At 43.8% G+C, this 72,089-nt stretch overlaps 2 pseudogenes; both read right to left on the bottom strand.

The window, feature by feature from the left end:
• Window positions 1–23,328: 23,328 nt before the first annotated feature.
• Window positions 23,329–25,113, bottom strand: LOC137435696 (uncharacterized; annotated as a pseudogene).
• Window positions 25,114–33,573: 8,460 nt separating this feature from the next.
• Window positions 33,574–66,796, bottom strand: LOC137413385 (uncharacterized; annotated as a pseudogene).
• Between the last annotated feature and the right edge of the window lie 5,293 nt (window positions 66,797–72,089).

Genomic DNA, 72,089 nt, shown 5'->3' with positions numbered 1-72,089 from the left:
GAACGTTACATCAGGCCATGTGTTCTGGAAGGGGATCGTTTTGGAGGTGGGGGCGTTATGATCTGGGGTGGGATAACAGCTGCAGCAAGAACGCCAATGATTCTGATTGAGGGGAACTTGAATGCTGTGAGGTACCGAGACGAGATTTTGCAAATGGCCGCTTTACCGTTTTTGCAACAGAACGGCCCTAGAGTGACGTTTCAACACGATAATGCCAGACCACACGTTGCTCGAGTTGTACAGCAGTATCTTAATCAGAACAATGTTAATGTGTTACCCTGGCCTGCAAGATCCCCTGATTTGTCACCCATTGAACACGTCTGGGATGAAATGGAGCGACGTTTATGACGTCATCCGAATCCTCCAAAAACGCTGCAGGAACTCCACCAAATCCTTCCTCGGATATGGAATGATCTTCCCAAGGACTTTCATCGACGTTTAGTGGCCTCAATGAGGCGAAGGTGCCAGGCCTGCATCAATGCACAAGGTGGACACACTCGCTACTGACTGTGTGAACTTGCTTGTGAACCCCCTCTTGTGTTGTGGCTCATTTGCATATGCCAGGTGCACTGTTCTTATGGACTGTTGATCGTTACCATACCTTGAAACATTTGTCTTTCCATGTAATAACATTTCATTCGCGGCAGTAAAAGTTTTACACTGATTCTGTTTGTTGTTTGTGTGTCACAATAACTTTTGCCTTTGAGTATATTTTAAACTATTTATATAAACATCCCTTAAATCATATCACACGCAAATCATCAAAATCTAAACAGTATTTGTAGAATTTCAATAAAAGCAACATCACTGTTCATATCGGTAAATATTATTCCATCGTGTTTGGAAAAACTGGAAAATTTGAAAATAGGAAAAATTGGAAATTGGAAAAATTGGAAAAAATTTGGAAAAACAATATAGCCTATTTTACTCCAGGGGGTCCCAGGATTACCCACCCAAAATGTCGTTGCGATCGGTTCAGCCGTTTTTGCGGTACCTGGGAATGGACGGACAGACAGACAAACAGATGGACATTTGGTGAATTATAGTAAGATTTGCATATCGGGTCACTGAATTGGTTAACTAAACAAAAGCTACAAGCAGATTGTTTTTGTTTTTTTAGATCAAAACAGCAAAGGTAAAGGTTGCGTAAAATTGTCAATTTTCACCCCATTTACCTCACATTTAAAGAACTTGCATATCGGGTCACTGAATTGGTTCACTAATCAAAAGTTAGGAGTCGATTGTTTGTTTTTTTTAGATCAAAAAGTCAAAGGTCAAGGTTGTATAATCGTCAATTTTTGTCCAATTGACCTGAAATTTTGAGACTTTGCATAGTGGGTTACAGAATTGGTTCACCCATCAAAAGCTCGAAGCTGATTTTTTTTAGATCTAAATCTCAAAGGTCAATGATGTATGAAATCTTCAATTTTCATTTTGTATTTTTTTAAACTGTTTTCGTTATTGTGAGCATACGATAGAAGAAGACGTCTGAATACAAACGGGCACGGACGGGCTTTACATTTTCAGATGCTTTCTAGTTTCCATTGAAACAATAGTTTGCTCATGCCAAATTCAGTAATGGAGGTTGTTTAGTGACATCAGCAATCTGTGTGCCGCCGCCATATCGGAGTACAAAAAAGAGAGGAACGTCGATTCCCGATCAGTTGAGTTATTGGTTCACGAGTTATCAAGTGACTACTATATTCGTCATGTGTGTGCTTCTGTCTGTGTGTGTGTCTGTCTGTGTGTGTGTGTCTGTCTGTCTGTCCGCAGCATAACTACCCGATGATATCATCCGATCTTGATGAAACTTGGGTGGGAGGTCGATATCATGATCGAGTTGTGTCCTGCGTAGAGTGGGCGTATTGCGCCCATTGTGGGCGGAACCGCGCCCAAAAAAGATGTCTTTTTAGGGGGTAATCGAGTTCAAGCTACATCTTCTCCGAGGGGTTTGGTGGAATCTGACAGGGGTTTCAGTATTTGGTTAGGCCAATGTCATGTGTCTAGCCCCACGGAGCTCGATTTTTCATTTTCGCCCCAAGGTCAAGGTCACAAGGTCACGAAATTTAGAAAAGTCGATTTTTGATGGTTTTATTACATTGTTCCCTTCCTGATAGGGTGAAATGTCATACATGATCTTATATTATCACATACATCATAAAATACAAGTTTTCCAACAAATTTCAGAATCTTCGACCTTTGACCTTTGAAGGTCACAAAGGTCAATGTTTCAAAGTTGGCGGAATCGAACCGAATTTTCGGTATTGTGTGGCTAACTAAACTCATAACTGATTATACATTATTTTCTATCTCATTTCAAGGTCAGTAACCTTCGTTTTGACATTTCAAGGTCACAAAGGTCAAATTTTCAAAGTTGTCGGAATCGAACGGAATTGTTGAAATCGAACCGAAGAATACCGCTCGCTCGTGAACCTTCGGCGTCTCCTGACTTGTTGTGCTTTTTTTGTATATAGTCAAGGCTGGTGGAAGAGCTAACACATTAAACACAAAAACATGCATGGACACATAACACAACAAGCATTCTGAGTATTGCGCTGCAATACATGTCCCCGACCAAAGTTCAAAGTGCCATAACTTTGTCAAAAATGATCGAATATGCAAATTTATGCACCGTTGATGCTGGTTTTCAAACATGATCTGAGGTATGCTGAGACACATGTGTGTCACGCCTGGCCTCGTTGATAAGCCCACAAGATCCCTCCTTGGAGCGGCCTGCACGTATTGCATGCACTGTGTGAATTATATAAATTATTACCAACTCACGGTCTGAGGTACTGGCGATTCAAGAGATATCCATTTTTTAAAAATATTTTCGTTTAATTAACGATATCTGCCAAACCACGTGCCCTATCGCAAATTCCAAAAGGACATTTCAGTAGACAGACATGCTGAACAGATTTGTGAAGTTTCCCCTCAATGGGATCAAAAATGAGGGAGGGGCTCGGTTTTAAAGGTTCATGCTTAAAAACGTCATAACTCTGAAACCATGTGACGCATGACGTCATGCTCGCTGACTTTTTTGTTCGTCATGGGTATGCGATTCTGCCTGCAAAGATTGGCCTCGATCTATTCAGCCGTTGCAGAGAAAAAGGGGTTTTCGTGTTTTCACGAAAAACAATATGGCGGCCGAACCACGTGACCTGTGACGTCATGATTACCATTAAAATATTCTACAGACCGAGTCCATCATATGGTGAAAATTTTATCTCAATCGGTCCTATTATTGCAAGGGAAATTGGTTTTTAAAGGAAATTAAAACTTAAAATGGCACTGAGTTAAGGATCATCAGAATTATCAGAATTACCATAGTTCAAAGTGCCATAACTTTGTCAAAATGATCGACACGTCGTGAATTTCTAACTTGATCTGTAACTCATCATGAGGAAACCATGTGCCAAGTTTGAAATCATTAGCATTAAGCGTTTAGAAAAAACGTCCGGCAAACTGTTCTTTGCGTGACGGACTGACGGACGGAGGGACGGCGTGCAAACCTATAGTCCCCTCCGGTGTACACAGGTAGGGGACTAATAAAGGGAGCGGGAGACAAGAGGGGGGGAGAGAGGGAAGCACACAAGCACAACAGTAGAGAACAGGGACGTCGGTAGATCTGCGGAAAGGAGAGGGCTGGGGAGGTTGGGGGAGGGGGGAGAGGGGTACACAGTATAAAGCAAATGAACACAACAAATGAACACTTTGTGTGCCTTCATGGGCAAAAAATGGGGCCAAAGCTTGTCCCGAAGCTTGGGTATGTCCACATGTTGGACACTTTTTCTCAGGAGCGATATTATAACAATACAGGTTACAGGCAAAACATACCCACATAATAATTGCTGAATACTCATGCAATGTCCAGAAGCGAACCAAACTTTCCAACCATATTATATCCAGATAAAGCAAATTATTTTATATTTACTAAAAGTATTTACGCCCTGGAAAACGTGAAGGCATGGAAAAGTTTGGATACCTACAACCAGTTTAAGTCTGAGTGAAACAGTGATGTGGCTGTTTTGTGAAGAATAGCGATCACGTTATATGAGCAAAGGTAGGCCTCTAATGCATCAATGACACAGGCTGATCATGTTGGCAGAGCAGATAATCATGATGCTATATATGTTCACATTATGCTTATTTGCTCTGTTACTATCATGCTTATCTGCTCTGCCATCTCCTTCAATACTCTCAGATGTTTATCCATCCCCAAAGCTTTATCTTCTTTCATCCACTTCAAGAAAGACAACAACTAATGTGAAAAACAACAACTAAACAACTAATGCCAGCAGACAAAACACCCAGTTTAACATCCATCCGAGGTACAGCACACACATTGATTGACACACCCACACCCATTGACATTTGACCCATTGATTGACACACCCATTGACATTTGACCCATTGATTGACATTGATTGATTGACCATTGATTGATTGACATTGATTGAATTGATTGATTGACTGATTGATTGATTGACACATTGATTGACATTGATTGCTTGATTGACACACCCTTCCTGGGAGGATTTTGGAGCCTCAAATGCTTCGTGTCATGTCAGAAATTGATGTGATGGTAGATCTGATGATTAAGTCATGGCCGACATTTTTTCAGTGCTCTGGTACATCAACATTTGGCACTTACACCATTCAGGACAGACTGACTTGTGAACGAAAGTGATTATTTCATTTCAGACTTTCTGGTGCTGACGGAGCTGAGCTAATTTAGTTCTGTCCCTGTTTGAGGTTATCTGGAGGCAATTTGTTGTGAAAGGTCTCCCACTGTTTGGAATTTCTGTTTTTTTTCTGAGAGAATGAAGCAATTGTCTGGAGATTGGAGAAAAGCTGATAGATGTGGAAGGACACATGAAGTGGCGATGCTCAGCCCCCTTGAAAGACTGGAGGGATGGGAACAAGAGACAAAGGGAGTTGGTTCCATAGATGAAAGAATAGAGGGATGAAGGAATGCAATTAAGCATTTAGCTTTGAATTGGGGTTGGTAATCATATGTGGCATCCTGGAAGAATAGTGGAACCTGGATGGCCTGGAGGAGGATGGAGGGCAAGAGGGTGGGAGGAACAAGGCCAGAAGTGAGTGTGATATAAAACAGATCGAATAAACCAGTCTGTGGTGTGTGAGAAGCAGACCTTTGTACTCAGCTAACTGCTGATATCTATCTATAATTCCAGTAATCTCTGTACGTTTGTTTGTCTGTGACCGCTGTTTCTCGACAACCACGGGTCCGATATACTTTAAACTTGCCAGGTATATTGCTGGGGACCCGAGGATGTGCCTTTTCAAGGTTTCATATTAATCGGACAATTACTTACCGAGCTATGTCCAAAAAACGATTCAACCAATCAGAGAGCAGCGAGCTATCGCGTGTGCCGAACGTGGCGGACACACTCTGCCTCGGATGGCACATTTGAGAGCGTATTCATTTATTTCACGTTTGCAAACTATGTTGCCGCTATGTTGGCGTTAAACTATGTTTTAAAACTAATAAAAACCATTTCATCTAAATAGAGGGGGGGGGGGGGATTGTCACTGTACTCGCAAGCCGTTCGCCGTTCGCTTTGGCGTTGCGAATGGACCAACACATTTCATGGACCAAACCATTTCATGTAAAGCGTTCGCCGTTCGCTTTGGCGTTGCGAATGGACCAAAACATTTCATAGACCAAACCATTTCATGTAAATAGAGGGGGGGATATAATTTTAGATATAGATATAGTACGGGCATGCCCTAGTATTTCAAAAACACGGAGAGACTTTGACTCAATAACCTTCAGAGGAGCAAGATAGGAATCGGCTGCACCAGTCCATGTTAGGGTCGCATGCTCCATGATACTTCAGATGAAGGCTTTATATATTGAAATGAACTCATTGTGGCTCAAGATTGACTTAGCTCTGCAGAGAATTGTGAGATGCTGGCTTACCTTAGAGGTCAGTATGGCAGTGTGGTTTGCCCAGAACAGTTTATATTGGATTGTGAGGCCTGAGAGCTCCAAGGACTGCAACTCTTCTTGGAGTTCGACTGATAAGTCGTCTGTGTGGTTCAAAATCTGGATCTTGTGGAGGGACAGAGTAAAAGCATGAGTATACCAGTGTACAGTGGCCTACTCTTTTAGAAAGGTACAGGATTATTGAGCAACGCCGATGGCGTAATGGTTAGAGCATCCCTCTGAATCGGGGAGGTCAGTGTTTCAAACCCTAGCTGAATCATACCAAAGACTTTAAAATGGTACGTGTTGCTTCCTTATTTGATGCTCAGCATTTAAAAGGTATGGAGCATGGACAAACAACCATTAGTTGGTAATAATAGCGAAGGAAGGCTTTAATGGGCCTAATGGCCTCCTCCTGCGTCAAAGTTTCGTTTTGTAGAACGCATGTTATGATAATATCAGAGGGATTAGCAAGATTCGTGAGCGATATGCATTGTTGTTGTTCTTGGCTAAAATAGTCATTGTTTTCTTGTATGTGGGATAAAACAGGTTTAAAATCACAGTAATTTTATTTTTTTTAGTTAGCTAGTTGTTGATTAAAAGACAAGTGTTGAAGTGTATGATTGTGTGTAGTTGTCGAAACATTTTTTTAAAAACAAGCATTCTGAGTATTGCGCTGCAATACATGTCCCCTACCAAAGTTCAAAGTGCCATAACTTTGTCAAAAATGATCGAATATGCAAATTTATGCACGGTTGATGCTGGTTTTCAAACTTGATCTGCGTTATGCTGAGACACATGTGTGTACAAAATGTTGTTGAAATCAGCCAATGTTTGGTACAGTTACCGTACGGAAACCAAACTGTGACAGACGAACAGACGGATCTAATTAAATATGCAAATTTATGCACGGTTGATGCTGGTTTTCAAACTTGATCTGAGTTATGCTGAGACACGTGTGTACAAAATGTTGTTGAAATCAGCCAGTTTGGTGGAGTTATCGCACGAAACCAAAGTGTGACAGACGAACCTCATTAAATATGCAAATTTATGCACGGTTGAATGTGGGCGCGGATGATGCGAGACCGGGTTATCCTGACCGGGTTATCCTGACCGGGTTATCCGCGGACCGTGGAAGCTAGGTTACTTCTGACGCGTACTGTGTATACTGCTGAGAGGGCAGAGTATCAGATACATATTTAAAGAAGTATTCACGCAGATTATACGCACAGAAGCATATGGTAAAGTGACACTCCAACCTCCCTAGATGTATTGTTGATTTATTGGTAAACTACGTGAATTCAATGTATTCTTGCCTGATATGAAGAATTGTGTCAATGGAAACAAAATTCAGTGAAAACGTTTTTGACTTGATGCTTATTCTCGGAAAGCATTTTAAAGAACAGTCCACGATTACAGCATATTGTACACAAGGAATATTAACAGCTTTGACTAACCGCACTCCAAATTATAGTCCGGAAAACTGTTGGGGAAATTACCAAGGGTTATTTACCTACAGGTTCTGAATCGTTCCCAATCACTAATTACCTCAGGACGGGCTCACCTGTGATTCGCACTCGGGACTTCGATTTATACACCTCGCAGACAGGTCAGCAGAAGCAGGAGAAAATACGTTGTTTTTCAAGATCAATGATCGATGTGTATATATATGTTGCTCGGCTTGGCTCCGCCCCTCCTGAAAGAGCGCGCTGTGTCGTGCTTTTCACGTTCGCGAGATGAGGCTGAGGGCGCGCGTTGCGGCTTGAGGAGAACTCTAGAATAAACAAAGTGCCATAACTTTGTCAAAAATGATCGAATATGCAAATTTATGCACGGTTGATGCTGGTTTTCAAACTTGGTCTGAGGTGTGCTGAGACACGTGTGTCACGCATCGCCTCGTTGATAAGCCCGCAAGGTCGCTCCGTGCAGCGGCCTGCATGTATTGCACTGTGTGAATTATATAAATTATTACCAACTCACGGTCTGAGGTACTGGCGATTCAAGAGATATCCATTTTTTTTTTTTTCCGTTTAATTAACGATATCTGCCAAACCACGTGCCCCATCGCAAATTCCAAAATGACATTTTAGTAGACTGACATGCTGAACAGATTTGTGAAGTTTCCCCTCAATTGGATCAAAAATGAGGGGGGAGCTCGGTTTTAAAGGTTCATGCTTAAAAACGTCATAACTCTGAAACCATGTGACGCATGACATCATGCTCGCTGACTTTTTTGTTCGTCATGGTTATGCGATTCTGCCTGCAAAGTTTGGCCTCGATATGTTCAGCCGTTGCAGAGAAAAAGGGGTTTTCGTGTTTTCACGAAAAACAATATGGCGGCCGGACCACGTGACGTCATAATTACCATTAAAATATTCTAGAGACCGAGTCCCTCCGACGGTGAAAATTTGATCTCAATCGGTCCAATTATTGCAGAAAAATTGGTTTTTAAAGGAAATTAAATTTAAAATGGCACTGAGTTGGATCATCATGAGTTGGAAAATGGATCATCAGAATTATCAGAATTCCCAAAGTTCAAAGTGCCATAACTTTGTCAAAAATGATCGAAACGTCGTGAAGTTCGAACTTGATCTGTAACTTATCATGAGGAAACCATCTGCCAAGTTTGAAATCATTAGCATTGAGCGTTTAGAAAAAAAAGTCTGGAAAACTGTTCTTTGCGTGATGGACTGACGGACTGACGGACGGAGGGATGGCGTGCAAACCAAGAGTCCCCTCCAGTGTACACCGGTAAGGGACTAACAAGGAGAAAAAGACAAAATGTCAAAGCCCTTGTGGTTTAGCAATTTTGCTGTTCGGCGTTAAAGGTCGCCAGTCGGCCATCTTTGGTCGGATTACAAAACAAAAAGTTTTGCATATGTACAACAACAACAACAACAACAACAACAACATGCATTTTAAGGCCATTTTCCCTGCTGGAGCGGGGGTTAGCCTTGCTGTCCCCATGACAATCTTCTCCATCTTGCCCTATTTTCTGCATCTCTCCATGTTAACCCCCATGTCTTCTCCCACCATCTTTGGCCAAGTCTTTCTCGGTCTTCCCCGTCCTCTACTTCCTTCTACATTCATTTCCATCACTCTTCTCAACCAGTCACTTTCATCCTTCCTCAACACATGACCAAACCATCTCAACCTGTTCCTCTTCACAACATCAATCACAGGCTCTATTCCCATCATTTTTCGCAATTCATCATTTGTTTTCCTCTCTCTCAACGATACTCCGCACATCCATCGAACCATTCGCATTTCCACCCTTTCCAACCTTCGTTGCTGCTCTACATTCATTACCCATGTCTCGCTCCCATAAGTCATAACACTTCTCACGCATGCAGCATACACCTTTCCCTTCAGCTTCAACGACACTCCCCTCCTCATCAGCACGCCACTCAGTTCCCAAAACTTCTTCCATGCACATCTCACTCCAGCAACCGTTGCCGAGTCTGATCCACCTTCTCCATTCAGCATGTCTGCAGCAAAATGTTTTCACACCTTCCAGCTTCATGCCGTCTCCAAGATCCAACTCAACATTTCCTCCATCTGCAGCTCCCTCTGTGCACACCTTACATTTGAATGTAGCTGCCACACTGGTTAATGACCCTCTCAGACCATAAATTTTTCATGAACCCACTCAGCGCACATTGCACATTGAATGGAGTTCACTCCGACACCCTTCTTGCACACAGCACATGGCCACTTCCCAGTTCTTTCCACCTCAACACATGCTTTACCACTTGCCATCACCTTCAGACCTTTTGGCTCCATACATTCCTTCCACTTGTTCATCTTTTCCTTCAGTCCATCCATACTTTCCGCAATCAACACCAGATCGTCTGCATACAACAACTCCCACGGTAAACCCTCCTTTACGTTCCGAGCCAGCACCTCCATCACAGATACAAATAGTAGTGGACTTAGTACCGACCCCTGATGCACTCCCACCTTCACCTCAAACTCACTACTGTTCCCGTCCTTCATCCTTACAGCTGTGCACGCTCTTTTGTACATTGCCATCACGACTCTGATCAACCATTCCTGCATTCCTAACTTCCTCAATGCCCATGTCACTACTTCACGTGGAACCTTATCGAATGCTTTCTCCAGATAAACAAACCCAAGAAACAACTTTTTCCTCTTCTCCATGTTCTTCTCCTGCAACTGCCTCACAATAAAAAGGGTGTCTGTCGTTCCTCTTCCTGGCATAAATCCAAACTGCATTTCCCCAATCTTCACTTTCTTCCTTATCGTTCTCTCCAACACCCTTTCCAATACCTTCATTCCATGCTCCAATAACTTTATCGCTCGATACGAGCCACAGTCCAGAGGGTCACCTTTCACCTTGTATAGAGGGACAAGGGTACTCAGTTCCCAATCCACTGGAATGCGGCCTTCTTTCATCAGCAGATTGCAGATCTCTGTCATTCTCTTCACACCCCAATTTCCCGCTGCCTTCAACATATCTCCCACAACTCCTGTAGGCCCTCCCGCTTTCTACTCTTCATTGCTTTAATCGCTTCCTCAACTTCCTTCTTGGTTATCTTCTCTGCCGGTCCTAAAACTGGGTTACTCTCTATGTTGCCATCCCATTCATTCTCTGCATTCAACAGTATTTCCATGTATCTCTTCCATCGTCCTTTAATTCCATCTGGGTCCACAACGATTTGTCCCACTTCATCCTTCAAGCAACTCACCCCCATCACATCACACCTCTCTTTCGCTATCTGCTTTGCCATCCTGAATACCGCTCTCTGACCCTCTTCCAAATCCAAGCGTTCTCCGAACATTTTCCGACATGCCTCCTGCGCCTTTGCTACCTCTTCTTTGCAGCCTTCTTGGCTGCCTTATAACTTTCATGCTCTTCCTTTTCTGCCCCCGAACCCTTCGCCTTCTGCCACTCCTTGAACTTCTTCCTCTTCTCATCAATCTTCTTTCCAACTTCATCATCCCACCACCATGTTTCCCAGTGCCTCGGTGGTCCTTTTGTCCATCCACATACCTCACCAACGGCTCCCAACAGAACTTTCTTTCATTGACATCCAACCACTTTCAAGCTCAACCACATCATCCTCTACCATACTCAGCCTCTCTTTTAATGCCTCCCTCACTGTCACCTCTTTCAACCTCCACACCTCCATTGTCGGTTGGTACTTCACCCGCCGAGCTCTCCTCGCACCTTTCAACCTTATGTCGCAGACACCCAAGTGGTGCTGTGAAACAGCCTCCTCCCCTGGGATCACCTTTGTGTCCCAGAGGTGCCTCCTATCTCGCCTACACACCATCAGGTAGTCAACGGTTGTCGTCGACCCACCCGACGTGTACATGTAACAAGCTTATTATCCTCTTTCTGGAACTGAGTATTACAAATCAACAAATCAGCTCCATCAGCAAACTCCAAAATCCTTTCACCTTCTCCATTTCTCACACCATATCCGTAACCCCCATGAACTCCCTCAAAACCGTCCATACTCCTTCCCACATGTCCATTTAGGTATCCTCCTACCACAACAACTTCCTTATCTTTCACGTTTTCCATCAGCTTCTCTGTTGCACACCAGAACGTGTCCTTCTCTTCATCGCTCCGACCAACCTGCGGAGCATATCCCGAGATGACGTTCACCAAGAGCTTTCCAATCATCATATTCACCATCATCAACCTTTCACTCACTCTCGTCACACTCACCACACTGTCTACAAACTCCTCAGAAAACAGGACACAAACACCATTCACGCCTTCTGGGCACCCTTGCCACACAAACTTGTATTTCTGTCCCTGCCTACCCTTCACCATTCTCACACCACTTCCCTTCCATCTTGTCTCCTGCACACAACATATCTCCACTCTTCTTCTGACCAATACTTCCACCACTTCTCCTGATCTCCCTGTCATTGTCCCTACATTCCACGTCCCAAACCTCAGAAACCGATCTCCACGTCGGGCATCAGACTTTTCGTCGTCATAAATGGAGTGATTTCCACCCTTGCTTCGATCGGGTTCCCCACCTTGAGTTTTGACGAGAGGGAGTGGGGTCCCCCACGGGGTACTTCGGGCTGTACCCTGCCCATATCTCGTTGTAATTGTCATGGTTCTCTTTTTGAAGCAATGTTTTTATGGCCGGATGCCCTCCCCGATGCCAACCCTTTTCGTCGCCTCTTACGACACGCAGGGATACGGTGTACCTATTCTAAACCGGGGTACACATCGGGTCACAATACACTCACACACAATACACTCTCATGTATTGTCTTTGTGCCAAGTTTGGACAAAATCGGTCCATGCATGTCCGATAAATGGTTGGGGACACGTTGAAGTAACAAAATGGCTGCCAGTTGGCCATCTTGGATCTGATCTCGAAAACAAAATGACGTGCATATGTAACCCATGATTCCTTATCTGTTTGCTAAGTTGTAACAAGATCAGTAAATACATGTCTGATAAATGGTTGAGGACGTTTTCAGCATTTTGTTTTTTACAACTAACATGGCCACCCGTCGGCCATCTTTGATCGCATCGTAAAACAAAATGATGTGCATATGTATACCGTCATCTAATGTCTTTATGCCAATTAAGTCTTTCAGGACTCGCACAGACAAGTAGGCACAACATTCATCTACCAGATGAATGCTTTGTTGAGGAGTTCTGCCAATGGCAAGGTAAATCAAACGGGAAAAACGATGGTTAACCAGCTTACATCAGGGATATCTGAAAGATACACAATGACAGATCATAATCATCTCAAGAGAGTCATTATAATCAATGAAACAATTTATAATCACAATCTCATGACGTCCCATAACACCTTTACATGCTATGGTACAACAATAAACATCTAACTTACATGATGTGGCCACGACCAGCACGTTATTCACACAGGATGGACAGAGAGGGTCAGACTATACAGGATGACCGGAGTATCTCTGTAGTGTGGATATCAACCTGTATAAACCACACAACAGTTACAGCGTTTATTATCTGTTATGCACACGAAGCCTAAACTACTCAATCACCATCGCCCATCACTGAGGCACACACAGTGATGGTTTATTACTGATCGCGGTTTAATTACGAACATTTGGTGCCGATTCTCAAGGTAAAACAAGTGCATCAAAAACGGGGCTGTCTGGCATTCCCACAATTTAACGTGTAATGTTACTTCATTCCATATATACTACAATGTGTATCGGGTACAACAATGTACGAAATGGACCCCTCGGTGGCATCTTACCGCAAGAGGTTTACAGTCTTAATAAGCGATCATGTCGTTTATATTCCTGATCCATTCGGCAAGCAACATGGCGTTTTACACACAATTACGGTGATTGCATGACAACAGGTGATCTGGTTTAACATCGACGTGTCGCTGTCTATATCTTGCAAGTTGACAACCATTTCACATCCCACTTCTGACACCCACGACACAGTGTTGGCCCACACGTCTCCATGACACCACATTTCAACACGACGCCAGAACAACCACAAATAAATCACTGAACAACCATCATTCATACCCCCCACAACAGCATCTCCGCTCGTTTGGTATTTACAATGAGGCAAAAAAAAACTGTTACCATACACAGTTTGGAAAATAACTAATTAATCCCCTTTCTTTGAATTGCCCCAACAACAAACCGTCCAACTGCCACCCGGTCAAGCACTTCCTGTCCCCGGAGCGGCACTCTGTTACGTCATATCCGCAGAGCTATTTAAAAGAAAGAAAGAAAAAAAAGAAATATACAACACTAAACCGGCCTGTCTACACCAAGTATGCACAAAATCTGTCCATACATGTCTGAGATCTGGTTGCGTGCAAACGCACGGACGGACAGACGGACGAGACCCAATCCATAAGGCCCTGTTTCGGGCGAAGTCCAATGGGCGGTAATTAAATCCTCTTGGGAAGCGTGACGTAACGCGCGCGTCATAATGCTGCTTCCGGGTCCAAACACAAAACAACTGGAGCCAAAACCACCGCAGTGTTGCGTTCCTGAGTGTGTAAATAGATAAGAAACCAACCAAGAACTGTCTTTCTACCGATTTCCTGCTTATGAAAAACAAAGGCTGAAGTGGCAACATACTACTACTACATAGAACATACTACATACTACTACGACATAGAACATACTACATACTACTACATACAACATACTACATACTACTACTACTACAACATACTACTACTACTACTACAACAAACTACAAACTACTACTACAACATACTACATACTACTACTACTACAACAAACTACATACTACTACTACAACAAACTACATACTACAACATACTACTACTACTACAACAAACTACATACTACTACTACAACAAACTACATACTACGACTACATACAACATACTACTACTACTACTACTACTACAACATACTACTACAACTACAACAAACTACATACTACTACTACATACAACATACTACATACTACTACCACTACAACATACTACTACTACTACTACTACAACAAACTACAAACTACTACTACAACAAACTACATACTACTACTACAACAAACTACATACTACTACTACTACAACATACTAATACTACAACATACTACTACTACTACAACATACTACTACTGCAACATACAACATACTACTACTACATACTACATACAACTACTGCAACATACCACATACTACAACATACTACTACTACTACAACATACTACATACAACTACTGCAACATACCACATACTACTACTACTGCAACATACCACATACTACAACATACTACAACATACTACTACTACTATGACCACAACATACTACAACATACTAATACTACAACATACTAATACTACTACAACATACTACGACTATGACTACAACATACTAATAGTACCACAACATACTAATACCACCACAACATACTAATACCACCACAACATACTAATACTACTACAACATACTGAGACTACTACAACATATTATTACTACTACAACATACTACGACGACAACATACTAATACTACCACAACATACTAATACTACCACAACATACTAATACGACTACAACATACTTATACGACTACAACATACTATTATTACTACAACATACTACTACTACAACATACTACTACTACAACATACTACATACTACATACTACTACTACAACATACTACTACTACAACATACTACTACTACTACGACCACAACATACTAATACTACAACATACTACTACGACCACAACATACTACAACATACTAATACTACAACATACTAATACTACTACAACATACTATGACTACAACAAACTGCATACTACGACTACAACATACTACATACTACCACAACATACTAATACTACCACAACATACTTATACTACTACAACATACTACTACTACTACAACATACTACTACTACTACAACATACTACTACTACAACATACTATTACTACAACATACGACTACGACATACTACTACTACTACTACTACTACGACATACTACTATGGCAACTTGGCACTACAACTACTACTCCTCCACTACATACTACTACCACTTCATAATACCACAAAATACTACTACTACCTACATACATACATACTACCTACATACTACCTTGTATTATTATTCATACATACATACTACCTACATACAAAAAATACGAATTTTTAATATTTATCGATAAGGTTGCCGTCGGTGTCATGTTGGGCGGTGTATGATACACCATGACGCGATTTTTGAAAATATATCTCTGCATTTTCCCGCGTGTGTGGAATGTTCTCAATTATTGCTGACACCGAGTCTAAAACCATCGATAAAAATGAAATCATATGGTGAGTTAGATTGGAGATAAAGGCGTGAGAGAGACTCAATGGCCTTGAAGTTACAGGCGTTTGAGAATTCATTTCGTTCTATAAACGGCAATTTTCATTGGATTTTCTTCCCGTTTTTTTTCAACCGAGTCTAAAACTATGTTAGCGACTGTGAAAAATGAAATGATATATCGAATTTGATTTGAAATAAAACTGGGAGAGAGAGCAAGACATCACGGGCCTACAAAACAGGCCTCAAAGCTATGCGAGTTAATAAAATGGTGGATATTTGTTTATAATTATATGAAGCCACTCCCAGAATGGGTGGAGCTATGGGTGGAGCTACTCTGCAAACCGAGTAAGCCACACCCCGGACAGACGCCCAACAGACAGACAGACAGAATCATCGACGGCTATTATAATATTCACATAATATGTGACCCCTCACTCCTCTCCACCTGACACTCTCCACCTAGCACTCCTCCCCTCACCTCTCCAATCCCTCACACTCCTCTCCTCTCCAATCCCTCACACTCCTCTCCTCTCCAATCCCTCACACTCCTCTCCTCTCCAATCCCTCACACGCCTCTCCTCTCCAATCCCTCACACGCCTCTCCAATCGCGCCTCACACTCCTCTCCAATCGCGCCTCACGCTCTCCAATCGCGCCTCACACTCTCCAATCGCACCTCACACTCTCAAATCTACAAATCTACCTCACACCCTCACACTACAAAAATTGTATTCAAAATCAAAAGCATTGTATTAATTATTAATGTTAATACAATTCAAAGAAAAGGAGCAGTAAGAATTGATGTTTTGTTGACAAGAGAGCAGGTCCGAACACTAAATGATGTTGGATCACTTAAAATTAAAATGACAAAACCTATGTTGAAGAAATATTCAATAGATGAGTCAAGAGGAGGATTTCTCCCATTTCTAATGCCTTTATTTGCTGGTTTGAGTGTGGCGGGAGCATTGACTGGTGGTATTTCAGCAGCGGTAAAAACTGCTAATGAAAGGAAGGCACAACTAAAAGCTCAAAAAGAATTGGAAAGACAAAACAAGGAGTTGGAGAAACAAATTAGTGGAAGTGGTGTAATTGTGGATTTTACTCACCTACTGCCTGATAAAGCTAGATTGTTGGTTGGAGATATGCTTTCCTCTATCGCTCAAGCGGGTGTTAAACTAACTAAACGGGGTAATGGATTGTATCTTTCTCATAAATAAATGAATAAATGGTTTAAACAATTTGGAGAGAATACAACGTCAAATATAGAACTAGCTAAATATTGTAAAAAACTAAAAATTGATAATGTGGTTATTTGTATGAGAGATGAATTAATACATATAAATAAGAATACAAAGAATATTATTATGAATTTAGACACACAGAATGGTTCTCATTGGGTTTGTATTCATAATAGTCAGGATAAATATAATTTTGATAGTTATGGTATGCCACCGCCTGTTGCAGTAATACAATTCTTACAGAATGGTGTTTATCAAACATTTCAAGTTCAAGAAATTAATTCTAAATGTTGTGGACAATTATGTTTATATGTATTATTTCAACTCAACAATAATGAAAATTTTTATGATATCATTTTAAATCTAATATAAATGACTTATGTTGGAAAAGATGGTTCTATCTTTGGAGAATCCTCTCAGGATATTGATTTATCAAATTATTATACAAAGGCACAGGCTGAACGACAAAAATATTATATAACAAAAAATATTAATATGAAAAATACTTATAAATTAATCAATTATCCAAACCCTACAGATACAAATGACTTGATTAGATTTAGTGATTTATCACAATATATATCTTTAAATAAAACAGCACGTTTTGTTAAACAAGTAAAATTTACAACCACAACACCCGGTTATACTGACCATACACCTTTCCTCATTCAATTTAACTATCTGCTTACAATTTAATTTTATAAAGAAGGACATATAGTTAATATGCTAATTAATAAATGGGGGTATGATATGCCTGATTTAGGGTATAATTGGTCTTTTTCAATAAACTTAGAAGACCTACATGATTTGAATCAGTCTCGTAAAGAAGAATATTATCTGCTTGGTGAGGATAAGGATTTATGTGGAAGTACAATTAGTAAACAACAAATACATGATTTTAAGAAAAGAAAAATATATGATAGTATAGCGATGGTTAACATAACAAAGAAGGAAGGCAATGAGATAAGGATAGAAAGCCGAGGAATACAAACCGATTTGGTAGTGGGAAGATGGGGTGGTATTACCTGTTATAATATTAATCTCACATATATTTCTGATACATAAATGGCAGGAAAAAGACTACAAGAGAATTATAATTTTTGTATTCAGGGATACCTACAAGAAAAGGGTGCTTGGTATTACATACCTTATGATTTGAAGCATATATATGGAAATTTTATCATTAAAAAGTGGCCTTATACTGATATTGCTAAACCCACAAATAGAGACTTGTTTAAAATATTAAATAAAAATGTACTTCTCAAAGTTATGAAATATAAAACTCTTTTAGAAATTATCAACAAATCTTATTGGTATCCTATTATGAGAAAAATAATTACAGATACAAGAATATCTCAAAATCCAGATGAATATATGTATAATATTCTTTGGGGTCCAAACTCAAGGGTAGCAAGGGATGAGGAAGGAGTTGAAGAGAGGGAAGAAAGAGAGAGGGAGGAAAAAATAAAAAAGATGGAAATCTGTGAGATTCGTAAAAGATTGAATGTATTACAACAAATAAATCAATCTCAACTCACCAAAGAGGAAATTAAAGAAATAAAAAGTCTAATGGAAATATTGGTTTCAAAAACGGAAGAGGAGGAGGAGAAGGAGGAGAAGGAGGAAAGAGAGAGGGAGGAAAAATATAAAAAGATGGATATCAGAGAGATTCAAAAAAGAGTGGATGTATTACAGCAAATAAATCAATCTCAACGCACCGAAGAGGAAAATAAAGAATTAATGACTCTTTTAAAGATAATGGTTTCAAAAATAGCGGCGGGAGCATTGACTGGTGGTATTTCAGGGAGTAGATCTAAACGAGAAAGTGGTGAAGAAGAAGAAGAAGGAAAAGATTATGTGGTTGATGATGTTGGTGTTATTGACTTTAGTTAGTTTTATTTGTAATTAAATGGAGGAGAGAGTGAAGGCATTCCTTAGGATTCTTTATGTTTTTAAAATAAAGATTGAAATGTATATGTTAAAAACCAAAAAGGTTTTGATACTCTGTCAGAATTTTTCTGATAAATAAATATGAGTTATTGTCTCAAATGTAAAAAAAAAAACAAATCTAAAAATATCTCATGTTAAAGCTAAAAATAATAGAGTTTATCAAAAAGGAATATGTCAAGTGTGTGGCTCTAAAAAGTGCCAATTCATCTCTCCTAAAAGTGGAGGAGACATACAAAAGTTTCTGTCAGGAAGTAAATTTACAACAACTGGAATTCCTGGGGAACTACATCTACCTGGATATTCTTTCTGTGGTCCTGGAACAAACCTGGATAAAAGATTAGATGAGGCTGACAATCCTAAACCTTGGTCCAAGCCTATAAATAGGGTTGATGAAGTGTGTATGAAGCATGATATTGATTATGGGAATACTACTACATTGGATGAAAAACATGAAGCAGACAGAGAAATGTTGTATAATTTGTCTTTGATACGAAATCCTACGTTGAGAGAGAAAGTTGATAGGTTTATTGTGAAAAAAATGATAAATGTTAAATTGAAACTTGGTCTTGGTTATTCCTCAAAAAACTATTAAACTCCAATGATGTCATCAAGACTGAGGAGCTTTTGGCTAATGAATTACATAAACCTATAATCACAAAGTTTAAAAGAAGGAAAGTTTATTCCAAATACACCGACCACATATGGTCCGCTGATTTAATTGAACTAAATAATGATAAGGGATACAGGTATGCTTTAACCGTTATTGATTTGAGGAGTAGATATGCCTGGGTTGTTCCTTTAAAAAATAAAAAGGGTGATACTTTAATGTTAGCCTTCCAACAAATATTTGATAGGGATAAAAGAAAACCAAAGAAGTTATGGACCGATGAGGGAACAGAGTTCTATAACAAAATATTTGTGAAATTTCTTAAGGGGAAGGGTATTAAATTATACAGCACCTTTAATGAAGGAAAGGCAGTTGTTGTTGAGCGTTTTAATCGTACTTTAAAAGAGAAATTATATAAAAAATTCACACAACTCAGTTCTCAAAAATGGGTGTATTTAATTCAAGATATTGTAGATAATTACAATAATACAGTTCATTCATCAACAAAATCAAAACCATCAGAAACATTTACAAAACTAGAATATGAAAAGGAGATTAATTTGAGAAACCCTAAGTTCAAAGTTGGTGATATTGTAAGAATATACAAATGGAAAAGCCATTTGAGAAAGGTTATACACAAAAATGAACTCGTGAATTATTTAAAATTGTTAATGTAATGGATACAGTCCCTTGGACTTACAAATTATATGATATGAATGGGGAAGAAATCTTGGGTTCATTTTACTCAAAAGAATTACAAAAAACACAAGTAAACAGCTAATAACAACAAAGAAAGAAGAGTTTAGAAAGATTAATGGAATAAAAAGTTATAAACATCAATTATATTCAGAAGAGATAAATAAGAAAGCATTGGGGGCTTTTGATGATGAGGTTTATTTTTAAAAATGGAATTGATTGTCTCCCTTATGGTCATAAGTATATAAGTGATAAGATATAAACGATAAGTTATATATATAATGGGTTAAGGATTTTAAGGGGCTACCGCCGCCTTTTTTTTTCCTATCAACCAGACTAATGGAGGTTTAAAAATGGTGTAGATAAGAACATTAGCTGTAGGATCATAGGTTCATAAGGCCAGAAGGATCATAGATCCATAAGGGTAAATATTTATTTATGAGTGGTCTAATGAAGGAGGATTGAGGATAGGTGTTAATGGGGGGTCTAGGATCGTTGATACTTGGTTCATAAGGCCAGAAGGATTATAGGTTCATCATATAGAAGGATCATTGTTTGAGTGGTCTAATGAAGGAGGATTGAGGATAGGGTGGGAGGGAAAAAAAGGTGTTCAGGGGAAATGATAATATCTAAAAAATTAATGAAAATTAACATGTAAGTCAATGAGGATTTGAGGGTGGAGTAATAGAGGCGTTTGATTTGAGGAAAATTAACATGTAAGTCAATGGGGTCCAGGATCAACATATATACACTACTCTCGGCTCTCGCTTTTTATTTTAATCTGTACACACCTATTCACATTGCAGATCTCCACCCCTCTCCCCCAGTCAGTAGGAGGAGTTTGCCTGCCGACAGATCCTTCCCCCTCATGCCTGATTGGTGTTTCAGTACCCCCAACTCCTGATGACAGCTGTTGATTGGCCTTCACAGTTCTGGTACACTGTCTCCCTTGAGATGGTCAATTGGTCTCAGGTGTTCACCAATCCGATTTGGTGCAGCTGTATGTGGTGTTGAAGCTGGGCGTTTCACTATGGCAGGCTGTGGGAGTAAGGATTCTTTGGCGAAGGGACTGAAGATAGTGCATGTAACATACGACATGAATGCAGAGAGTGTATGGAAGAGGAAAACGTACAAATGGGATTTCTAACTAAACACTCTTAATGCCATATCTGCTCACATGAATGCAATATATACTGAATAGCGAAACAGAATACTATGATGTAACTAGCTTTACTCTTTGTGCATGTGCTTCAATCTCCCAGGGAATACAAAACTACAACAATATGTTGGAAAACTGGCACTGCGGGCTGGTTTTCAAGTCCCATTTTATTTCTTGGGGAGAGATGCGTTTTTAGAATTTGCCTCGTTCTCTGCAGATATTCTCTGTCAATTGTTTTCCGCATTTGTTTTGCGAAATAGTTGGTCATGCTCTTCTACTCTGAGGTGCATGCATGATGTTTCATTTTCTTGCTCCTGCATTGTTGCTCTGAGGTCGATATTTATGTTATCCAATGTTGTTGATCAATCTCTTATGAATGTGCACTCCGCACATTTAGCAGCATTTAACAAGTCGTCTGAATACCATTTTACTAGTTTTAATGGTTCTGCAAATTTTCCGTCGTTTGGTTCGAAGAACATTAAATCATTGATACACATTAGATGGGTCACTTTTCCTGACCCATTGGACATTATACTGTTAGATGTTCGGATGTATCCCTGTCCTTGTTCATCAATGAGTTTGCTCAGTAGGTCCAGAGCCAGGCAAAACAAAAGGGAGAGAGACAGTCACCCTGGAAGAACACATGAGGTATCTTCACTTCTGGTGTTTCAATTTTTTCCGTCTCAGTGCTGCAATATCAATGTGGTATTCCAGAGCTCCGTTGCTTCCTCAATGAGTTTGATTATTTGGGGATTTCGCGTGGCAGGGTGCATGCATTTTACCATCCACAAATGAGGACACCAGCAAAAGCTTCTTTGCTTTGTCTATCCTTCGATGCATTTCATATCATGATAAATGGGAAAATACTTATTAGAATCAGAACACAAGAACGGCTTCTCTCGTCTGTTGTAACATCCATTTGCCGTTTTGAGAAGGTGGAACGGAGTCCTCTCAGGACTCAAAGTAGCCACCTCCATTTCGGTAAAATATCATGTTTCACAGTCCAAATTGTGAAAAAGTCTTCTCAATGTTTTCTTCTGAGGATTATTTCCAGGATTGTCATTGTACCACAGACAGCCTCCAATTGTAGTTAGTTTGTCCGACTATTCCTGGGGACTATTTTGAAGATCTAAGAGAGGTTCTTTATCTTTCCCATTTTGTCGGAACTCTTCAGCTTTCAGGTTCTCTTGGCCTCATTTTTCAGATGCTGATTACTTGGTCAATTTCCTGATTTCCACATTATTTAGACCAAAGTCGCTGGGTACTGACCCCTTGATTAGCAATGCCATCTTTTCCTTTTCATGCACAAGTACAATGTCCTGTTGCAATGCTTTGTTTTCTCTGTTCACAATTGAAGGGATGATTTGGTCATACGTGAGGACTGCATCCTCATGTTCAACCAATCGCTTTTGGTTCATGCTTCCTTGATTTCTTTCTGAGACCCAGATGTTGAAACTTTTTCAGATGTCCCAATGGTGTACGTTGCACACATTGTTGTCCTTATGTGTATGCAGTTATTCAGGCAGTTGTTTTTTCATAACCTGAAAGAAGGTGACCAGTATTTTCTGTTTCTACCTTACAGAAACTACACTTTCTTGAATAAAAGTCAAGAGCAAGAACACTGAACGGATCAGGAAACAACAGAACAAAAGGAGCAGGAGAAACAGGGGGAGGAGGAATGGGAGGGAAACACCAACAGCAGAGGTGAAGGATAAAATAGAGGGAGAGTTGGGCAAATAAGATGAGTATGAAGGAAAGATGGGTCGTGGTGGATGCATGGGGTCGACAAGATGGATACAGAAGAAAATTTGGAAGGAGAAGGGTTTGGAGTGGGTTGTTAACAGGGGTAGAAAATATCATGGATTGGATGAGGGGAGAGTGGAGTGGAGTGACTTGAGATGGTGGTGAATTGGATCAATCGTGCTATCTTCTTGAAGACCTGTCGGGCTTAACCTGTAGGTCTTCTCTCCTTTGTCTCTTGTGCATGGATTTTTGATGCCGCTTCAACTTTGATTGATACAACAATGTCTTGGCGCACACAGAACATGTGTAGGGCATCTCTCCGGTGTGTATTATTTGATGCCACATCAAATTGGAGAGGTCAACAAAAGCATTGAAGCATTCAGAGTACTTGAAAGGTTTATCTCCGGTGTATTATTTGATGTCGCTTAAAATTGAAGAGATGAGTAAAAGCCTTAAGGCATTCAGGGCACTTGAAAGGTTTCTCTCTGGTGTGTATTATTTGATGTCGCTTCAACTTGTCGAGATGAGTAAAAGCCTTAAGGCATTCAGAGCATTGGTAAGGCTTCTCCTCGGTATGTATCATTTGATGCCGCTTCAACCCTGAGACCCGACCAAAAGTCTTGAGGCATTCAAAACATTGTAAGGCCTCTCTCCTGTGTGTACCTTTTGATGTCTTTGGAAAGTTGGTGAAAACGCAAAATCCTTGCCGCACACAGGACATTTATAAGGCCTCTCTCCTGTGTGTTTTCTTTGATGTGTTTGTAAAGATGATAATTGAGGAAAATCCTTCCCACACACAGTACATTTATAAGGCCTCTCTCCTGTGTGTGTTCTTTGATGTACTTTTAAAGTTGATGAATGAGCAAAATCCTGCCCGCACACAGTACATTTATAAGGCCTCTCTCCTGTGTGTTTTCTTTGATGTGTTTGTAAAGATGATGATTGAGGAAAATCCTTCCCACACACAGTACATTTATAAGGCCTCTCTCCCGTGTGTGTTCTTTGATGTGTTTGCAAAGATAATAATTGAGGAAAATCCTTCCCACACACAGTACATTTATAAGGCCTCTCTCTTGAGTGCGTAATTTGATGTACTTTTAAAGTTGATGAATGAGCAAAATCCTGCCCGCACACAGTACATTTATAAGGCCTCTCTCCTGTGTGTTTTCTTTGATGTGTTTGTAAAGATGATAATTGAGGAAAATCCTTCCCACACACAGTACATTTATATGGCCTCTCTCCTGTGTGTGTTCTTTGATGTACTTTTAAAGTTGATGAATGAGCAAAATCCTTCCCACACACAGGACATTTATAAGGCCTCTCTCCTGTGTGAATTCTTTGATGTACTTTTAAAGTTGATGAATGAGCAAAATCCTTCCCACACACAGGACATTTATATGGCCTCTCTCCTGTGTGTGTTCTTTGATGTACTTTTAAAGTTGATGAATGAGCAAAATCCTGCCCGCACACAGTACATTTATAAGGCCTCTCTCCTGTGTGAATTCTTTGATGTATTTGAAAAGTTGATGAAAAAGCAAAATCCTTGCCACACACAGGACATTTATACGGATTCTCTCCTGTGTGTTTTACTTTTTGATGATTCAAGGATGCTAACCAAGAAAATTCATTGTTGCACACAGTGCACTTGAAAGGTTTCTCTCCCGTGTGCATCCATCGATGCTTTTTCAAACGTGAAGCAAAAGGAAACGCCTTGTTGCGTACAGAACACAGGTGGGGTGTCTCTTCTGTGTGTATCCGTTGATGCGTTTGTAAAAATGATGAACGAGAAAAATTCTTGCTGCACACAGGACATTTACAAGGCTTTTCTTCTGCATGTTCTACTCTCTGATAATTCAAGCATGCCAACCAAGAAAATTCCTTGCTGCACACAGCGCACTTGTATGGCATCTCACGTCTGGGTATTGCTTGACTTAACTGGGAACTTGACTTGGAATAAGAAACCATTTTCAATTGTTCTCTGCAAAGACAATTTAGAAAACCATCAATAAATCATTATCACTGTGAAACATGCATCATTTTTAAAAAGCACAATGTGCAGTACTCCATTTTCATCGAAAACTGGCCCTAAAGGACAAAGGGACAAACTGGTCAAAGGAGGGTGTGCCCACCCACCCAACCCCCCCTCCCCCTCCTCACTCTCTCCGGTACTGGCTGTGTGGCAGGCGGTCGCAGAAATCATCGCTCTCGGGTTCTGGGCTTGGTCGCGGGCGGTGGCGCATCTTTGGCTCGTGAGCGCCTGTGGAAAAAGATTGATCAAGAGCGCCCCGGGGCAGTCATCTTCACGAGGAAGAATTCGTCTTTTTGGCTCTCTTTTGTTCTGGCCTGGCTCGAGGAGGCTGCGCTTCGTGCTGTGTGAACCTGAGAGATTTATCGGGGTCTTGTGGAGCGCGGAAAGGCTGGAGGAGGAAGTTTTGCCACCGCTTCGCAGCTCAGGTTGCCATGTGGCGTGCCATCTAGTGGGCAGAGACTCGGGGACCATTCATGTTCGTCCTCATTGGAGCAGGCTGTGTATTGGCCAACTCATCACACCATTTTCTTTTCTTTTATCATTACCTTGTCTGTAATTGTGTCTGAGTGGAGGATCCTCAAATTAGGAGTTATAGTTTTTTTTACCTCCACATTAATTTTGACATTTTATCATCTCACAATTATTTCATTGAATTCTTTTTCTTTTCTTTTTTTCATTCTTGTATTGTGAATTTTCCTTGACGTGTGTGTTTATTTGTTTGTGGGTTCGAGTAATAAGCCCTGTGATTCCGTCGTACAGGTAAGACCCTGGGTTTTCTTCGCCCTTGCGCGCCAAAAAATAATTCCGCCAAGTTTCGAACTGACGCCTCGGAGTTAACTGTTCAGCTATCTGTCCAGGGCTGGTCCTCATCGGCCCTCGACAATATTTAAAGCTAACCTAAGAAACACATTCGGAACTTACCCATATTCATCAGTGCTACTTTTTTTGTTACATTGACTTGATTACTTGAGATCGAGATTGTGATATGAGCAAAATAAAATAGGACGTAAAAACTCGGCTGGAAGTCGAAAGTAAGCTGTGTACTGGGGGCACATCTGCTCTGTGAGGCTGTAAGTTCAACTTTCCCATCCAGTTTTTGATAAATTTGTATTGATCTTCCCTTCCAGCTCTAACTGATAATTTAAAATAAATATAAATTTGCACTCAGTTCCTTTTTATTGATATGTGTTGGGTTCTGATTTACAGTGTATATTCAATCAGAGCTCAAGATATATTTGGCCACCCTCCCCCACCACCCCCCCCCCCCCCGAACACCCCCATCTTCGCAAGCACCATCCACCCCATTCCCCCTCCACCATTCCCCACAACCCCTAATCCACCTTCACCACCACCATCCCACAGTCACCATTCCCACCATCCCTCACTCCCTGAGAAAGTAGGCATGGTCAAAGATGCCTATCCCTCTGAAGCAAAATGTGGTGAAGCGCACGGAGCACGCCGAGCCAGGCTAGTTTTCTTAATTTGCCTCTTCTTACTCATGTACGAATATAACTCCATCTCCACTCTTACTTGAAACCTAATAAATGCCTTCTGCTTCTTAATATTGCTCCTTCCAATATCCCAGAGGAATGGTTATTGATCAAACCACCAGCCAAACACATACAAGGACACCAAATCTCAGGGATTTAGGTGCAGACACCATGGAGGATTTTAGGTGCGAAGACTCGAGGAAAATTTCATTTTTTTCCAATGCAAGTGCATGAATAAATGCTTCTGTTTCCATTGCTAACATTAAACGGAATTTAGGTCTTTTTGAAAAAGGGGGGGGGGAAACGCCAACGAATCTTCGCTTTGCAATGCATCTAGTTGAATTAACCCAGTCAGCCTTTTACTATAAAAGATGATGAAAACCCTGTCAACCAGCAGCAACAGACCCAAGGTGTCACAGTCATGCTAGCATTTAAAATGCAACAACCAAATGTGGTTGAATTAAGTTCCATCATGAAAATTTTGTATCAGGAATTCCGAAGTCCAGGGCACGTGACGATACAACAACAACAACATGGATTTTAAGGCCATTTTCAACAACGTGACAATATCAGGGATATTTTGGCGTTTTCGATTTTTTTCATCTTTTTTCTTGAAATCATGGGTGTGGTGCAATAAAATGTGTGTGGTGGAATCATGGGTGTGGTCCATCGGATGGATGGGTGTGGTGAAATCACGGTTGTGGTCCATCGGATGGATGTGGCTCCATTATGGCTGTGGTCAATCGGATGGGTGTGGCTCCTTCATGGGTGTGGTCGATCGGATGGACGGATGTGGTGAAATCATGGTTGTGGTCGATCACATGGGTTTGGTGGAATCATGGGTGAGGTGGATTGGATGGGTGTGGTGGAATCATGGGTGAGGTGCATCGGATGGTTTGTGCTGGCAGTGGTGACCGAAGGTATGGTTCGGGGACAAACGGAGGGTTGAGAGGACAAATTCACCAAAAGCCACACCGAAGCTGCGCATGTGCACCCAGCGGGGGTACGGAGTGTGGGACACGACGGGTGCGCCGGGGCATCGTCCGGGGAAGGTAGGACGGAGCGTGGTCCTGAGCTAAGTCCGGTGCATGGTAATGTGCATGGTGCGGATCGTTGTCCGGCACGTGGTGCGGATCGTTGTCCGATGCGTGGTCGGTGCGTGGTCCAATGCGTAGTCCAATGCGTGGTCCAATGCGTGGTCACCGGCCCTTGGACTTGCCGTTAGCGGTGTAGAGGTTTAAAGACTTTTGTAAGCCAAGAGTATGTGAGTTATCACAGACATGTAAATTGCATTGCCCAAACTCCATTCTTTCATTTTGAGAGCTAAATTGTTTTTAAAGCATTTAGTTTTCGCATAAGATACTAAAGAAAGTGCATATGGAACAAAACATGAAGACTGCAGTTTGTGGGATGACCTTTTTCACCTCTGTGGATGTTTGCTGGGGCGAGATTGCAGATTCAGCTTTCGCTTTCAGTACAAGATCTCATTATCTGAGATTGATCAGATTGGAAGCCTCAGAAAATGTTCCTCCTCGACCTGTACAATGACCTTTTCTTTTCCTTCTGTGATAACCAACTTCTACAAACACTTTGTCAAGGAAACAGATGGTCAGGCGCCAGTGAGTCTGACCTCTGGCAAATCCCGTAATGACCTCAGCCTACTCCCTGAGAAGAGGAAAGAAAATTTCGTTTTATATAAGAGTACGCTGCGTGAGGCTTGGGCAGAGAGAAGTCTACTTGGATGTTGTATTGCTGTGTATGTGTGCAATGTAATCTGTTTGTATCGAGTCGGAGTTTCTCTCCGCAATAACTGAATAAATCTCGAAAACAAAGTGAAGTCTTTTAATTCTTACATTAAGAAATCTTCGACAGCGGTTACGCCGCATATAACATGTGTGATGATGCCTCGTTTCAGGCCTGCCTTTCCTCACCCCCGGTAAAACCGGGTTTGGGAAAAGCAGGATGTTCGCGAATGATTTGACAGTGACCCCAAACTCTTTCTTTTTTTTCGAGGTTTCTTTATTTAAAATCCAAAATAGCTGCCTGACCACGTGACCGATAGTCATAAATTTACATTTTCCGATATAATTGTAGAGCACATCACGGTCAAGAAATTTCAAAGTTGTTGTGTGTTGAGGAATTATGACGACAAACTTTAGGCTTTGTAAGCCGATGACGATGACGACGACGACGATGACGATGACTTTGTAAACCGATGACGTCGTTAACCACGCTCCTTCCCCATGCGCACTTCATGACAACAATGCAGGTGCTCGAGTGCTCGAGTGTGCATGCAGGTGCAATGCAGGAGGCTCTGCACGGATTAGCCCAGGTGACAAATAGCGGCGGTGGTCTGATGACGTCATCGGTCACGAATTTGCAACTTGCGGGCTAACCGCTGGTCCGATCGCGACCAACTAAACGCTATGTTGGAGAGGAACCCGAGGCGGACATTTTGAGACTGGTCTGGTCCCAGGGAACCCTCTGGTTCCCGAGATATCCACGATGTGCCACCAAACTGCACAAAGTGAATGGACGTGTGTCATGTGTTCGCAATGCGGAAGTGCCGCGTTCGATCACGGTACCTAATTTGTCAGGTGCTAGCAGCCTACCGGAGGGTCCCATATACCCACGAATTACTGAATACTGAGGTACTAGATATGACCCCGGAGTAGCCGACTGTACCGGTCGGACCTCGCTATTTGTTCTGGATGCGGCGGGGCAAGCCAATTTTTTTTGAATAATTCACGAATTCACGAATAACGATTCACGTTCCGCCGCAGCGGATGACGTCATCGATCAAAAAATTGCAATTTCCTCCCAAACCACTGGTCCGATCTGGACCAAATAAAAACTATACTGTAGAGGACCTCGATGCGGAGATTTTTGAGTCTGGTCCGGACCCTGAGACCCCTTTGGGTCTCGAGATAGCCATTAAATGCGGAAATCCTGTCTGGAGTAATGGTGAAAATCTCAACAATTTATCTGCAATGGCCTTTGTCTGCACTGAGGTTGAGCTAAAATGAAGGGGTTGATGCTTTTGTCTTCATTTGCATTCACTTCGTGATTTGTCGCGACCGTTCATCAAGAAATCTCGTGCCAAATTGTTACCACCATTGACTTTCATGGGCACATTTATCCACACTGCAACCCTGCCCATGCTGACCTACAGGTGTGGTTTGATATCTGATTGTCCTTCTCATAGCCTTTGCCTAGAGAGACTTCCCCCACAAAGCAGTGGGGATCCGTTACCCTGGACAAGGGGCCCATACCAGGTACTGTCAGCCGGAGCATGCCGAGTCACTTGCATAATGCAAGGACATCACTCCCTGAGGTAGCAGTAAAACAGCTACCCTGCTACTCTCTACATTGCTATCATCAGTCATCTTGGACAGAGAACAAAAGTGGTTTGCTCGATGTGTAAAGGAATCCATTTGGGAAGGAGTTGAATCACCACCTCTCACCAAAAGGGGCAGTTTGCAATTTAATCTGTCACGGTCGTGGGGCCAGGCTATAACATCTCCCCCAAATCATCTACAATCGTCACGGGACACCCGGACTGGCCAACAGACCAATTCACATGACCAGCGGTTGAGGTTACGTGGTGATTTCAAAGCTTCTTCTTCATTGACTTCAACAACTGCCATGATCAAGGCGAGTGGATTCTCGCTGAAACGTCGTCTCTACCGACTTGAAAGTCCAGCCCTTTCAATTATAAACTTTTACTGATGCTGTACATGATGACAATCAGGTACAAAGATGATAGAGGAGATTACAACACAACATTATTTCTACCCTAAGAGAGAGGAACCTTTGCTTCACAAGTAGATTACTTATGATCAGAAGGCCCCGGATCTTTCGGTAAATTAAGACACAAGGGTACCAGGTAGGGTCAAGCATCACGGATAGACTGGCCAGGTTTTATTTATCTCTACAATGACAGCTGGACCAACATTGTCATGCAAGACTATTTTGTGGGAAGGAAATCAAAATGGCAGAAGACTAAGGTGTGGTGCCATCTTTGAGACAAGTCTCAGGTGCAATATCTCATTGTGATGTGGCCCAACAATCCCATACAGTGTCAATTACTTTCTTGCAAAGGAAATGTTTCCTTAGAAAATGTTTTGCTACCATACACGAAAAAGCCGGAGTATGAGCGGGTACCGTGCCGATGATTACGTAATCAATCTTAACTAGTTGGCCGAGTGGGCCCTCTTGTTGCATAACCGCTTGGAACGCTTACAAAGCCCGATTGACATTAAGTTATCTTCTGCCGCAATCAAAATCAATCAGGACACAGTTTCTTCAGGAAAGGGATTTTAGTGCACAACAATCAGGCAAATTTAACAAAGGGAGTAATAATAGCTGTTACATTCACAATTATGTGGAGTATGTATACATCCACATTATCCACAACGTGACAGACCCGCCCTCTGAACCTTAACAATGACTTCACAACTCAGGGGCGATGCACCACATGCATCGAGGAAAAGAGAAAGAGAAAGCTGGTGTGTCCTGCCCCTCACACCTTGCACCAACTCTGATGAACATGTGCCACCAATAATTCTGTTCGTGAGCTCGGCTCTCGCTTTTTATTAGAATCTGTACCCACCGACTCGCATTGCAGATCCCCACCCCTCTCCCCCAGTCAGTAGGAGGAGTTTGCCTGCCGACAGATCCTTCCTCCTCGTACCTGATTGGTGTTTCAGTACCCCCAACTCCTGATGACACCTGTTGATTGGCCTTTACAGCTCTGGTGTACTGTCTCCCTTGAGATGGTCAATTGGTCTCAGGTGTTCAACAAACCGATTGGGTGCAGCTGTATGTGGTGTTGACGGTGGGGGTTTCACTATGGCAGGCTGGGTGAGTAAGGATTCTTTGGCGGAGGGACTGTAGATGGTGCATGTAACATGTGACATGAAGGCAGAGACTGTATGGCAGAGGAAACATACAAATGGGTTTTCTAACTAAACACTCTCAATGCTTATCTGCTCACATGAATGCAATATATACTGAATAGCGAAACAGAATACTACGATATAACTAGCTTTACTCTTTGTGTATGTGCTTCAATCTCCCAGGGAATACAAAACTACAACAATATGTTGGAAAACTGGCACTGCGGGCTGGTTTTCAAGTTCCATTTTATTTCTTGGGGAGAGATGTGTTTTTAGAATTTGCCTCGTTCTCTACAGATATTCTCTGTCAATTGTTTTCCGCATTTGTTTTGCGAAATAGTTGGTCACGCTCTTCTACTCTGAGGTGCATGCATGATGTTTCATTTTCTTGCTCCTGCATTGTTGTTCTTCGGTCGATATTTATGTTATCCAATGTTGTTGATCAATCTCTTATGAATGTGCACTCCACACATTTAGCAGCATTTTACAAGTCGTCTGAATACCATTTTACTAGTTTTAATGGTTCTGCAAATTTTCCGTCGTTTGGTTCGAAGAACATTAAATCATTAATATACATTAGACGGGCCACTTTTCCTGACCCATTGGACATTATACTGTTAGATGTTGGGGTGTATCCCTGTCCTTCATCATCAATGAGTTTGCTCAGTAGGTCCAGAACCAGGCAAAACAAGAGGGAGAGAGACAGTCACCCTGGAAGAACACATGAGGTATCTTCACTTCTGGTGTTTCAATTTTTTCCGTCTCAGTGCTGCAATATCAATGTGGTATTGCAGAGCTCCGTTGCTTCCTCAATGAGTTTGATTATTTGGGGATTTAGCGTGGCAGGGTGCATGCATTTTACCATCCACAAATGAGGGACACCAGCAAAAGCTTCTGTGCTCTGTCTATCCTTCGATGCATTTCATATCATGATAAATGGGAAAATACTTATTAGAATCAGAACACAAGAACAGCTTCTCTCGTCTGTTGTAACATCCATTTGCCGTTTTGAGAAGGTGGAACGGAGTCCTCTCAGGACTCAAAGTAGCCACCTCCATTTCGGTAAAATATCATGTTTCACAGTCCAAATTGTGAAAAAGTCTTCTCAATGTTTTCTTCTGAGGATTATTTCCAGGATTGTCATTATACCACAGACAGCCTCCAATTGTAGTTAGTTTGTCCGACTATTCCTGGGGACTATTTTGAAGATCTAAGAGAGGTTATTTATCTTTCCCATTTTGTCGGAACTCTTCAGCTTCCAGGTTCTCTTGGCCTCATTTTTCAGATGCTGATTACTTGGTCAATTTCCTGATTTCCACATTATTTAGACCAAAGTCGCTGGGTTAATCGCAACCCCTTGATTAGCAATGCCATCTTTTCCTTTTCATGCACAAGTACAATGTCCTGTTGCAATGCTTTGTTTTCTCTGTTCACATTTGAAGGGATGATTTGGTCATACGTGAGGACTGCATTCTCATGTTCAACCAATCGCTTTTGGTTCATGCTACATTGATTTTTTTCTGAGACCCAGATGTTGAAATTTTTTCAGATGTCCCAATGGTGTACGTTGCACACATTGTTGTCCTTTTGTGTATGCAGTTATTCAGGCAGTTGTTTTTTCATAACCTGAAAGAAGGTGACCAGTATTTTCTGTTTCTACCTTACAGAACCTACACGTTTTTGAATAAAAGTCAAGAGCAAGAACACCGAACGGATCAGGAAACAACAGAACAAAAGGAGCAGGAGAAACAGAGGGAGGAGGAATTGGAGGGAAACACCAACAGCAGAGGTGAAGGATAAAATAGAGGGAGAGTTGGCCAAATAAGACGAGTATGAAGGAAATATGTGTAGTGGCGGATGCATGGGATCGACAAGATGGATACAGAAGAAAATTTGGAAGGAGAAGGGTTTGGAGTGGGTTGTTAACAGGGGTAGAAAATATCATGGATTGGATGAGGGGAGAGTGGAGTGGGGTGACTTGAGATGGTGGTGAATTGGATCAATCGTGCTATCTTCTTGAAGACCTGTCGGGCTTAACCTGTAGGTCTTCTCTCCTTTGTCTCTTGTGCATGGATTTTTGATGCCGCTTCAACTTTGATTGATACAACAATGCCTTGGCGCACACAGAACATGTGTAGGGCATCTCTCCGGTGTGTATTATTTGATGCCACTTCAAATAGGAGAAGTCAACAAAAGCATTGAAGCATTCAGAGCACTTGAAAGGTTTATCTCCGGTGTATTATTTGATGTCGCTTAAAATTGAAGAGATGAGTAAAAGCCTTAAGGCATTCAGAGCACTGGTAAGGCTTCTCTCTGATGTGTCGTATTTGATGCCGCTTCAACCTTGAGACGTCAATAAAAGCCTTGAGGCATTCAGGGCACTTGAAAGGTTTATCTCTGGTGTGTATTATTTGATGTCGCTTCAACTTGTCGAGATGAGTAAAAGCCTTAAGGCATTCAGAGCATTGGTAAGGCTTCTCCTCGGTATGTATCATTTGATGCCGCTTCAACCCTGAGACCCGACCAAAAGTCTTGAGGCATTCAAAACACTTCTAAGGCCTCTCTCCTGTGTGTACCTTTTGATGTCTTTGGAAAGTTGGTGAAAACGCAAAATCCTTGCCGCACACAGGACATTTATACGGCCTCTCTCCTGTGTGTTTTCTTTGATGTGTTTGTAAAGATGATGATTGAGGAAAATCCTTCCCACACACAGTACATTTATAAGGCCTCTCTCCTGTGTGTGTTCTTTGATGTACTTTTAAAGATGATGAATGAGCAAAATCCTGCCCGCACACAGTACATTTATAAGGCCTCTCTCCTGTGTGTTTCCTTTGATGTGTTTGCAAAGATAATAATTGAGGAAAATCCTTCCCACACACAGTACATTTATATGGCCTCTCTCCTGTGTGTGTTCTTTGATGTACTTTTAAATTTGATGAATGAGCAAAATCTTGCCCGCACACAGTACATTTATAAGGCCTCTCTCCTGTGTGTTTTCTTTGATGTATTTGTAAAGATGATAATTGAGGAAAATCCTTCCCACACACAGTACATTTATATGGCCTCTCTCCTGTGTGTGTTCTTTGATGTACTTTTAAAGTTGATGAATGAGCAAAATCCTGCCCGCACACAGTACATTTATAAGGCCTCTCTCCTGTGTGTTTCCTTTGATGTGTTTGCAAAGATAATAATTGAGGAAAATCCTTCCCACACACAGTACCTTTATAAGGCCTCTCTCCTGTGTGTGTTCTTTGATGTACTTTTAAATTTGATGAATGAGCAAAATCCTGCCCGCACACAGTACATTTATAAGGCCTCTCTCCTGTGTGTTTTCTTTGATGTATTTGTAAAGATGATAATTGAGGAAAATCCTTCCCACACACAGTACATTTATAAGGCCTCTCTCCTGTGTGAATTCTTTGATGTATTTGAAAAGTTGATGAAAAAGCAAAATCCTTGCCACACACAGGACATTTATACGGATTCTCTCCTGTGTGTTTTACTTTTTGATGATTCAAGGATGCTAACCAAGAAAATTCATTGTTGCACACAGTGCACTTGAAAGGTTTCTCTCCCGTGTGCATCCATCGATGCTTTTTCAAACGTGAAGCAAAAGGAAACGCCTTGTTGCGTACAGAACACAGGTGGGGTGTCTCTTCTGTGTGTATCCGTTGATGCGTTTGTAAAAATGATGAACGAGAAAAATTCTTGCTGCACACAGGACATTTACAAGGCTTTTCTTCTGCATGTTCTACTCTCTGATAATTCAAGCATGCCAACCAAGAAAATTCCTTGCTGCACACAGCGCACTTGTATGGCATCTCACGTCTGGGTATTGCTTGACATAACTGGGAACTTGACTTGGAATAAGAAACCATTTTCAATTGATTCTCTGCAAAGACAATTTAGAAAACCATCAATAAATCATTATCACTGTGAAACATGCATCATTTTTTAAAAGCACAATGTGCAGTACTCCATTTTCATCGAAAACTGGCCCTAAAGGCCAAAGGGACAAACTGGTCAAAGGAGGGTGTGCCCACCCACACAACCCCCCCTCCCCCTCCTCACTCTCTCCGGTACTGGCTGTGTGGCGGGCGGTCGCAGAAGTCATCACTCTCGGGTTCTGAGCTTGGTCGCGGGCGGTGGTGCATCTTTGGCTCGTGAGCGCCTGTGGAAAAAGATTGATCAAGAGCGCTCCGGGGCAGTCATCTTCGCGAGGAAGAATTCGTCTTTTTGGCTCTCTTTTGTTCTGGCCTGGCTCAAGGAGGCTACGCTTCGTGCTGTGTGAACCTGAGATTTATCGGGGTCTTGTGGAGCGCGGAAAGGCTGGAGGAGGAAGTTTTGCCACCGCTTCGCAGCTCAGGTTGCCATGTGGCGCGCCATCTAGTGGGCGGAGATTCGGGGACCATTCATGTTCGTCCTCATGGAGCAGGCTGTGAATCGGCCAACTCATCACACCATTTTCTTTTCTTTTATCATTCCCTTGTCTGTAATTGTGTCTGATGGAGGATCCTCAAATTAGGAGTTATAGTTTTTTTTACCTCCACATTAATTTTGACATTTTATCATCTCACAATTATTTCATTGAATTTTTTTTTTTTTTCCATTTCATTCTTGTATTGTGAATTTTCCTTGACGTGTGTGTTTATTTGTTTGTGGGTTCGAGTAATAAGCCCTGTGATTCCTTCGTACAGGTAAGACCCTGGTTTTCTTCGCCCTTGCGCGCCAAAAAATCATTCCGCCAAGTTTCGAACTGACGCCCCGGAGTTAACTGTTCGGCTATCTGTCCAGGGCTGGTCCTCATCGGCCCTCGACAATATTTAAAGCTAACCTAAGAAACACATTCGGAACTTACCCATATTCATCAGTGCTACTTTTTTTGTTACATTGACTTGATTACTTGAGATCGAGATTGTGATATGAGCAAAATAAAATATGACGTAAAAACTCGGCTGGAAGTCGAAAGTAAGCTGTGTACTGGGGGAACATCTGCTCTGTGAGGCTGTAAGTTCAACTTTCCCATCCAGTTTTTGATAAATTTGTATTGACCTTCCCTTCCAGCTCTAACTGATAATTTAAAATAAATATAAATTTGCACTCAGTTCCTTTTTATTGATACGTGTTGGGTTCTGATTTACAGTGTATATTCAATCAGAGCACAATATATATTTGGCCACCCTCCCCCACCAACCCCCCCCCCCGAACACCCCCATCTCCGCAAGCACCATCCACCCCATTCCCCCTCCACCATTCCCCACAACCCCTAATCCACCTTCACCACCACCATCCCACAGTCACCATTCCCACCATCCCTCACTCCCTGAGAAAGTAGGCATGGTCAAAGATGCCTATCCCTCTGAAGCAAAATGCGGTGAAGCGCACGGAGCACGCCGAGCCAGGCTAGTTTTCTTAATTTGCCTCTTCTTACTCCTGTACGAATATAACTCCATCTCCACTCTTACTTGAAACCTAATAAATGCCTCTGCTTCTTAATATTACTCCTTCCAATATCCCAGAGGAATGGTTATTGATCAAACCACCAGCCAAACACACACAAGGACACCAAATCTCAGGGATTTAGGTGCAGACACCATGGAGGATTTTAGGTGCGAAGACTCGAGGAAAATTTCATTTTTTCCAATGCAAGTGCATGAATAAATGCTTCTGTTTCCATTGATAACATTAAACGGAATTTAGGTCTTTTTGAAAAACGGGGGGAAAAACGCCAACGAATCTTCGCTTTGCAATGCATCTCGTTGAATTAACCCAGTCAGCCTTTTACTATAAAAGATGATGAAAACCCTGTCAACCAGCAGCAACAGACCCAAGGTGTCACAGTCATGCCAGCATTTAAAATGCAACAACCAAATGTGGTTGAATTAAGTTCCATCATGAAAATTTTGTATCAGGAATTCCGAAGTCCAGGGCACGTGACAATACAACAACAACAACAACAACAACATGGATTTTAAGGCCATTTTCAACAACGTGACAATATCAGGGATATTTTGGCGTTTTCGATTTTTTTCATCTTTTTTCTTGAAATCATGGGTGTGGTGCAATAAAATGTGTGTGGTGGAATCATGGGTGTGGTCCATCGGATGGATGGGTGTGGTGAAATCACAGTTGTGGTCCATCGGATGGATGTGGTCAATCGGATGAGTGTGGCTCCTTCATGGGTGTGGTCGATCGGATGGACGGATGTGGTGAAATCATGGTTGTGGTCGATCGCATGGGTTTGGTGGAATCATGGGTGAGGTGGATTGGATGGGTGTGGTGGAATCATGGGTGAGGTGCATCGGATGGATGTGCTGGCAGTGGTAACCGAGGGTATGGTTCGGGGACAAACGGAGGCTTGAGAGGACAAATTCACCAAAAGCCGCACCGAAGGTGCGCATGTGCACCCAGCGGGGGTACGGAGTGTGGGACACGACGGGTGCGCCGGGGCATCGGCCGGGGAAGGTAGGATGGAGCGTGGTCCTGAGCTAAGTCCGGTGCGTGGTACTGTGCATGGTGTGGATCGTTGTCCGGTACGTGGTGCGGATCGTTGTCCGATGCGTGGTCCGGTGCGTGGTCCAATGCGTGGTCACCGGCCCTTGGACTTGCCGTTAGTGGTGTAGAGGTTTAAAGACCTTTGTAAGCCAAGAGTATGTGAGTTATCACAGACATGTAAATTGCATTGCCCAAACTCCATTCTTTCATTTTGAGAGCTAAATTGTTTTTAAAGCATTTAGTTTTCGCAGAAGATACTAAAGAAAGTGCATATGGAACAAAACGTGAAGACTGCAGTTTGTGGGATGACCTTTTTCACCTCTGTGGATGTTTGCTAGGGCGAGATTGCAGATTCAGCTTTCGCTTTCAGTACAATATCTCATTATCTGAGATTGATCAGATCGGAAGCCTCAGAAAATGTTCCTCCTCGACCTGTACAATGACCTTTTCTTTTCCTTCTGTGATAACCAACTTCTACAAATACTTTGTCAAGGAAACAGATGGTCAGGCACCAGTGAGTCTGACCTCTGGCAAATCCCATAATGACCTCAGGCTCCTCCTCGAGAAGAGTAAAGACAATTTCGTTTTATATAAGAGTACGCTGCGCGAGGCTTGGGCAGAGAGAAGTCTACTTGGATGTTGTATTGCTGTGTATGTGTGCAATGTAATCCGTTTGTATCGAGTCGGATTTTCTCTCTGCAATAACTGAATAAATCTCGAAAACAAAGTGAAGTCTTTCAATTCTTACATTAAGAAATCTTTGACAGCGGTTACGCCGCATGTAACATGTGTGATGATGCCTCGTTTCTGGCCTGCCTTTCCTCACCCCCGGTAAAACCGGGTTTGGGAAAAGCAGGATGTTAGCGAATGATTTGACAGTGACCCCAAACTCTTTCTTTTTTTTCGAGGTTTCTTTATTTAAAATCCAAAATAGCTGCCTGACCACGTGACCGATAACGTCATAAATTTACATTTTCCGATATAATTGTAGAGCACATCACGGTCAAGAAATTTCAAAGTTGTTGAGGAAAATGTAAATTTATGACGACAAATTTAAGGCTTTGTAAGCCGATGACGATGACGACGATTACTTTGTAAACCGATGACGTCATTAACCACGCTCCTTCCCCATGCGCACTTCATGACAACAATGCAGGTGCTCGAGTGTTCCCATGGAGGCTCTGCACGGATTAGCCCAGGTGACAAATAGCGGCGGTGGTCCGATGACGTCATCGGTCACGAATTTGCAACGTGCGGGCGAACCGCTGGTTCGATCGCGACCAACTAAACGCTATGTTGGAGAGGAACCCGAGGCGGACATTTTGAGACTGGTCTGGTCCCAGGGAACCCTCTGGTTCCCGAGATATCCACGATGTGCCACCAAACTGCACAAAGTGAATGGACGTGTGTCATGTGTTCGCAATGTGGAAGTGCCGCGTTCGATCATGGTACCTAGTTTGTCAGGTGCTAGCAGCCTACCGGAGGGTCCCATATACCCACGAATTACTGAATACTGAGGTACTAGATATGACCCCGGAGTAGCCGACTGTACCGGTCGGACCTCGCTATTTGTTCTGGATGCGGCGGGGCAAGCCAATTTTTTTTGAATAATTCACGAATTCACGAATAACGATTCATGTTCCACCGCAGCGGATGACGTCATAGATCAAAAAATTGCAATTTCCTCCCAAACCACTGGTCCGATTTGGACCAAATAAAAACTATACTGTAGAGGACCTCGATGCGGAGATTTTTGAGACTGGTCCGGACCCTGAGACCCCTTTGGGTCTCGAGATAGCCATTAAATGCGGAAATCCTGTCTGGAGTAATGGTGAAAATCTCAACAATTTATCTGTAATGGCCTTTGTCTGCGCTGAGGCTGAGGTAAAATGATGGGGTTGATGCTTTTGTCTTCATTTGCATTCACTTCGTGATTTGTCGTGACCGTTCATCAAGAAATCTCGTGCCAAATTGGTACCACCATTGACTTTCATGGGCACATTTATCCACACTGCAACCCTGCCCAGGCTGACCTACAGGTGTGGTTTGATATCTGATTGTCCTTCTCATAGCCTTTGCCTAGAGAGGCTTCCCCCACAAAGCAGTGGGGATCCGTTACCCTGGACAAGGGGCCCATACCAGGTACTGTCAGCCGGAGCATGCCGACTCACTTGCATAATGCAAGGACATCACTCCCTGAGGTAGCAGTAAAACAGCTACCCTGCTACCCTCTACATTGCTATCATCAGTCATCTTGGACAGAGAACAAAAGTGGTTTGCTCGATGTGTAAAGGAATCCATTTGGGAAAGAGTTGAATCACCACCTCTCACCAAAAGGGGCAGTTTGCAATTTAATCTGTCATGGTCGTGGGACCAGGCTATAACATCTCCCCCAAATCATCTACAATCGTCACGGGACACCCGGACTGGCCAACATACCAATTCACACGACCAGCGGTTGAGGTTACGTGGTGATTTCAAAGCTTCTTCTTCATCGACTTCAACAACTGCCATGATCAAGGCGAGTGGATTCTCGCTGAAACGTCGTCTCTACCGACTTGAAAGTCCAGCCCTTTCAATTATAAACTTTTACTGATGCTGTACATGATGACAATCAGGTACAAAGATGATAGAGGAGATTACAACACAACATTACTTTCTACCCGAAGAGAGAGGAACCTTTGCTTCACAAGTGGATTACTTAAGATCAGAAGGCCCCGGATCTTTCGGTAAATTAAGACACAAGGGTACCAGGTAGAGTCAAGCATCACGGATAGACTGGCCAGGTTTTGTTTATCTCGACAATGACAGCTGGACCAACATTGTCATGCAAGACTATTTTGTGGGAAGGAAATCAAAATGGCAGAAGATTAAGGTGTGGTGCCATCTTTGAGACAAGTCTCAGGTGCAATATCTCATTGTGATGTGGCCCAACAATCCCATACAGTGTCAATTACTTTCTTGCAAAGGAAATGTTTCCTTAGAAAATGTTTTGCTACCATACACGAAAAAGCCGGAGTATGAGCGGGTACCGTGCCGATGATTACGTAATCAATCTTAACTAGTTGGCCGAGTGGGCCCTCTTGTTGCATAACCGCTTGGAATGCTTACAAAGTCCGATTGACATTAAGTTATCTTCTGCCGCAATCAAAATCAATCAGGACACAGTTTCTTCAGGGAAGGGATTTTAGTGCACAACAATCAGGCAAATTTAACAAAGGGAGTAATAATAGCTGTTACATTCACAATTATGTGGAGTATGTATACATCCACATTATCCACAACGTGACAGACCCGCCCTCTGAACCTTAACAATGACTTCACAACTCAGAGGCGATGCACCACATGCATCGAGGAAAAGAGAAAGAGAAAGCTGGTGTGTCCTGCCCCTCACACCTTGCACCAACTCTGATGAACATGTGCCACCAATAATTCTGTTCGTGAGCTCGGCTCTCGCTTTTTATTAGAATCTGTACCCACCGACTCGCATTGCAGATCCCCACCCCTCTCCCCCAGTCAGTAGGAGGAGTTTGCCTGCCGACAGATCCTTCCTCCTCGTACCTGATTGGTGTTTCAGTACCCCCAACTCCTGATGACACCTGTTGATTGGCCTTTACAGCTCTGGTGCACTGTCTCCCTTGAGATGGTCAATTGGTCTCAGGTGTTCAACAAACCGATTGGGTGCAGCTGTATGTGGTGTTGACGGTGGGGGTTTCACTATGGCAGGCTGGGTGAGTAAGGATTCTTTGGCAGAGGGACTGTAGATGGTGCATGTAACATGTGACATGAAGGCAGAGACTGTATGGCAGAGGAAACGTACAAATGGGATTTCTAACAAAACACCCTCAATGCATATCTGCTCACATGAATGCAATATATACTGAATAGCGAAACAGAATACTATGATATAACTAGCTTTACTCTTTGTGTACGTGCTTCAATCTCCCAGGGAATACAAAACTACAACAATATGTTGGAAAACTGGCACTGCGGGCTGGTTTTCAAGTCCCATTTTATTTCTTGGGGAGAGATGTGTTTTTCGAATTTGCCTCGTTCTCTACAGATATTCTCTGTCAATTGTTTTCCGCATTTGTTTTGCGAAATAGTTGGTCACGCTCTTCTACTCTGAGGCACATGCATGATGTTTTATTTTCTTGCTCCTGTATTGTTGTTCTTCGGTCGATATTTATGTTATCCAATGTTGTTGATCAATCTCTTATGAATGTGCACTCCACACATTTAGCAGCATTTTACAAGTCGTCTGAATACCATTTTACTAGTTTTAATGGTTCTGCAAATTTTCCGTCGTTTGGTTCGAAGAACATTAAATCATTAATATACATTAGACGGGTCACTTTTCCTGACCCATTGGACATAAAATACTGTTAGATGTTGGGGTGTATCCCTGTCCTTCATCATCAATGAGTTTGCTCAGTAGGTCCAGAGCCAGGCAAAACAAGAGGGAGAGAGACAGTCACCCTGGAAGAACACGTGAGGTATCTTCACTTCTGGTGTTTCAATTTTTTCCGTCTCAGTGCTGCAATATCAATGTGGTATTCCAGAGCTCCGTTGCTTCCTCAATGAGTTTGATTATTTGGGGATTTAGCGTGGCAGGGTGCATGCATTTTACCATCCACAAATGAGGACACCAGCAAAAGCTTCTTTGCGTTGTCTATCCTTCGATGCATTTCATATCATGATAAATGGGAAAATAGTTATTACAAGCAGAACACAAGAAGGGCTTCTCTCGTTTGCTGAAACATCTATTTTCCGCTTTCAGAAGGTGGAACGGAGTCCTCTCAGGACTCAAAGTAGCTACCTCCATTTCGGTAAAATATCATGTTTCACAGTCCAAATTGTAAAAAAAATATTCTCAATGTTTTCTTCTGAGAATTATTTCCAGGATTGTCATTGTACCACAGACAGCCTCCAATTGTAGTTAGTTTGTCCGACTATTCCTGGGGACTGTTTTGAAGATCTAAGAGAAGTTCTTTATCATTCCCATTTTGTCAGAACCCTTCAGCTTCCAGGTTCTCTTGGCCTCATTTTCAGATGCTGATTACTTGGTAAATTTCCTGTTTTCCACATTATTTCGACGAAAGTCGCTGGGTACTGACCCCTCGATTAGCAATGCCATCTTTTCCTTTTTGTGCACAAGTACAATGTCCTGTCGCAATGCTTTTTGTCTGTTCACGATTGATGGGATGATATGGTCATACGTGAGGACTGCATCCTCATGTTCAACAATCGCTTTTTGGTTCATACTTCCTCGATTTTTCTGAGACTGATATATTGAATTTTTTTCATATGTCCCAATGGTGTACGTTGCACACATTGTTGTTCTTTTGTGTATGCAGTTATTCAGACAGTTGTTTTTTCATATCCTGAAAGAAGGTGACCGGTATTTTCTGTTTCTACCTTGCAGAACCTACACTTTTTTCGTATGAAAGTTAAGAGCTAGAACACTGAACGGATCAGGAAACAACACAACAAAAGGAGCAGGAGAAACAGAGGGAGGAGGGATGGGAGGGAAACACCAACAGCAGAGGTGAAGGATAAAATAGAGGGAGAGTTGGGCAAATAAGACGAGTATGAAGGAAAGATGTGTAGTGGCGGATGCATGGGGTCGACAAGATGGATACAGAAGCAAACTCTCAGGAAATTTGGAAGAGGGTGGGTTTGGAGTGGGTTGTTAACAGGGGTAGAAAATATCACGGATTGGATGAGGGGAGAGTGGCGTGGAGTGACTTTAGATGGTGGTGAATTGAATCAAACGTGCTATTTTCTTAAAGACCTGTCGGGCTTAACCTGTAGGTCTTCTCTCCTTTGTCTCTTGTGCATGGATTTTTGATGCCGCTTCAACTTTGATTGATACCACAATGCCTTGGCACACACAGAACATGTGTAGGGCATCTCTCCGGTGTGTCGATCATTTGATGTCAAGATAAATGTGATGAAAGAAAAACTCCTGTTGCATTCAGAACATGTGTAGGGCATCTCTCCGGTGTGTATTATTTGATGCAACTTCAAATTGGAGAGGTCAACAAAAGCATTGAAGCATTCAGAGTACTTGAAAGGTTTATCTCCAGTGTATTATTTGATGTCCGTTCAAATTGAAGAGATGAGTAAAAGCCTTAAGGCATTCAGGGCTCTGGTAAGGCTTCTCCCCTGTGTGCATCATTTGATGTTGCTTCAACTCGGAGAGATAAACAAAAGCCCTGAGGCATTCAGAGCACTTGTAATGCTTCTCTGTGATGTGTCGTATTTGATGCTGCTTCAACCTTGATATGTCAACAAAAGCATTAAGGCATTCAAATCACTTGCAAGGTTTATCTCTGGTGTGTATTATTTGATGCCGCTTCAACTTGTAGAGATCAATAAAAGCCTTAACGCATTCAGAGCATTGGAAAGGCTTCTCCCCGGTGTGTATCATTTGATGCCGCTTCAACCCTGAGACGCTACCAAAAGTCTTGAGGCATTCAAAGCACATGTAAGGCTTCTCTCCTGTGTGTATACTTTGATGTATTTGTAAAGATGCTGAACGAGTAAAATCCTTGCCGCACACAGGACATTTATAAGGCCTCTCTCCTGTGTGTGTTCTTTGATGTACTTTTAAAGATGATGAATGAGCAAAATCCTGCCTGCACACAGGACATTTATACGGATTCTCTCCTGTGTGTTTTACTTTTTGATGATTCAAGGATGCTAACCAAGAAAATTCATTGTTGCACACAGTGCACTTGAAAGGTTTCTCTCCCGTGTGCATCCAACGATGCTTTTTCAAACATGAAGCAAAAGGAAACGCCTTGTTGCGTACAGAACACAGGTGGGGTGTCTTCTGTGTGTATCCGTTGACGCGTTTGTAAAAATGATGAACGAGCAAAATTATTGCTGCACACAGGACATTTTCAAGGCTTCTCTTCTGCATGTTCTACTCTCTGATAATTCAAGGATGCCAACCAAGAAAATTCCTTGCTGCACAGTGCACTTGTATGGCATCTCACGTCTGGGTATTGCTTGACATAACTGTGAACTTGACTTGGAATAAGAAACCATTTTCAATTGATTCTCTGCAAAAACAATTCAGAAAACCATCAATAAATCATTATTACTGTGAAACATGCATCATTTTTAAAAAGCACAATGTGCAGTACTCCATTTTCATCGAAAACTGGCCTGAAAGGACAAACTGGTCAAAGGAGGGTGTGCCCACCCACCCATCCCCCCTCCCCCTCCTCACTCTCTCTGGTACTGGCTGTGTGGCGGGCGGTCGCAGAATTCATCGCTCTTGGGTTCTGGGCTTGGTCATGCGCGGTGGTGCATCTTTGGCTCATGAGCGCTTGTGGAAAAAGATTGCTCAAGAGTGCTTCGTGGCAGTCATCTTCGCGAGGAAGAATCCGTCTTTTTGGCTCTCTTTTGTTCTGGCCTGGCTCGAAGACGGCTGTGCTTCGTGCTGTGTGAACCTAACACATTTATCGGGGCCTTGTGGAGCGCGGAACGGCTGTAGGAGGAAGTTTTTTCCGCCGCTTCGCGGCTCTGGGTGTCGTGTGGCGATTCGCGCCATCTCGTGCGCGGAGACTCGGGGGCAGTTCACGTTCTTCCTCGTTGGAGCAGGCTGTGTATCAGGCAACTCATCACACCATTTTCTTTTCTTTTATCGTTCCCTTGTCTGTAATTGTGTCTGATGCAGGATCCTCAAATTAGGAGTAATAGGTTTTTTTTACCTCAACATTAATTTTGACATTTTATCATTTCACAATTATTTCATTAAAATTATTCCTCCCCCTCCTCACCCCCCATTTCATTCTTGTATTGCGAATTTTCCTTGTAGTGTGTGTTTATTTGTTTGTGGGTTCGAGTAATAAACCCTGTGGTTCCGTCGTACAGTTAAGACCCTGGTTTTCTTCGCCCGCGCCGCCAAAAATAATTTCGCTAAGTTTCAAACTGTCGCCTCGGAGTTAACTGTTCGGCTATCTGTCCAAGGCTGGTTTTCATCGGCCACGGACTCGACTAGTGGTGTAAGGAGTTTGGGATCCGAACCCTGTGAGACACTCAGTGAGATGTGAGATGGGTGAGATGGGTGAGAGATGCAAATGATGAGAGATGCAAATGAGATGCAAAGATGAGAAATGAGAGATGCAAATGGGTGAGAGTGCAACACTCGCCGAGTGCAAATTGCGCGAAGCTTTTGGACTCTAAATTTTAAATGATCGTCTTTCTCTCATCGAGGGGGAGGGGATCGTAGTACCGAGGTCCAAATTTTATAGTGATTGCAGTCGAGAGAGCGCAAGAGCAGCGTGGGAAATTTTAATTATTTTTTGTGAGGAGATTAAGTGGGCGCGGGGAAAACGGCTCGTCACATAATGGCGGACATGAACGAAATGGAGCCGCTGGAAGAGAACGCGGCTGAAGTAAATGGGCCGGGGGTAAATGAGTTTGAGGATAGGATTGGAACCCTCGTCCCGAGCGTTCGAACGCCATCCCCCACAATGGCGGAAATGAGACGCAGAGAGCAGATCCGATGGCTGTCCAGGCCATGATGACAAATTTTATGGGACGATTGGAAAAAAGGATTGATGGAATAATGGCTAAAACAAATGCCTGTAGTGAACAAAGTGATGCCCAAATTAAATGAAAGCCCAAAGAGAGCAAACAAATGAAATGAGAGAAATAAGGGAAATGAATGAACAAACGGCCCGTCACGTAATGGCGACTCCTCTCTTGTCGCCGTAATGGCAACTCTTCGAGCTGTCTCCGTTGATACATCACGTGCCTTCGATACGGTCTGACACCCCGCTCTGCTCACCAAACTCTCCTCCTATGGTATCCATGGAAATCTCCATGAATGGCTTGCGGACTTCCTCTCTGGTCGTAGTCAATGTGTGGCCCTGAAGGGATTTTTTCATCTCCTCTTCCTGTTCAGGCTGGAGTTCCCCAAGGCAGTGTTCTGAGCCCTGTGCTTTTTCTGGACTTCATCAATGATCTCTCCGGCTCTGGAAAATCCTCTCTATCTCTTTGCTGATGACTCCACTCTCTGCCGCTCCATATCTCATCGCTCAAATCGGCAGTCCGCAGCCTCCTCACTCTCTGCAGACCTGGTCAAAATCACAGACTGGTCATACAAGTGGAACATGTCTTTCAATCCTGACAAATCCCACACTCTCACGATGTCTCTTCGAAAAGACCGTCTGGACAACCATCCCATCTACCTTCTCAACAATCCTCTCCAAGCAGTTCTGTCACTCAATCTCTTGGGTCTCACAATGTGCCATGATCTTTCCTGGGAAAAACACATTTCCAAGCTGGCCTCCAAAGCCAGTCTCCAAAGCCTTTCATCCGCAGCTCAATGGAATACTGCTCTCCCCTCTGGGCTGGTGCTCCTGCCTCACACCTCGCTCAGCTTCACGCTGTTGAAACCAAAGCTTTCAGAATCATTGGAATCTCCCGCAATGAAGTCGATTGTGAGGGTCATAGGTCACACTCACCGCAGGCTGGTTGGTGGTCTTTCTGTCTTCTACCAACTCCTCTCTGGCCTAGCCCCCCCCCCCAGCCCCGTCTGTGCTCTGTCCCCCAAGTACTCCTACAGGTCGCACAAGATCTGCCTGCAACCCTCTTCTGGTCAAACTGCCAAAATTAAGACTCTCTGCTCACCTTCACTCTTTCATTCCTCTTTTCTCCCACCTCTGGAACAAACTCCCTCGCTCTCTTCAATTCCACTCATCCCTCCAGGTCTTTGAAACAGCTGTTCACCACCATCTCTTATCTTCCCCCATCCAAAACCTTGATCTTTTCTACCCCCGTTAATTCACCCCAGATCCACTTTTTTGAAATACCGACTTCTTTCGTGGAAGTCATAACAGTGTCCATATGTTTTTTTTTTAAGTCTCCCACCCCACCCCCCTTCCCTCGCCCCAAGCCCTCTTCCTCCCACAGATCTCCCGATGTCCCTGCTCTCAAATGTTATACTTGTATGCTACCCCCTCTCTCCCCATCTTGTCTCCCACTCCCTTCATTGCATGTTTTATGTGTCTGTGCATGTTTTCATGTTCAATGTGCTAGCTCTTACACGAGCCTCGATCTTGCATACAAAAAAATAAAAAAAATAAAATAAGGAATGAAAAGAGAATTGACAAAGTGGAAGAGGACCTGGAAGGCTATCGCACCTGTGTGGATGCCAGAATGCACCAGCAGAGAGGAAGGGGAATTTGTGAAGCACCAGAGTGGTGATTTTGTGGAAGAGGTAAAGGAATTTGAGGCTTGTGTGACAGAACAAGAGTGAGTGTTTATTAGTAAAGGCCTGTGGCAGCCACAATTGACTTGGGAAAGGGTGAATGAAATGTTGCAGGTGTGGCTGGAGACTTGGGACAATACCATCAAGGGAGAGGTTGCTCGGGTCCAACAGAGTCTGCAAGACGAGGTGAGTCGGTCTGCTAAGCACATCCAGGATGAGATTAAGGTGACCCAGGCAGTGGCGTAGTGATGGGGGGAGGGGGTGGGCAGAGGGGGCGACCGCACCAGGCGCAAAGTGGATGGAGCACCAAATGACACCCTCAAAAAAACGTTTTCATGCTCCATTTGGTTGTATTGTATATAAACTAGGGCATGCCCGTACTATATCTATATCTAAAATTATATCCCCCCCTCTATTTACATGAAATGGTTTGGTCCATGAAATGTTTTGGTTCATTCGCAACGCCAAAGCGAACGGCGAACGCTTTACATGAAATGGTTTGGTTCATGAAATGTTTTGGTCCATTCGCAACGCCAAAGCGAACGGCGAACGGCTTGCGAGTACAGTGACAATCCCCCCGGGGTTTTAATTAGTTTTAAAACATCGTTTAACGCCAACATAGCGCCAACATAGTTTGCCGACGGGAAATAAATGAATACGCTCTCAAATGTGCCATCCGAGGCAGAGTGTGTTCGCCACGTTCGGCACACGCGATAGCTCGCTGCTCTCTGATTGGTTGAATCGTTTTTTGGACATAGCTCGGTAAGTAATTGTCCGATTAATATGAAACCTTGAAAAGGCACATCCTCGGGTCCCCAGCAATATACCTGGCAAGTTTAAAGTATATCGGACCCGTGGTTGTCGAGAAACAGCGGTCACAGACAAACAAACGTACAAACGTACAAACAAACAAACACACAGAGATTACTGGAATTATAGATAGATAAATATTATCATACAACGAGCTCGTGAGATCACGAGAAGCAACTTTCAGAACCATGTTTCAGGGTTTAAACTCCGTGCTACGTGTCAATGTGGCACGTCGATGTTTTCAAACTCCTTTCCATCCGGATTCACTTTTTTCCTAATTCCTATTCCTCTCACCTCTCACAGTAAATACATCCGTGTTACGGTGTTGCTGCCTTCTGCGTAGATCTCTTATCTTGTATAATGAGGTTTGATATGCACTCGGGAATACGTAGATCGCCCATTGGCCCAAGGGATAGAGGGGTGTAACTGTTGGACGTTTGTTATGTAATTAAGTCGATCAAATCTAGATATCTCAGGGTGTTATGTCCCAATCAGCGACGGCCAGGATCATGTGTCAAGTGAGTTATTTAACTTCCTTGCCTTCCTCTGCTGCTCTGTCTCATCAGCTCTTGTCTCGAAGCCATAAAAATACCACACCATGCTGCAATGCTGCATGCATGTTTGATGTAGTTTTTATTAAGGGCCTGTGGCATACCTGCCTGCTGTGCTGCTTCAGCATTAGTTTACCTTTCACCGAGCCCAGGTCTGCTTGGACCAGGGCGGAGATTATACGTTCATTTCATTATTGCCAAATGGTACATATATTATTATTGTTACCTTAAAACTTCGACTCTAACGCGCCCCTGTGCATAACGCGCACCCCCAACTTGGACTTTTGTCGCGGTGTAAAAATCTGCAGACCTATAGATATAATACGCACCCCCATTTCAGCACTCAAATGAAAAAAATATCGACGTAAAACGTGTTATTACATCTGTCAAAAACGGCGAAATCCATCTCAACCACGATTGTCGGCCAGGATTTCGTAATAGTTTAACAGAGCGGCGCCAATGAAAGAATATCACGGCAGGTCAAGGAACTAAATTTACGACAGTGGTAAATCGTATCAATCACGGTGTTCAGTTGTGATTGCGCAAAGTTTAAACACAGCAGCGCATATTAAATAAACGGTGGAAGTCGGATAGCAATCTAACAAAGCAACCCATAGCCTATTGTCAGACGACAATCACATGGTACTCAAGTTGCTGATAATTGGCTATTGTTGCGGTTTTGCAATAAAGAATGAACCCCGTATAGTTAATTACACGACAACATGTAGCCTGCAGTAGTCAGTTATTCTTATTAAATGTAAAGATTAGCTCCCTTCCCATTGGGTAATAATTAAAGCAGATATGCGTTGAGTTTAGGCAGGATTCAAACCTTCGTATGGTTGAAGAACAAAGACGTGGTGATGTGCAGGTAGGCGTGGCTAAAATTACAGTCCACGTGATCAACTCGACTGTGGTAGGCGTGGCTAAAAGAACCACCCACGTCACCAGCAGATAACCAATGAGAGGGTGTGGACACGTCACCAACAAGCAGCCAATGAGAGGTCGTGGACGCCTAAGCAGTCAATGAGAGATCGTGGACACGCGAACAACCAATGAGAGATCGTGGATACGCAAACAACCACTGAGAGGTCGTGGACACGTAAAACAACCAATCAGGTCTTGACTTTTCCCGAGCAAACTTCGCCGGCAATCTACCAGCATTGCCTCGGCCAATGGGAGCCTGTGGAACATTCAAGGAAGGTTTTCGACCTGATATAAACCCCATGTTCATGGCACTTTTTTCTCTCTGCTCTACCTGGCTGCCTTCTCGTCGTGGTCCTTCGAGCTGGCTGTCCTCCGTGCTGGTTGGTACTTCAGAATTGACCTTCGTTCCTTGTGGTGTTTCATCCGAGCTGGGTCGTCGCCTGCGCTGAATTGTTCCCCATCCTGGATCATCGTTCGTGCTGACTTTGGTGCGGCGGGTCGTCCTGCAAACCCTTCTGCAAGCTACGCATCCTGAACGGGCAGTGAGCTGCGCAGGGAAGCTGGCGAACCCAAGTCCATGGCTGCACGTTGCTCAGTACGGTTTAACCTGTGCGTTTCATTCCCAGTTTCTTTCCCATCCAGTTTTTGATAAATTTGTATTGACCTTCCCTTCCAGCTCTAACTGATAATTAAAAATAAATATAAATTTGCACTCAGTTCCTTTTTATTGATAAGTGTTGGGTTCTGATTTACAGTGTATATTCAATCAGAGCACAAAATATATTTGGCCGCCCTCCCCCACCAACCCCGAAAGCACCATCCACCCCATTCCCCCTCCACCATTCCCCACAACCCCTAAACCACCATCACCACCACTAACCCACAGTCACCATTCCCGCCATCCCTCACTCCCTGAGAAAGCAGGCATGGTCAAAGATGCCTATCACTCTGAAGCAAAATGTGGTGAAGTGCGCAGAGCACACCGAGCCAGGCTAGTTTCCTTAACTTGCCTCTTCTTACTCCTATATGAATATAACTCCATCTCCACTCTTATTTGAAACCTAATAAATGCCCACTGCTTCTTAATATTACTCCTCGCAATATCCCTTAGGAATGGTCAACACTGGTCAACAGCCAAATTGGTTCCGAGTTATTTTCAACTGTTTCTAACTAATTTGGTGCCCACGAATCCGAATCTGACCTTAAAATTTCGCTATCACGTAACCTTGGCGTAGTAAATCATAAGTGTGGAAAAAATCTTCAGAGCATGCGAATTTCTTAATTAACAAGGCAAGTTGATTAACAAGGGGAGATGCAGAAAATAGGGCAAAATGGAGAGATTGTCATGGTGAATTTGATAAATCGTGCTATCTTCTTGAAGACCTGTCGGGCGTAACCTGTAGGTCTTCTTTCTTTTGTCTCTTGTGCGTGGATTTTTGATGCCGCTTCAACTTTGATTGATACAAAAATGCCTTGGTGCACACAGACCATTTGAAAGGTTTATTTCCGGTGTATTATTTGATGTCGACTCAAATTGGAGGGATAAATAAAATCCTTGAGGCATTCAGAACACTTGTAGGGCCTCTCTCCTGTATGTATTTTCTCATGTACTTTTAAACTTGATGAATGAGCAAAATCCTTGCCGCACACTGGACATTTACAAGGCCTCTGCCCTGTGTGTATACGTTGATGTGTTCGTAAATTTGATGAATGACGAAAATCCTTGCCACACACACGACATTGATAAAGCTTCTCTCCTATGTGTATACTTTGATGTTTTTGTAAAGATGATGAATGGACAAAATCTTTGCGGCACAGAGGACATTTATAAGGCTTCTTTCCTGTGTGTGCTCTATGATGTATTTGTAAAGATACTGAACGAGCAAAATCCTTCTTGCACACAGGACATTTATAAGGCCTATCTCCTGTGTGTATACTTTGATGTATTTGTAAAGATGATGAATGACCAAAATCCTTGCCGCACACAGGACATTTATGAGGCTTCTCTCCTGTGTGTGTTCTTTGATGTATTTGTAAAGTTGATGAAAAAGCAAAATCCTTGCCGCACACAGGACATTTATAAGGCCTCTCTCCTGTGTGTGTTCTTTGATGTATTTGTAAAGATGCTGAACGAACAAAATCCTTCTCGCACACAGGACATTTATAAGGCCTCTCTCCTGTGTGTATACTTTGATGTGTTTGTAAAGTTGATGAAAAAGCAAAATCCTTGCCGCACACAGGACATATATAAGGCCTCTCTCCTGTGTGTGTTCTTTGATGTGTTTGTAAAGATGATGAATGAGCAAAATTCTTGCCGCACACAGGACATTTATAATGCTTCCCTCCTGTGTGCTTTACTTTTTGATAATTCACGGATGACAGCCAAGAAAATTCATTGCTGCACACAGTACACTTGAAAGGTTTCTCTTCTGTGTGTTCTACACTCTGATAATTCAATGATGATAACCAAGAAAATTCGTTGCTGCAGACAGTGCACTTGTATGGCATCTCACGTCTGGGTATTGCTCGATACTTGTTTGAAGATTTTAATGAGCTAATTGTTTTCTTGCAAGCAGAAGACTCGTGCAGCTTCATGTTCCTTTCAATTTTCTTGAATGTCGTACTACAATTGTTCTTTGTCAATACACTGCTATATTTGTTGACTTCCTGATAAGTCTGTGTCATGTTCTGATTGAAAGAACCTTCACTGCCAAACAACTGGGAACTTGTCTTGGAATAAGAAACCATTTTCAATTGATTCTCTGCAAAGACAATTTAGAAAACCATCAATAAATCACTGTTGCTGTGAAACATGCATCATTTTTAAAAGCACAATGTGCAGTACTCCATTTTCATCGAAAACTGGCCCGATGTCTGTGCTCATCTGTCACAAGGCGGACCCGAAAGTAGAGGATCAATGTGTAGGTCCTGTAACAAGTATGCGGGGACAAAGCTTTCAAGGTGGTTTCTATATAATTGAAGGGTGCTGAACAAAATAGGTAGGAGTTATCCTCTCAAGAATGCTGGCATTTTTGGGTCCATCCCAAATTCAATATGGCTAATGTCAGAATATAAATTGACTCTGCCTGACTAAACGAAGCCCATATGCTTCTTCGTCTATTTTATAGTTAATGGATGTCAGGGAACACATTTTTACCATAAAAAAACATTTATCTTCAAAGTAAATGCCCAAATCCCAAGAAGGCTGTCAAAATCCAAGATGGCCACTAAAATCTAAGGTGGGTGCCATAAAAACTCTGGATGGATCCCGATACAGGTGTTCTTGGCAGTGGTGTCAGTCGAGAGACCACATTTTGTCGGTCTCTGTCTCCATCTCAGAAATGGTAGTTCCGACTACAACACTGGTTCTTGGTGTCTAAATATAGGTTTCTGGATCCAATAATTCAGTTTTGTATTAAACAAGACCGGAAGTCTAACAGCGGCGTAGCTGGCCTTGTAAAATATTATAAACCACAAACACATATGATTGGCTTTTTAAACAGTCGTTAATGCTGTTTATAACATTAAACGAAGAAATTTGAAGGAATCCCGACATCCGTGAGGTAGGTTTTACTTACTGAACTGAGCGAAGATCTACTGCAATCTATATACCCCACAAGGGTTGGGTAAATAACATGACCCTTCCTGCCATGAAAAAAGTGGCGTTTTTCGTAGCGGCCTTTTGAAACCCACCAATTAAGGTTTTGTTTTGAAAACCACCAATGAAACCCAATCCTTAACGTTTTGAATGGAATGCTTGCTCAAATGCTTAAACCACTTGGCAATCTCTCCACAAGAAACTTGGTAAATGAACACCCCCAATGTTATTGAGACCCGATCATAGATCGACTGTAATCTACATACACCAAGGAGGAATGACCCTTCCTGCCGCTCCTTTAGTGAGCAGGTGTACTATTAAATTAAAATGTCGGTCGGTGGAGTCAGCCGTCGTAATGACATCAAAGACGTAATGACATAGCGTGACGGATGGACACAAAACTGCCCTACTTCAATATATAGAAGACCAGCCGAAAGCACCCGGCATTTCCCAGGTTCTTTTTGAATGAATTTACGACATCGATTCAGCTTTTACTCGCGGCCGTAGAAGAACGACTATAATTCAGCTCAGTTTTTAATTGTGAAATGGGCCCAGCCCGGCCGAAGCGGCCTCGAGCGGCCTCGCCGCCTAGCCTACAACCTTCCCGGGGCCCGTCCCGACATTTTTAGTTCTTTTTGAATGAATTTACTACTATAATTCAGCTTTTACTCGCGGCCGTAGAAGAATGACGACTATAATTCAGCTCAGCTTTTAATTGCGAAATGGGCCCAGCCTAGCCGAGGCGGCCTCGACCGGCCTCACCACCTAGCCTATAACCATCCCGGGGCCCGTCCAAAAATTTTTTTGTTTCAAAGGTTTCCTCCTATCTTTCACCGTTCAAGAGATTAGCGTGTGCAGACAAACAAACAAACAAACAAAAACTTTCTTTTATACATATAGATGATATATTTTAACCTCCAGTAACTTTGCAGTCACTACGAAGGGATTAGTGTTGCGATTAGATTTACTATAATATTAACGTTACGTTATCATTATTCTGAAAATGATATTGCTAAAAAAAAAACCAAGGCTAATTCCTTACTTCAGCGTTATTTGTACCGCAGCCGCACATCACTTATCATCGATTCATGAACCATACACCGCTTCAATCTAGAAACTTTGCAATAACGATAAAGGTATTGCAGTGTTACGATTATATTTACTATATTATTAGTATTAACACTATTATTATTACGAAAACAATACTACTGTATTAAGAAACCTGGGCTAATTTGTCCGAAGCGGCCTGAAGGTGAGCCATGAAAGCATGAAGCCTGAGGCCTATATGCACTATCGTTGGAAGACCCGTAACGTCTATGCTTTTGATATTTGATGATCATTTTAACAATCGGTTTGTTTGTGTTTCACACTGAATGAAAAACGTAAAGGTAGAGCATGGCGATTGTGATATATGACAGGTTCAACGATATGTTCAGTCTGAACGATATTGGAATCAAAATGCCGGAGTGTGGATTCAGCCGTTGTACGTGGCAATAACATCAGACGTAATCACATCACCATGTCATGTGTCCAGATCCTCAGCTTGATTGCTATACGTTTGAGTGGACATACATACATACATACATACATACTGTTACAGACGCGGCTTTAGATGTTATATTGACCGAGCGGTGGTGTATTTAACCGCGTCCGAACAGTTACTCCCCGATTAGAGCCCGATTCCACCCGACGTTGACCAGATCGCCCCACAGATATTCAATCGGGAAACCTCTAAAACGATCGAAAGAGAATGAAAAAGAAGAAGAAGAAGAGTACGGAGGAAGAACAGATTTATTATACACACACAAGCAATGGATGGAAGAAGCAGTAACACAGCGAATCGTTAACTTACACTATTCATTTTTACTTAGCCCCAAGACAACGAGCAGGACAGGACGTTCACACTTACACAGGGGATAATGCAGGCAGGTAGGGCTTGAGGTGGATTGCTTGAGAGGGAGGCAAAGTCGGGAGGCCGCAGCTCGCAATTCCTCGCGGTTTTGGCGGGAAACCCCTTTGTCGCGTATCCGCTGCGGTAGACGCCACGCGCTGGTTCGGCACACCTGCTCCTCTTCTTATGGTGGAGCCGTCTCCCTCCTTTCAGCGCGTCTCTCCAAAGCTGGTTTCCTTGCCGAGTACCTCTCCTCTTTGGCTTGGAGTGTTTCGCATCTCCCCGCTCCTCTTCTTGCAGCCTCTTTGCTCATCTCCCAGGGTCTCTGGTAAAGCAGTCCCTTACAGTCGCTTTTATCACCTCGGGCGAAATCAAGCCGCCGGCTCCGAGGGCACGCCTACCGGGTCGCTCACCGCGGTGTTGATTGGCTGTTAGGGCTGGTTCACTCCTTCCCTCTTATGACGAGGTGGAGACACGCCTTTCTTCCCCAACCCTACCTCGTGGCCAATGGTGGTTGAAGAAAACCGCCCAAAATGCGGAAGGCAATTGGAAGGGAGGTTTTTGGGGAAATTGGAAGGGCCTACGCTTATTTTGTTTGATACAATGCAAAGTCAATCTAGTGGGAAACACATATTTAGCCTACATGGAATAAGGAAATACACTATTTAAAAGATATATCGTGACCTGCGTGTAAGTTTCATGGAATTAACTAGGAGGCCGACTGCGACCATTATTTACATTAACAGGGTGTTACCGTACTTTTGTAACGTTCACATTGTAACGTTTCCACATTCGTTACACTGCACCCTCCTTTCTTCAGGCCCGTACTCGGGCCTATTAAACTTTAACTTAGTGTGACACGTAGGTGTAATTCCCTCTACAATTAACCTGACCCTGAGTGTGACAATTTTAAAACACAAATAAGTATGTCCCCCTATTGCATTGCACCCTGTCTAACAGACTCAAGCCCACAGCTAACCGAATTACGGAATTATTCTCAAACTATACATTTACGGTGGGGAGCAATATTTACAATGACGTGATTTCTTATTTACAACGCAACCCAGGACCTGTGTTTTTTTCTTTTTTTCTTTTTAGGGAACAAGAGAAAGAAATTCCTGTTGGGAGGGAGGAGACAGCACGCATTGCATCGATGCAACAGTACCAATACAACCAAAGCACCCAAAAGCACCACAAAGCACCAAAAGCACCACTCGGTGCGCAGTCACCATGGTTCATAATAAACACAACAAAACAACTGGTGGTGGTCTTCTCTTTCTCTGCTGGGCCGATGTTCTTCCCGACGTCTTCTGGCTTCATGCGGCCTATTTGGACATAATAAAAAGCACAACTTGTGTTCGTTTTTATTTAGGGCCTCAGGGGCCAACTAAGGGTGGTCCACCTGTTTGGCATAGGTGCCACCTTACCGAGGTCCGCAAGCAAGATTCCCTGGCCACTATGGCCGGTCTCCAACAGAGGTGCCCTGCCCCAGAACCTGGGGTCCATCAAGTGGTACTTGGCCGCAGAACAGCGGTCCATAAAGTGGTACATCAACGCAATGCATGCTGGTTCTGGGAATCTCGGGCGCACAATGGCCACCTCACGCACGCTCCCATCGGCACCCAATGGCGCACAGGTCATGTGGGAGACAAAAGAAAGACAATTGAGCATGGGGTAAGGTCACAAGGGTACACGTCAATAAGGCAATGCAAGGCGAAATGCGTACGGAGGGCGAAGTGAGAAAGCTCGTCCCTACCGTACGTCACCCCCCTGTCACGTCTTCCCCATATTTCCCCTATACCAAATTCGTCACCACAATCCCTCTACCTCAAAATTTGCCATCACCAATTCATCATCAATCCTCATAAGGAGGGAGAGATGGAATTACGCACAATGTCACACCCACGTCATGATGCGTCTCACAATCCAAACATTTGCATCATAAAAAATAATCAAAACATGGCATGGTGTGGAGTACCTGTCACCTCAGGTGAGTGGATGCAGATGGTGCGAGGAGATCCTTCATCCTAACTATTTTCTAAATGACTAACACACTTTACACTACCCGGGGTCTCTCCCTGCCAATCCATTACATTGGCCAACTTACACTATGGGTTCTAAAAACCAATTCCCATTGACCAAACTGTGGTGCCTCTCAATTTGGGGTCTCACTCCCCCGATTCATCTCCCGGTGCTCTCGCACAATTTCTGGGCTGCGACGTCTAGCTCTCCCAACAGGTCTACCCACCTGCACACCTCCACCACTGTAGTTGCCACCCGAGCTTACCTAGCTCCTCACCCTAACCTAACTAACTGGGGACAGCCCCTCTCCTGGCTCTGTCACCCCATGGTGCCCTCTGGCACTGGGCTACCCGGGTCCGTCCTCCGGATCCTCGGGCCCCATCCACAACAACTACTACCGGCTCCCAGAGCCCACCTGCGGCCTCACCTGGCCGACATCCTCACAGTGGTGGAGTGCCCAAACCAACTACACACACTAACAGGCTACACGCCCAGCCATTTCCACAACACTAATGCACCCATCCACATACCATTCTGCCACCCGCACCACAGATGCCAATATCCAACCACAATTTACCTGTACCCTCTACCTAACACTTACACTACCCGCCCCGGGTATCCGTGATGGGGGTCCACTCTTCCCCCATTCACACCTTCGCACCATCCACTCCACTCCACTCCACAATTTCCACCATTCTCACTCCACGACCATCCATTCCACTACTCCATTTATTCCACACTACCATTCTCCATACTTGCTGTTGCACACCTGTGCCCTCACCCCTGGTGCCACCTGCACCCTCCTTTCTTCCTGGACCATTTGGTCAACACAACACGCAATCACCACTACTCCCTCATACACGGCTCCACACACCTGTTCAGTTGCACACCTGTGCAATCACACCTGTTCCATTCTCACCTGTTCAATCCTCACACACACGGCATCATCTCAGCTAACTACTCCCCTCTGAAACTTGCGCTTCCCAGTCGTCCCTTTAAACTATTGCGCTCCCACGTCATCATCATCCACACTAATCTACCTGCGTCCCCACTACAGGTATCAGTCACTAACTAATCTTAACGTTACCTAATGTCATCTTCGCTAGGGCCCTATCAATATCCTAACCCACCCGGGCTAGTTTTCACTGCCATACACCCCATAGACTATAGCTCCTTTGCCCCCACTGTGAGGGATGGTGGATTTGCCATCCCACCACATCGGGGGTCTCTCACTATCAATTTGGCACACCTAAACCCAACCAATCAAAAATTCTGCCAATCATCGTACCAATCATCAAATTTCGCCTTTTTCTAATTTCGGGGCCGAAACACTATCATCACCCGTCTACTTATTACATCCTCTCGGTGCGCCAATTCACGTCTACAGCCCGGCTTCGTACAGCCGAGCAATGAACGCGGCTTCTTTTGTGCCTGCGGCTGGATGCGTCCCGCATTCGGGGCAGGGGCGGGGGCTTACCCGGGCCGAGATCCCACGCACCACCTCGGCGTGGAGCCATCCAATGTCCCGATCTCGACCTGCCGGCACGTCTCAACAAAACGTGGTCGCCATAACGACCCTTCCTATCCAGCTGCCCGCTCCGCCTAGTGGAGCCCGGACGCGGCCGTTCCAAGCAAGGCACAGCGTGGATCGCGTACGGCGGTTCTTTCGAAACCGCCGTGGTTCGGATCCCCGCTGGTCCTCGCGGCACGCGAAGCTGCCCGACGCGCACCGAGGGCCCGATTCGGCTATAAGTCGCCCTAACCGCTAAACCGGTTACCGTCGACGCTTCACCTGGACGCTTACATGCATACGCTACCCCTTTCTTGCTCATACATGCAGCTGTTCCCATTCTCCTCGTACCTTTCCTTACACACCTCGGTACACTCATTCCGCTCGCCGACTTGGTCACACACCCGACCACCGAACACTTTGGCACACATTCGTTGGTCGCACACCTCACCAACACACCTCTTCGCGCCCCCTCCTCAGTCACTTCCTCTGTGACAATCACAGGTGTGCTCTCATTCGCACACCCAACCACGTGCCTCACTACCAACTCAAATGTGCCTTCCCACACACGCTCTACCATTCCAGGTGTGCATCCTTCCATTCCAGGTGTACATCCTCGCTCACCTGTCATAACCAACTCACGCTCCGTTTCTCTCTCACTACTCTCACCTCCATTCTTGACCGCGCACTCACCCTTACTCTCGACAGCACACTCTTTCCTCATGCACCCGTCCGTTACACACCTTTCTCGCGCATCCTGTCGTGCACACTTTTTCGTTACTTCCTCCGTAACACTCACCACACCGCGCTTCCCTGTGCTCCCTCGCACACGCGCTACGACCGGCTCACTCCTGACGGCACACTCACTCCTTGGCGTGCACTTTTTCCTCACACACCCCATGGTCGGACATTCTCGCACACCTCTTTTTTCGCACACCAGACCTGTCGCACACTTCACCAACGGCCTTTCACGAACACCCGGATCCAAAGCAACCCCCAAGCCGACTGAAGCTTTCCTCACATCATATACATTGCCACTCACCTCCGTACTTCGTCGTCGCACCTCCTCTGCCACCTGCAAACTTTTTATTTGGTTAGTGAGCACCTCATCATGATTTGAACACAGACCTTGTACATATTCCATTACCTCCTCCTGGATTTCTCTCTTAGTTTCTGTCCGTCCCTTCTTAATTTCACTCACCTCTTCTTCCACTTCCTCTAGTTTTTGTTTAACCTCTTTTATTTCTCGGTGCGTCTCCTCAAGTTCGTCCTCTAGGGCTACCGTGACCGTCTCTATGTGCATCCTCACCTGCCGGTCCTTTGTCTCCATTATCTCTGTCACCTCGTCCACCCTCATTGTCAGTTCCTCCCGTACCATCTGACATTGCCTCTGTGTCGCTATTAATTCGTTTTTAATTTCTTTTTGTGTCGCCTTTAACCCTCCGAGTACTGCAGTGTTCCTTTGAACCTGCTCCACTAATTTCGTTTGTCCCTCTGTCAGCTGTTCCACCTCCTCCGTCAGATCTTCTATTCCCCCTTGTAACTTAGCCATATTATTTCTCACCTCTTTCTCCATACGCTTCTCCCCTCGCTTTACCTCCTCGCGTAGCCCCGAAACCTCCTCACTTACCCCTCGTCGTATTTCCTCCATCTCTTTTGTAGATGCCACCCTCATCTGTCCCAATTCATCCCTCTGAGCATCCAGTTTGGTTTCTACCCCGATTTTCACCTCCTCTATCTGCTCTCCCATTTGTTTGATTTCCCTGGCAGATTGTTCCCCTATTTCCCGCAATTTGTCCTCCATCCTATTTTCTAACACCATTAACCCATTTTTCACCCCCTCTAACTGATTCTCCTGGGCAGCCATTCTGTTTTCCACCCCCGTTAACCCATTCTTTACCTCTTTTATCCCGTTGTCTAACCCCTCAAAATTATTGTCTAACTTCCCAAATTTCTTGTCTAACTCCTCAAAATTATTGTCTAACTTCTCACCGGTACCCCTCGCTTCGTCCCTCATTACCCCCATTTGGTTTCCCATTACCCCCATTTGCTCACTCTGAGCCCTCGCTTCGTCCCTCATTACCCCCATTTGGCCCTCCAATCGCTCACCCAATCGCTCACTATTAGCCCTCATTTGCTCACTATTCTGGGCCATAAGGGCCTTCATTTGTATAAAAAAAAGGTTCAAATCCACCAACGGCGCTGCTACGGTCGCGGCAAAATTTGGTGCCGCTACACCCACGTGCGTGAGGACGCCACTTTGCGCGTCTGATACTTCCGCAACCACATTGCTATTTTTCTCCTCCTCCCTTTCCTCCACATACATTTCCCCGAGGTCCTGGGTCGATTCCACCCTGTCTATCTCTCCCACCGACATCCGATCGCCTTGATTGTCCATGGCGCGATCTCAAAATTCGGGTTTTATAAAACAAAATAAATTTCGGCAGCTTGTAATTTTGAGCGCGTTAAGCGCGCTTCGGGTCCGATTTCGGGTCCGATCTCCCTCCTCGACACCAATTGTTACTCTAATAGTACAATTGGTGTTCCAAAATTTGGGCCTAACAAATTTAATCCCAGGTCCGAATCCAACTCCTCGACACCAAATGTTACAGACGCTGCTTTAGATGTTATATTGACCGAGCGGTGGTGTATTTAACCGCGTCCGAACAGTTACTCCCCGATTAGAGCCCGATTCCACCCGACGTTGACCAGATCGCCCCACAGATATTCAATCGGGAAACCTCTAAAACGATCGAAAGAGAATGAAAAAGAAGAAGAAGAAGAGTACGGAGGAAGAACAGATTTATTATACACACACAAGCAATGGATGGAAGAAGCAGTAACACAGCGAATCGTTAACTTACACTATTCATTTTTACTTAGCCCCAAGACAACGAGCAGGACAGGACGTTCACACTTACACAGGGGATAATGCAGGCAGGTAGGGCTTGAGGTGGATTGCTTGAGAGGGAGGCAAAGTCGGGAGGCCGCAGCTCGCAATTCCTCGCGGTTTTGGCGGGAAACCCCTTCGTCGCGTATCTGCTGCGGTAGACGCCACGCGCCGGTTCGGCACACCTGCTCCTCTTCTTATGGTGGAGCCGTCTCCCTCCTTTCAGCGCGTCTCTCCAAAGCTGGTTTCCTTGCCGAGTACCTCTCCTCTTTGGCTTGGAGCGTTTCGCATCTCCCCGCTCCTCTTCTTGCAGCCTCTTTGCTCATCTCCCAGGGTCTCTGGTAAAGCAGTCCCTTACAGTCGCTTTTATCACCTCGGGCGAAATCAAGCCGCCGGCTCCGAGGGCACGCCTACCGGGTCGCTCACCGCGGTGTTGATTGGCTGTTAGGGCTGGTTCACTCCTTCCCTCTTATGACGAGGTGGAGACACGCCTTTCTTCCCCAACCCTACCTCGTGGCCAATGGTGGTTGAAGAAAACCGCCCAAAATGCGGCAGGCAATTGGAAGGGAGGTTTTTGGGGAAATTGGAAGGGCCTACGCTTATTTTGTTTGATACAATGCAAAGTCAATCTAGTGGGAAACACATATTTAGCCTACATGGAATAAGGAAATACACTATTTAAAAGATATATCGTGACCTGCGTGTAAGTTTCATGGAATTAACTAGGAGGCCGACTGCGACCATTATTTACATTAACAGGGTGTTACCGTACTTTTGTAACGTTCACATTGTAACGTTTCCACATTCGTTACAATACATACATACATACACACATACATACATACATACATACGGACAGACAAAGACTCTTCAGACTGCTTTGCCCTATGTGTTACACCATAAAAAAGACAAAGTCTAACAGCGGCGTAGCTGGTCTTGTTTGATATTTTAGTTAAAGATAGTATAACCTTGATGGAGATACCAGTTAGCAAATAATGCAAGTATTTTAAAAATTTGAAGTTCTGTAAGTCTCTAAGCTGTCCGTCACAAAGGAAGTGAAGAGATTGCATTGAGACACTGGTTTATCAGAGAGTACGGTCGTACTCTCTATGTATGCGTGATAATGTTGTGTGGAATCAAATAATATCAGCAGAAATATCATGTCTCGGGAAATGCCTTGTTTTTCAGTTTTACATTTATGAAAATAAAATAATAGCGAGGTACCAGTGCTATACACCGCACATGCGACACGTGATCACAAACCCTCCAGAGCGGGTCAAGGTAAAAGCAAACCACGTGATCAATAAATCCTTCTCGATTCATGGTTTCTCAGCGCCAGATTCACTACGTCAGCGCATCACTTATGCCGTCGTATAAAACAGCCTGACAAGGAATACACTCAAATTGAATCTACTATAAATGAAGGTGTGTGTGTTTCTGTGTGTTTGTGTGTGTGTGTGTGGGGGGGGGGGGGGGGGGAGGTGGGATCCCGACACCAGACAGATCAACAGAAGAGGGTCGATTCATGGTTTCTCGGCGCCAGATTCACTACGTCAGCGCATCACTTATGCCGTCGTATAAAACAGCCTGAACAAGGAATACACTCAAATTGAATCTATATATATAAAACACAGTTTGTGTGTGTGTGTGTAATGTTACCGATAGACTCCTAAACGGAGAGGCTCACGTACTTGATATTTGGCACAGACATGGGCATTGAGCCTGGGAAGAACATGGCTGACCAAAAAATTTATTTCATAATATGTTTTTACCATATTTTTACCTCAGCGCGGAATATTATGACCAGAATCTGACCGGTAGCAGAGCAGCGCGCTGATTCGCTCAGAGCGATCACGTGATGTTCGTTGCCGCCATTAACTCAGTTACGCGTTCGCACGTATTTCAGAGCAATTGCGTTTTTGCCGGGTACTTCTGCATGATTAGCATTTAGCATGATTTAGCATGTTTCACATAGATTTGTTTTCAGCGAGCAGAAGTACCCGGCATTGTACGAATAATATATCGATAGTGCCGTGTAGGGCGGAGTGATGCCGCTGTGGGAGGGACCGAGCAAGGTCGCTGTGGGCGGGGCCGAGCGAGGTCGCTGTGGGCGGGGCCGAGCGAGGTCGCTGTGGGCGGGGTCGAGCGAGGTCGCTGTGGGCGGGGCCGAGCGAGGTCGCTGTGGGCGGGGCCGAGCGAGGTCGCTGTGGGCGGGGCCGGGTGAGGTCGCTGTGGGCAGGGCCGAGCGAGGCAGCTATGGGCAGGGCCGAGCGAGGCAGCTATGGGCGGGGCCGAGAGAGGTCGCTGTGGGCGGGGCCGAGCGAGGTCTGCGTTAGTGCGTTGCCGTTGCCTGGTATAAAAAGATGGTGCTTGATGCGCTCTGCGTCAAGATACGGACTTGATGTCCGTATCTTTACAACAGACATTCCAATGATGATGATGATAAGTGTAATACCACTCAAGGAAGGCCCACAACTCAAGAGAGTGGAAAAAAAACAATAAAATGAACAAAAATACGGGGAAGGAGAAGCAACCACTCAGAGAATGACAGAAAATCATTTCCCTTAAATGTACCGTGTTCACCAACTAGCACGACCAGATACAGGACACCAAAATAATTTCCCTTACACATATCGTGTCCACCAACCAGCAAGACCATACCACTTACCTCTGGATCAAACTGTATTGCAAATATTCAAACGGTTTTTACATGCTGCCATCTCCTAGCAACCAATTAAATTTTTCAAAAATATTGTAGCTTCACTTTTCACGGAGTATGAGCATTCTATATATTTTCAATTCAGTGCGCCCGACTCGCTCACGTACTTGATTTGTGGCATAGACATGGCCATTGGGCCTTCACGGTGTAATTTGTGCAAGGCTTTTGTCCGAGAGCTTCAGTCGAGAGGGCGAATGTACGGGTTGGGAATGTGCGGGTCTCCCTTCCCCCGCCCGGCAACGCCGGTACTGGAGAGCGTCACAGGATCGGTGAGTCTCCAAAATCCGCTTCGTGCTGTTGCGAAGATTCAGGACGATGTCGCGATTGTTGTGCTGCTCTCCGACCATGAGAACTGCAACGTCATTGTTGACTGGCCCTTCCCTCCCTTCCCTTCCCCTTCCCCCTCCATCCTCCCCTACCCCTCCCTTCCCCCTCCACCCTACCCCCCCTCCCTTTTCCCCCTCCCCCCTACCCCTTCCCCTCCCCTCTCCCTCCCCCTCCCACCCATCTCCTCTCCCATCCCTCCCCCTCCCCCCTCTTCTCCCCTCCCCCCCTCTTCTCCCCTCCCCCCTCCCCCTCCGCCTCCCCCCTCTTCTCCCTCACGTTTATACACGGAATGCCGGGTACTTCCCCCCCCCTCTTCTCCCCTCCCCCCCTCTCCTCCCCTCTCCTCCCCTCCCCCCTCTCCTCCCCTCCCCCCCATTCCCCTCCCCTCCCCCCCATTCCCCTCCCCCCCTCTCCTCCCCTCCCCCCCTCTCCTCCCCTCCCCCCCATTCCCCTCCCCTCATCTTCCCCCTCCCCTCCCCTCCCCCCCTCTCCTCCCCTCCCCCCCGTTCCCCTCCCCTCATCTTCTTCCCCCTCCCCTCCCCTCCCCCGCCCGGCAATGCCGGGTACTTCTGCTAGTCTACTATAAATGAAGGTGTGTGTGTGTTTGTGTGTGTGTGTGTGTGTGTGTGGGGGGGGGGGAGGGGGGGTGTATGTGTGTCATACCTTTTCATAATTAATGATTTATTACCTAGGCTAATTTGTTATAAATAATGTGTCTAATTAATTAATTACGCACTATTCAAATGTGCCTTTTAACCCTTTAGACCAGGGGTGGGGAACCTTTTTCCTGTCAAGGGCCATTTCGATTTTTAGAACATCCTTCGAGGGCCATGCTAAATTATTGAATACATATATCGGACTCACCTAATGCGATGGCTGGAACTGTTTCTCTTTGGTGAGGCGTTTGGTGTCAGGTGGTAGTGATGATGATGCTACTCGCAGCTGGTTTTGAAGGTTTGGGTCAGTCAGTCTTGAGCGGAACCGAGTCTTTGCAAGAGTCAGTTTTGAAAAGAACTGCTCACAGCTGTAGGTCGTCCCAAACAGTGATGCAAACTTCAGTGCATGTCTCCTCAGAATGGGAAAATCCTCAGCACATACATACAGTTTGTAGAACTCGAGCAAAGGGAGGTTGTTGTACCTAGCTTTGAGCTCGTCATTGCTTTGCAGCTCAATGATTTCGTGTTGTAGGTTGTCAGGCACATCAGCTGGTTCCACATTAAACGGCGTGGCAAATATGTTCAGTTCCCTTTGTTTACTTTTCATGTCCTGGAACCTCTCTCCAAATGCCTGGAGGAGTTTTGCACACTCAGCAGCATATTCAGATGTCACAGCAGCCTTTTGTTCTTGCAGAGTGGGAAAGTGGATAGTGTTTCCCCTTTCCACTTGCACTTGCCACAGCTTTAGTTTAGCTTCAAATGATTTCACATGTGATTGCAGAGAGCTGAGAAGCTAGTTGGGACCTTGGAGCTTGACGTTCAGCTCTGACAGGTACTTGGTAATGTCCACCATGAAGCCCAAATCACACAGCCACTTGCTATCACTGAGTTCCATGACAGGTCTCCCCTTCATCTCCATGAACTGTTTCACTTCTTCTCTCAGTGAGTAAAACCGTGTGAGCATATTTCCGCGACTCAGCCACTGCACCTCACAGTGGTAAACCAGATCTCCGTACTCTGACTCTAGTTCACTCAGTAGCTCCTTGAACTGGCGGCTGTTCAGCCCTCTGCTTTTGATGACGTTTATGGTGGAAACGACAGTTGTCATCACATTGTTGAGCTTCAGGGACTGTGCACACAGATTCTCTTGGTGTATGATACAGTGGCATACAACTAACTCACTTGGATCGAGACTGAGATGACTCATTTCTTTTTTGAACAATGCAGTCAATCCCTTTTGCGCACCAACCATGGCTGGGGCTCCATCCGTGGCCAGGCCACTTAACTTGTCAAACTGCAGTTCGAATTTGTTCATAGCCAAAACAACTTGCTCAAACAAATCCTCACCTTTGGTGGTGCCATGCATGGCTTGCAAAGACAGCAACTCCTCCCTCATATCAAACTCAGCTGTAATCCCCCGCACAAAAATGGCTAGTTGGGCGGTGTTTGTTAAGTCCGTTGTCTCATCGCAGGCCAGAGAGAAAAACTGGAAATCTCTTGCGGTGTCCTTCAGTGTTTTCTCAATATCTTGTGCCATGTCAGTAATCCGATCTGAGACAGTTCTTCGAGACAAACTGACACTTTGGAACAATTTTACTTTGTCCGGTGCGAGCAGCTCCGCAGCGGCAACAAGGCACTCCTTCACAAATTCTCCTTCTGAATGCGGCATCAGCTTCTTAGCGATTAGCTCACTCACCACAAAACTAGCATGCGTAGTGTTGTCTCGGTCAGATTGTGGTCTTATGAAGACTGCTTGTTGAGCACCAAAACTCCGCCGAAGAACGTTAACTTTATCCAAGCGCATTTGTCCTTTCAACTCGTTCAGTTTAGCATGTTTCGAGCTGTAATGATGCTGGAGGTTGGCCTTTTTCATCACCGAGAGCGCTTCCCGACAAACTAGGCATACTGGCTTGCCTTTTACTTCCACAAAGAAATAATCGTTTGCCCATTTCTCTTGGAAAGCGCGACATTCCGCATCTACCTTTCTTTTCTTGTTAGTCGCCATGTTAGCATATACTGAATGAAATGATGACATGAGATCACGCGATCACTTGACTGTCCGGAAGGTCGCATATCGCAGTTACGACTGTCCGGAACTCACTTGACTGTCCGGAAGGTCGCATATCGCAGTTACGATTAATCGCAAATTAGTTTTAATTTGATGGCAATTATTCTGTTAGCGCCAACATATTTTGCCAACGTCAAATAAATGAATAAGTTCTCAAATGTGCCGTCCGAGGCAGCGTCTGCTCACCACGTTCGGCATTCGTTGACTGTTACAACACGTGAAAGCTCGCTCCTCTCTGATTGGTTGAATCGTTTTTGGCCATAACTTGGTTACCCTTTGTCCGATTAATTTAAAACCTTGAAAAGGAGAGATTACTGGAATTATAGATAGATGAATTGCCTCGCGGGCCGGATCAAATGGTCTCGCGGGCCGTATACGGCCCGGAGGCCGGAGGTTCCCCACCCCAGCTTTAGACTGCTGAGACCCCTTAGACCTTGGCAGAACCTTTAACGCTTGACCCAAAAGACCCAGATGACACAAAATTCCCCAAGGACCCAACTCACCCAAAAGTCCCCGAGGACCCAAATCACCCAAAAGTCCCTGATGACCCAAATCACCCAAATCTCCCCAAGGACCCAAAAGTCCTTGATGACCCAAAACACCCAGATGACCGAAAGGTCCTTGATGAACCAAAAGACCCAGATCACCCAAAAGTCCACGAGGACCCAAAAGTCCCCAAGGACCCAAAAAGTCTCTGATGACCCAAAAGTCCCCGAGGACCCAGATGACAAAAAAGTCCCAATGAACCTAAAGTCCCCGAGTACCCAAAAAACCCAGATGACCCAAAAGTCCCCAAGGACCAAAAAGACCCAGATGACCCTGATGACTCAAAAGTCCCCAAAGACCCAAAAGTCCCCGAAGATCCAAAGGTCCCCAATTAAAATTTGGTCCAATGGACCAACGGGCCCCCTAGTTTAATAAATATTTGAACTGAAATTTCGTGTTCCTTTCATCCTTGTTTTGGCATACTGCATCGCCTGGAGTGGTCAATGGTCAATTAATTGATATAGGCTCCGCCCCTTCCCTCTGTCCCCACCCTATTGGTTAAAGGGAAACCACATCAGTTATTTTGGGCATTTCTAAGTGCAGGTCATTGTGTGGCCTGAGGCTGGATGAAGACATTACTCTGAGAAACGAGCAATAAGACAGAGCTGCAAGATACAGTCAGGGTTACGTAAGACAATATAGGAACACATGTGCCGTGTTTGACATTGCTGACCAAGATATCTTGGCACTTTTGCTCCAAGATTGGGCATCCTCTGAGTACTGTACCATTGTGTTATTCCACATTGTAAAAAATTACAGAAACAAGTTCATTAAAAAATGTATGCTAAATTAAAAAGGCAATGCAGGGATGACAAACTACAGTCTAAAAAAGATCCTAAACAAGATAGGGATGATGTTGGTTTAGAGAGTAGCTCACAGTATTGCCATCGCATAACAATCTCTACATCGAGATTTCAAAAAAAAAAGTGGATCTGGGGTCAATTAACGGGGGTAGCACAGATCAAGGTTTTGGATGGGGGAAGACAAGAAATGGTGGTGAACAGCTGTTTTAAAGACCTGGAGTGAGGAGTGTGATTGAAGAGAGTGAGGGAGTTTGTTCCAGAGGTGGCAGTAAAGAGGAATGAAGGAGTGAAGGTGAGCAAGGAGTCTTGATTTTGGCAATTTCAACACTGGCAGATCTTGTGCGACCTATAGGAATATTTGGGGGACAGAGCACAGAAAGAACTGGGGGAGCTAGGCCGGATAGGAGCCGGTAGAAGACAGAAAGACCACCTACCTGCCCGCGACAAGTGAATGAAAGGCCCTCGTAGCCAGCCCCATCGCGGGAGCCAGCCCCAAGTTTGTTCTCTGAATTTCTGGACATGCCATACTAGAACTAGAACAAGCGAGACCATCTTCTCTGCATAATCTCCCCAAGTAAAGTCAGTCGCATCCTGTTTTTCTCTGTCAACAGCAGATGGGATGGCAAGTCTCCACACGAACCCATGTCAACCAATACAATGTTGCAACACTTGCAGGTTAAGCTCCTCGACTCGCTTGCATTTTTTCACCTTCTTCATGGTACCATTCATGTTGAACAATGACAGGCATTTATCGTTAACTCTGTGCCATCACTTCTTGCAGGTCCATCTTTTCTATGCTTTTCTGGGCGAGGGAGGTTATCTGTGCCATTGCTTTATTCTCCATTCCATCAGTCTTACATCCATGATTAGTGTCTTGAGCTATTGTGGATCATTGCATCATGGGACCTTTCAACAGAGACCATCCGTTCCTTGAAGAAATTGCTGACCAAACTCACTATGCTCATGTGCCATCTCAATATACCTAACTAGTTAAGCCGATGCAGTCATACCGACTGCAAGGACCTCAAAGCTGGCTTGGCGAAGTCAAATAAATCACAATCAAATTTGATGATGCAGCTATCAACGTCTTGGACTGCCTTCTTGTCCGTTGTCAGCTGTCTGCAGGAATTTTCAATGTGACCCTGGGATGTGCTTCTCAGGTTGGCAATGGCGTGCAGGGAAGTGTTACTTCGTGATGTAAGTAACACTTCCCTCTGTCCCCACCTCTGTCTGTCTTTGGCAATTTCAACAGAAGAGGGTTACTGGCAGATCTTGTGCGACCTATAGGAATATTTGGGTATTTAGGTATTTCCACAACATATATATATGTGGAAAAGATATATATATCTTTTCCACAAGTTGAATTTTTTCACAAGATATTTCGGTATTTCCACAATGTATATTTCCACAATATATACAAGATGAATTTTTCCACAAGATGAATGATGAATTTTTTCCACAAGATGATATATATTTCCACAAGATGAACAAACTTTCATCTTGGTCCAAAATGAAACAAGTTCTGAGAATCTTGAATCTCAGAACAATCCAAGAGATTTGTTAATTTGTTAATAAGTATTGCACTTATTGTTGTCAACAATGTCAACTCTGTTCACAAAGTTGACATTGTTGACAGAAGCATCTTCTCGATTTCAACAGCTTTGACCAACTAGCTTTCATTTTGGACCCTTTGTTTATGGTCATTTCTATCCACAGATCTAGAGGAAGACAGGAATAAGGTTTCCCCGTAATGGAATGTGCAAACAGTCCCTGGTTCATTTACTTGGATTTTTCCTCAGACAGATAGGAGGACATCTCTAGCCAGAAGTGTAATAGCCACTTCACATACTTATCATTGTCGTAGATTTGTAGCCATGGCACAATCATCCTGACAGAGGCTTTCAATGCATCCCAGTCCAGTGCTTTCAAGGCATGGACATTCATTTATCAGTATTTCTACCATGTTCATGAAAATCAGTCAAAACTCTGTGATGGAACTGGCTGACACCTCAATGGAGTTAAATAAACTGTAAACAAATGTTGAGAATTATCTGTCTAATTCTGTGTTGCGACCACATCGGTTTTCGTGACGTCGGACACCAACTTTGAATTCACTTTTTTGTGGTAAAATGTATTCCGTGAGTAGATGTAAAATGAGACTCCTGGTGCAGGGCCACATCCCCGTATCCCCCCCTTGCCCCCAAACCGAAACTGCCTCAACCCAAAAACAGGAAGTGATTCACCACAAACCAGAAGTGACCAATTATTTATTTAATTTTCAGATTTCACGATTTTCAAAAAAATCGATTTTCAAAATTTCCCGATTTGTCATTTTTCCCGATTTTCATGATTTTTGCGATTTTCTCGATTTACTCAAAATTTTAGGTTAGTAAGAAATAATTTTACTTATGCACAACAATATTCGCGACAATAATCAATGTCGGCATCATTTTCTACTATATTAACATTAACGTTGGTAGTTG

This window comes from Myxine glutinosa, chromosome 9, assembly GCF_964187855.1.
Source record: "Myxine glutinosa chromosome 9, kmMyxGlut1.1, whole genome shotgun sequence".
Taxonomy (NCBI): Eukaryota; Metazoa; Chordata; class Myxini; order Myxiniformes; family Myxinidae; genus Myxine; species Myxine glutinosa.
This window is presented reverse-complemented; position numbering and strand designations above follow the sequence as displayed.